The sequence below is a fragment of the Glandiceps talaboti genome, chromosome 18 (assembly GCF_964340395.1).
Source record: "Glandiceps talaboti chromosome 18, keGlaTala1.1, whole genome shotgun sequence".
In the NCBI taxonomy this organism is placed as follows: Eukaryota; Metazoa; Hemichordata; class Enteropneusta; family Spengelidae; genus Glandiceps; species Glandiceps talaboti.
Genome location: NC_135566.1, coordinates 19,285,851 through 19,347,217, shown reverse-complemented (window position 1 = coordinate 19,347,217; position 61,367 = coordinate 19,285,851). Strand labels below are relative to the sequence as shown.

Below are 61,367 nucleotides of genomic sequence, written 5' to 3'. Positions count from 1 at the left end.
TGGAAAAAAGAGGGAGAGGGCGACCAAAGCTGACATGGAAGAGTATGGTGGAAGGACAATGTAAACAGATTGGATTAAACATCAATGACTATGGGAACAGGCAGAAATGGAGGAATGTGATTGCCACATGGAAAGAAGGACAGTCGGTGACACCCCCCCCCCCCCCCCCCCCCCCCCCGCCACGGGGAAGAAATCGACTTTAATTAATGATGATGATGATGATGAAGCCATCACCATTGATGTAAAGGGCAAAACCGCAGATTGCACCATATACAAAGGTAAGTATGATCACAGTTTCCACATTGAAGAAGAACTGCATCAAAATGGAGAAGTTCCAAGTGGGAGATGTGGCTTCACTCTCACCCAAGTACCAGGGGAGAATACTGCCATTTTGTTTGTCGGAGCAGAAATGTAAGGCCGCTTTCACAGAGTGCCAAATTTTACACAGGACACCATCGATGGAAAATTTTATATCTTGAACACTGACTCATTAACATGGAAGAAATTGGAGGCACCTAAATTTGAGCCACATGCATTTCACTCTGCAACATATTTATCTGGTGCTTCAGCCATCTGCTATGTTGGGGGACTGTCATACAGGGAAGGTCGTCCTTAGAAGAGGCACCCAGTTAATGAGGCAACATTTTTTACAGTTAATTCAAGTCATCAGTGTACTCTACAGACCATTTGTGTGCCCCTGTCATCGCCTCACCATTTATCAGTGCACAGCTCCATTTTATTTAAAGACAAAATAATAGTGTATGGGGCTACAACCAGGAGAACTAATTAGTACAAGACAATGAAGATAGTCCTCAGCCATCTCCGGCTATGTTTATCCTAGACCCTATCAGAAGAACACTTGATTTGTATAAAGCTCCATCTAATTTAGCAAGTGCAGGTCTATCCCTCATTCCTTTAGATAATTCAAGTATCTTGGGGTTTGGGGGAACCAAAAAGAGTATGTTTGTTTTCACCCCAAAACCTATGTATCTAGCTCCATGTGATCTGAAGGAGAAGTGTAAATTTAAGGATACCCAAGAAATGTCCCCTATTGCGTGGATTCAGTGTGAAGGAAGGTGCAGTAGGTGGCTTCATCAGTTCTGTGTAGGACTGGAAGTTGTAACGAGGGGAAAATTCATTTGTGATATATGTAAATCTGCTAGAGCGCCTTCAAGAAGAAATAATCAGTATACAATTTTGAGTTTACATTGAAAACATATTGTTTAAAAAAATACATTACTGATTGATATTTCCTGTAAAATATACCGTTTACATTATGATGAAATGTCATTGTACATATAATTAAAATGTCATTGTTATGTTGTTATTTATACAAAATTACACAACATGAACCACAGAGAGTGTAGGAAACTAGTTCAAAACAAACAAACACACAAAAAAACTAACAAACAAGCAAACAACTGATACAGTAAATATAGATATCTATCTATCTAGGCCTATATACTATACCCTGTACTGTACATTCCTGTTCTTATCATTTCACTCTGCAACATATTTACCTGGTTCTTTAACCATCTGCTATGATATGTTGGGGGACTGTCATACAGGGAAGGTCGCCCTTTAAATAGTCTGCCCAATTGAATTCCCATCTGTTTCAAATTCACAAGGTCACCTTGAAAATCACTTTGTGGTCTTTTTTGCATTGTACAACTTTCTTATGAATCTAAATTTGCATAAAACAGATGAGAAAATTTGCCTTCTATGTACATTTGGTATATGGGAGAGAATAGATACTTCATTTTTTCATCAAAAAATACCCTAGCGTAATTACCCGGCAACATAAGACTAGGATTTATACCTATTGTGGCTTTCAGGTGTTCATCTAATTTCTTTTCTGAAGAATCTAGAATAGATTTAATATCAGCTGTTTTCTCCCACTGGGTAAACTCAGCAATTTCTCTGATTAATAATTTTCTAAAGAAAGAAGCTAGATTAATATTTGCATGAGTTGCATCAATTCCTCGATCAACAGGCTCTGAATTAACAATGGTTGACATTTAACCATAGGGAGTCTCCCTCCACTGTCTATGATTTAACACCTTTGGACTTCACGATCAGTGCACTTTGTGAAACTTTCTGTGGATTCATATTCTGCTAATTTACAAGTGTCAAAAAGTGTTCTGTTCACAATTTAGACACAGCCTCCTCTTGAGAACAATCGCACAAAGTACACTGATAACTTGACCCCACTCCCTGTAACACCCCCCCCCCCCCCACTACTTCGGTCAAGTTTCTCATCAACCATAGATGTCAAAAACACCAAGTAGTGATTTCGCCAGTAATTACCACAATGAATTTTCATAATTTTATCTTTCATTAGAGATTTCTCTCCTTCCATTGGCAAAAGACAATATGAAACTGATGATCTACAGTTCTCTTCAGTGAGTGCTTCTATGTGTGATCTGTTGCACCTTACAGAATTTGGATTTTTCTGTTCATACACAGTAGACACCTTACCGTCAATTTCTATTTCACATTTGACAACTGCAAATGCAGACCTAAATGCATTCCCTGGGAGAGTCCTTTCACCTTTTCTACGATAAATTTCAACATCTCCCATCCCATCTGATCCATCTTTCACAAAGGTTTGCAAGACTATGTCTGTATCGCTAACCCCCAGGGCTTCAAGATTTAACTTTATATCTGGTTCAATTTCTTCCAGTGTTTTACCAACTGCACTAGTGAGCCAGACATTCTTCAACACTCACCGGGAGTCATCATGCTGAAGGTGTTTGCCCACACCTCGTCAATTTTGTTTGCCCTTTCCCTATCTCCGGAGTCATTGAGAACTGATCTCAGTAAGGAAAACAAAACATCTTCTTTTCTTTCTGAGTATTCAGAACAGAAATTAGTGATGAAATCAAAACAGGGTTTCAATCGTTTTTGTTTACAATACTGCCTATTTGCTGTTCTTAATGGCTGCTTCACCCTTTTCTGACCATACGTTGAACGGACACCTTTACCTTTGAATTTACACTTTGATTCATGATCAACATGATTAGACAATGTTAAAGTACAATCACATCCAAGGTAATCAAAAACACAATGAAGTTTTAGAGAGTCATACATGTTCAAAGAACTTCCAGTCAAATTGTCAATATCATCAATTTCAAGCACCTCCCGACAAGTGGGACAAGCTCCTGAATTTTGACACCAATGCACAATACAACCTTCACAGAATACGTGCTGACATGGGGATATTCGTGCAACCTTTGGCACACCCTGACAGATTGAACAGACATAGTGTTCAGCAATGTCTCTTTCTATAAATCTCTCTACAGCTATACTGGTAATATCAGTATCTATTATCTGTTCATCATCATCATCATCATCATCATCATCTTCAGTACAGTTCGTTGTGTCAATTGTCTTTCCAGCACCTGAACTTGTCGAAGGTTCATTACTGTTGTCATCAGGTCTCTTTGTTGTCTTGTGTCCTCGGCCTGGCCCTCCCTGAGTGCCCCCACTTTTCCTTTTGGGTGGGCGCCCCCTTTTCCTTGTTGTACCTGAAAGTTGTAAAGATTCACCAGTGATGCAAATAGCACAATCTTCGATGGAATGAGGGGTAAAGACAAACACCTCAACTGGCATTGGTTGAAAGCTTGACGACCGCCTACATCTCTGCAGTCGAGAGGTGCATGCCTTGCAAAGCTTTGTTGGGTGAACCTGAAATTAAATATTATATAATTATAATAATAATCATGCATGCCCTTATGCATAAGATTTTAATCATATTGTAACCTGAGTCACATAAGATATAAGTTGGACTCACTCACCTGTTTATCATCGGAACTTATCTTGATGTTATATAATTTGCTCAACTCGGAATCATACACAATAGCTTTCGTGGAATTGCCACCAATGTGTTTTCCACAAACGCGGCACATTAACTCCAGATAGCTTTGGTGGGGTTCCAACTCTGCCGCCATGGTGAGCATGCTAAAAATTTAAAATTTCACAAAATAGTCATGAATAAAAGCCCTAGCTGCTGGTTAAACGAGTGACTTTGATCACCAAACCTTGGCTACAAGGTAATTAAGATATGCACAATCAGGTAAAAATACCACTTTACTTGAAATAAATCGAGTTATCCTTTTGCAGCATGGTAAAAAATGGCCAAAAAGTTGTCTTCAGAAAGTAAAATTTTCCATTCAAAATCACTTGTTACAGAAAAATAGTGCAAATATTGCGTTGTCGAACAACTTCATGTCCAGGACAATGATAGATGTATAATTTTTTGAAGATTTAAAAGTTGCAAAAAAACCCAAAATTTTCATACCTAATTTCCATCACCATAATCCAACCATCCTACATTGGAAGTGTACAAGACAAGTATAGCAACATCCTAATCAAAACTTTAAAGGGATGTGTCTACAAGGTTTTGTACTTCTTTATTTTTTAAAATCAATTTGGAAACAAGTCATACCAATGTAACAGGTTTAACTTTCTTGGTTGTCTAAGTTATTGTAATATTTTAAACACAAGCTACATTCAGTTTATATGGGTAGGTGATGAAACAGCTGTCTTACAACATATTACATAATCCAGTCATAAACCAAACTGGTCATGCTACACACTTTACCACCAGAGGAAATAGTAAAGTAAACATTATAGCTAATTAACAATATACTGTTCTCACTGTGTCAGCTATTAATGAGGACAAATCTACACATTCTCAACAAAATTAAGCTCAATTTACTGGGTAATTTCAAAGTTGAAGATTTTTGAGGAAAAGCAATGATATAGAATAACACTTCTAGAAACATCTCACCAAGTTTCAGACTCATTCACTTAGTACTTTTTGAGATATGTTTTTGATCAAAATTCACATTTTTACACCTTAATTCAATATCACTGATGAGATCATTATGTGCACATGTGCATTTCTTCATCTATACATCCTTAGATTCATCCCCATCAAATTTCAGTCCAATCTGCTCAGTAGTTTTGGAATTAAAGACTTTTGACCAAAAAGACACATTTTAGCCCTAATTTGCATATCACTGATGGGCTCATCATGTTACCAACAATTCTTAGTATAAACACCCTGAAGAATGTTTCATGCAAATTTCAGCCCAATCTGCCCAGTAGTTTTTGAGTTTCAGTCTTTTGACCAAAAATCACGTTTTTTGACCCAAATCACAAACCGGTGGTAAGATTATTTTGATTTGAACAATTTAACTAGACACCCACAAAATAATGGACTCATCAAATATGGCAATTGGTTCAGCGGTTGTTTACACACACACACACACACACACACACTACTGAACCTCAGTTGCGCTAAAAAACGACAACTCACCGTCAAATGAAGCGATTTTGATGCAGTTTTCGCCAGTACTTTCGTTGACTTTTATGTCGACGTGTTTATGTGAAGTCTTCGCACGCATACCCTTGTGACCTCACGTAATATGACTTGCTCAGGTTCACTTGGTACATGTGATATCTCAACTGGTATCTCTGTGCAGTGTATCAACGTGGATTCATTCAAAAGGCTCATTTTATCAATGCTATAATCAACATGTCATTGTTGGCAGTTTTCAAACCAATCAGTAGACACGTTTTGTAAGGTTTCAATCATGTTATCCAATGAAAGGGAACCTTTCGGAAGGTCATGACGGGGCAGGGCGCCCTCACACATCGGGCGACCCCTTTCACCAGTGAGGGCAGCATGACACGACGTATCATACAGTCTTGTGTTTATACACGTAATTCAACACTTGCAGTGATTCAATAAATTTTCACGTACCAAACAGTGAAAGTAGAGTAGCAAACATTCATACATGGTTCCATAGAGAACATATGAAGCATTGGCGTGAAGACATCAAATCATAAAATGTACTGTAATAAGTTGGTAAGCAGTGACTTCTGAGACTACCACATAACACATGAAAGGCTTGTACAAGGTATGAAATATTTCTAGTACCATAGCATAGACTTGTAATATAACAATTGAATTCAATCAGAAATGACAGTTTGAGGAGATTTGAAAGTGATAAACAACACAAAATAAGACATTAAAACAAAGTAATATTGACATCAACTTTGCAAAACACAGTATCTCAATTGAATTAGACACAGTCTAGGAACTTGCAATTCAAACTGAGCATGCTCAGACTCAAGGACTATGGGATTATCTGTGGTTATCGTAATACCTAATCAGGAGGTACCGATAAAATAAACCTCCCACAATGGTCAGGGCAACCAGATTTAAACTGAATGCCTCTCGTAAGGGAATCACTAATTATGCAAATTACTCATTAAAGGTAAAAGTTGTACCAACAAAGTTCATAGGACACCTGTGTATTATTATGGTTGATATATGTACCATTATAATATTGCATGGAATCTGAAGCTTGAATTTTTAAAATAGTCTAGTTACCTAAAATCGTTAATTATGCAAATTCTTCATTAAAACTGTAAGCTATATCAACAAATTTTATAGGATGTACCCGCTTTGTTATGATAAACATTGTGTACTGATGATATTGAAATTCAAGTATGCATTCTTAAGATACATCCTAATTATGCAAATTAGTCATTAACACTGTAAGGTACATCAACAAACTTTATAGGGCGTATGGACTTTGTTATGTTTAATATATGTAGTAAATTATATTGAAATTGAAGTATGCAATCTTAAGATATTGCTTAATTAGTTGATTTCATTGATATGCAAATTTCTCGAATTACATGACCAGATCTCGCTCAAAAACTAATCAGGTCTCGCCACAAATTTCAGCATAATTGAGTAATTGAGCCAGCCGTTTTTAAGAAAATGATGACACAGACAGACAGACAGACAGACAGACACATACACACACACACATGGACATATGACAGAAACACAGACAGACATCCCCTTTCAATACCTCCTGTACCCTTACAGGAGGTAAAAACTCACAAAATACATCAATAGTTATTTTCTATTTAGTTTTGTTTAATCATAATTTTGGAACTTCTATATTCAATATAAACACAGTGCTAATTTGCATTTGTAATTGTATATACATCATGGCATTGCACATTGAAAGGTAACGAAAACAAAAGCAGGTCACAAAATAGTACACACACACATCATGTAGTGATGATAGCGGAATAGTCAGATTGTATGCATATTACTGAAAAACATGCTAATTATGTGTCGTATAAATGCAACAGTAAAAAGTACAAATTTCATGAAATGTGCAATCATCCGAGTTTTACAATGACATTCCTTCAGACTTTGAATTTCAAATTTAAAAGTAAATGTAGGTACATTACTAGAAGGTACAATGGAAAGTAATCAAGGAGCTGAAAGAGAACTGCCATAAATATTTTCAGTATGAATGATCTAAAACCAGATGTGTTTATTTAATTATATAGTGTACTCATTTCCACAGTCAGATCACATATGGTTTGTTCTTTTATATGCCCACTAATTGTATGAATGTTTTCCTACAAAGTTCTGTATTAAAATGCCTGACAATCTATGAAGAAAGCTGACAATCAAATTTAGTGAGTTGATCGAGTGGTGATGACTGAAGCTGTACAAAGAAACTTCATTACATCAGTAACCAGATTGCTTTAGAGTAGCACAGTTTCCATGGCAATAGTTATTATATTTTTCTATTTCTTTCTGGTTTTTTTTTGTTAATTGCATCGTAGACTGAAAGCTACATTTGAGTACATATCTGTAATTAGTCACTACAATGACTGAATGAGATCTGTGTGTTGACATGAAGTAACAGCAACTCAAATGAGTCTAATGACAGTACAATGGCATTTCAACTAGTACAGTATTTACATGTACTTTCAATTTGGATAAGTTGGCATCCTCATGAAAACATAACAAAAGATGTATCATATAGTCAATAGTTGGTGACATTATTGATAGATATGTTAATTGATATGCAAATTAGACACTTCTATGTACAATCAATTCATTGAAAATATCTCCAAACTATTCTCATGTCAGGTTTTGCAGTTTTAGCGATATTGGCAAATTTTCATAATTTCAATCATTCCAATCTACTTGATTTCCCCAGTCATTCTCAACTAGCTATCTATCAGGTAATACAAGTATTTATATGTAAATTTTATAGCAAGCACATGTCCATTCTGTGTTGGCTTTGTCATTATAAAGTCTCAACAGAACGCAGTAAGTTAGAAAAAAAGGTTTGCCTAGCATTGCATTTGTGGTAGTCTCAGTAAAAGCAGTCTAACTCCTACTAGTATTATTACAACTGATTGGTATCTCTGTGCTATGTATCAGCATGGATTCCTCCAAATAGTTCATTTTATATCATTGTCAATGCTGTAATCAACATGTCATTTTTGGCAGTTTTCAAACCAATCAGAAGACACCTTTTTATAAGGTTTCATGTTATCCCATGAAAGGGAACCTTTTGAAAGGTCTTTATATTATAGTCTGTAAGGTTCGCCGTGACAGGGCAGGGAGCCCTCACACATTGGGCAACCCCTTTCACCAGTGAGGGCAGCATGCCATGATGTATCTTCGTCTATGTTATACTTACTGATGATTTAAACCATACAGACTCAACACTTGCAGTGATTCAATAAATTTTCAGATACCAAACAGTGAAACATTCATACATGGTTCCATAGAGAACATAGATGAAGTATTGGCGTGAAGACATCAAATCATAAAATGTACTGTAATAAGTTGGTAAGCAGTAACTTCTGAGACTACCACATAACACATGAAACATTGAAAGGCTTGTACAAGGTATGAAATATTTCTAGCACCATAGCATAGACTTGTAATATAACAATTGGATTCAATCAGAAATGACAGTTTGAGGAGATTTGAAAGTGATAAACAACACAAAATAAGACATTAAAACAAAGTAATACTGACATCAACCTTGCAAAACACAGTATCTTGAAGACACAGTCTACTGTATCAATCTGATTTGTCTTCAATGTCAAGTATATTGAACTATGTCAATACGCTTCTGAGTAAAGCTTGTGCAATGCAACCAAACAAACAGACAAACAAGGGCAGTGGTATGAAGAAACAAATTGAATATAGATTGATATACAAGAATTTTTTTTTTAAATACTATACATTACTGAAAATCATGCGAGTCATATGTACATAGCACAATATAGCGCTTATATTCATCAATTTCAATATTGGAAAACTGCAGTTATAGAAAGTTTACCACATACAATGAAAATCTATCAAGCTGCACAAAGGCGGTTTAGATTGTTTCTGAGATAGACAATCGCTGACAAGAAAGAACCTCTTGTCAAAACATTCCTTCAGTGTGTTGTGTCCAAACTCAATGATGACAATTTTATGCATATAGTCACATTATAAATTGTTATCATTTCCATAGTAAGATCATACATGGTTCCATTATTGTTGGGTTGTTGTTTTTTTACTCCAGTCACTACAGGAATGTGTTCACACCATGTTGTTATTAATCATAACTACATACATGTACAGTATTTATCTCCTACACCACTATTCAGCCTAGCTATTCTCTTGTTGCAGCTTAAGTCATTTTCATTGTTATAAAGCAGTGATTCATTTCAAATGTTATTTTGACCTTTCACCTTTCATGTCATCCTCTGTTAAGATTTTAGGTGAAATCATTTTTTTTCTTCAGAGTAGAGACAATTTATAATTTTTTTCTTTTTTGTTGCACAATTCTTTGGACCCTGGTGTTAACATTATTGCAAGACTTGTATATTTTGGATAAGTTATGCAATCAACAGATATAATTGACTGTTATAATAAAATTGAACAAGAACATGAGATAAGTGAAAATAAAACTAGAAATCTAGAAAAAAAAGTGCAAAAAATATAAACATAATATATACATGAATAATAATAATAATACGGTGAGTGACAAGAATGAAATGACAAACTTTGAATGTTTATCATTGTTGCTGAAATTACTTAGATGTTGAAATGTATCAGATTGACATGTTTTGTTTTTTTCCATTGCATATAATAATACAATATTCAAATTTATATACAGGATTTGTGTTTCCATAGCAACATTGACCACACAGCATTCAGGATAACAGCTGTTAGCAATCCGTTAGCTAACCTGTCTACAATGCCATGGATATATCACTGCACTAGTTCTCACCTACTATGTGAGTTTTGTACAGTCCATGACAAATCCACATGGACAGGCTAGGTAGCAGTTTGCCAACAGATTTTACATCCGATATGTTCAGCCAAGGAGAGCCATATTTGCCATGTCGTAAAACACAGCAAGTTTAGTTGATGCTATGTCCAATATCATACTCATAAATTATTTTGTTTCCATGACAACAGCACAAGGTTTGGGAAGTACAAATTAGTCTAGAAATGTATTTGTATTTAGGTAGGAGGACATGGACAAATTAATCAAACTGTTCTAAAAAAGGTAAATATATGATACCACGGAAAGTCAAAATTTGGCTGGTTCATTACTGACATCGAGTTGACACAATTGTTATTGAAATAGGAACTGTATAATAGTTGACCTATGACCTATGAACCCTATGTTTCAATCAGAGTTCATGACTTGTGAACTATATGCTTCAACCAAACAAGAGGCACATGTCAAAACTGAGTTACAACAGTTAATAATGCCAGATAAAAAGCTTGACATAGATTTTGGATTCACTGTGTTGGCACAGAAGGTTGGCTAAATCAAATGGAGTCACTTCTGATCCTACACTATATTTGTACACTAGTATGTTATATTATTTTACGAATAAATTCATAGACACTCACAAATTATGTATGAAAAGTACACAAAATAAATACAACATAACACTTTGAACAAAATTAGACATTTTACAGCCAAAAAAGTTATGAAAATGATGTGTACTTTTATATGGCAAAATTACATAACTGCATTACAGCACACAGGATGAAAACATTACAATCAGGGTATAACCAGGACAGAAAAAAACAACGCTTTTCTCTTTTCCCTAGCCTGTAAGATATACCATGTCAGGGCGCCCTCACACAACCCTTTTGGTAAAATGTTTTGGGTGCAACAATATGACATACCTTACAGTCTAGCTTTGCCCTACAAGGTGCAAAAACGATATGCCCACAAGTTTGTAGACAATAGTTTGAAACGTGTAGAAGCACACACTCTAGTGGTCAATCTTCTGTGTTCTTGAATAATCCTATCAGTAGGCATGTATGGAAGATGAGTATAACGGAATACTGATATGTTTCCTCTAGATGTAAATTCTTCAAATATTGAATATTTCAGTAGAGATGTAAGTTGTCTATCCACACACTGTATGGGATTAGCATATAGATTGTTGGCTGGTGTTGTCTTTGTCTTCATACATATCAAACATACCTTGACTGCTGGTCTCAGTTGCTGGTTCTGTTGGTAACAATTCATGATATTAGGTAATATCAAATTTATTAACCACTGTGCTGTGCTGTGTGTACGGTTACATGATCTGAACCCAAGGTGCAATATTTTAGTGTAATGTTCAAATTCAAATACCTACTACACACTAACACATACAATGGCAGATCCACTTTCAAAAAGCTACACACAAACTAAACCCATAATTGCAAGCAATGTCGATTTAATAAACTCGCATAGGGTGGTTTTTCTCAAGTCACACCACAGTGGACCCCATTCAGTGTCTACACTATCTTGATCACAGAGTGATTATACCCACATGAACAAAGTCTTGCTCTCATCCACTTGTGTATTAAATCTACCACATGCAACAACAATAGTTTTAGTTTGTGTCTATCATTAGTTTGCCAATAGCACAGTTTCCATAGTAATATTTAGAAGCAATGTTGAGTCAACATAGAGAGATGATCAAATACACATAAAAACTGTGGTGTCTTTTTTTATGTAATGTCATTTTTTTATTTATATGAATTTCTGGGGAAAGCTATACAATCTACTAAACATGCTACAAATGAACCCATATCCTATCAGTTCATTAAAACAACCAGCAACCACCATTATAGAATACTACTACAGTGGATTTCAAAATACCATTCAGCAACTCTGTTTGATACAATCACACAGAAACTAATACAAATCTACACTTTACGATAGCAAGATTGAATTGACAGTTTCTTGCAACATTTTGTCTAAATGAAATGAATTGAAGGTCCACTATGCAGACATCAAATGAAGATTGGCACCCGTGTGTCACGGTCTTGTTGAACTTGAAGTACGTCGGTTTAAATGGTTTATTTTATTCAGACTAAATATAGCAATAAATTGACATCTTGACATCAAAATGTACTATGTGCAGTTACTTATTGATTTCTGTATGGTTGTATCAAATACAGCAGGTGAACAGTATTTTGAAATCTGCTGTATATTTATATGCAAATTATCTAATTTGGCTATGAGAACATTCCGAAATATACACTTATATACATGTTGATGGTGTGTGTTGATCACATCTTATTCTCCTTCTTTCAGCCAAGGAAAATATGAGTGATCCAAGGGACTTTGTTACTTTGAGTCAAAGTTGAGACATGACTAAAATCTTATGTCACTAGTATTTTCTGGCAAAAAGAAGAACAATATTGGGGATAATATATTTTTATACCTAATGCCATTATAATTTATGGAACACTGGAAAGAGTAATGGTGACTTTGAATGTTTTGACTCATATTTTGAACACTGCCACATAAATGATGTAGAATCTCTTTGTCGTGATGTAGAATGACCTGGGTATAAATCCAATATTTTTGTTTGAATATGTTCAACTTGGCTTGCATGTGTGTGGTATACAGGACTGATATTTGATCCTAGAGTTACTTACGTGTTGACGATGCACTGCGACTTGACCCAGATGTCTTTTTTCTGGTGACAGCAACAGGAGGAGGTGGTGATGGACTCAGTGTCGCTAACTCACCATCTCCCCTTTCATCACCACCTGCTGCTGTTGACGTTGCTGCTGCTGCTTCTAGAGATGAGGAAAATCTGCTGTCACTACTACTGCTCACTAAGATTGTGTGTGATGCACAAGAAGGCAATTCAGACACATGGGACGACCACATAGCGGCAGCGCCTACACAAGCAAGAAGAATCACAAACTGACGCATTGACACAACAACATAACACAGGACTGACATATTGACAATGACACAACACAGGATGTACACAATAAACAAAGATACAACATTGCAGAACATGTAATACTAGTATCTCTACCTAGTGTAACACAAAGTCTTTGTTGAAGACACATCCAGTTACATGATTGTGTATTTGGGTGTGTCTGTATGAGATGGGTAGAACCCAGATCCTGTTCCAATAGCTCCTGGCGTGAAGACAATTCATTGTTACATATCTTTATCAGAACATGTATAACATCATCAACATTGTGACTCTTGGTATAAACTGATGACGCTGAACAAACAGTGTCTGTATATACACGCTTGGTTTGTACATGGTACTGTTGTATTAGTGTTAGCTGATGTGAGATTTTTAGTGCGTGCACAGACAAGTAAACACAAAAGGAGAAAGCAATAAAAGCGTCAAAAGCAGACAGGTCAATATTAGAGATGGAAAAAAGCAGACAGGGATAAGTACAAGCAATGAATATAAACACAGATGAGAAAGAGAGAACAGACAGTTGATGAGAACATTTAGTGACACAAGGGTTAGGTTAGCATTGTATTTGTACATTATTATGTTGTGTTTATGTTGCAACTCTACCTGTGTGTCGTTCAGTGGCTTCTTTGGTGGAAACAGAAGAGGATGGTGGTGATTGTGGAGATATAGTAGAAGCTCCAGAAGATGTGGCAGAGGATCGACATTGTTCTGGTTTGCCGCTGTGCTCATTTGCCAAGGCACTGTGAAAGAAAAACAACTCTTCACAATTACAAAAAAACACACACACCATCTCACAGCAATCTGTTACCTTCATGATCAGCACTAGATTCACAGTCAGATTCAGATTCGCTATCAGACTCGGATTCGGAATCAGATTCAGAGTCAGAGTCAGAGTCAGACTGTTCATTGGACGGTTCAGCTGCAGCAGCTGACGATGATGGTGGTGATGATGATGAAGCTGATGGTGAATTTGTAGGATGTAGTAAGATCTGCCATTGTGTATTCACTTCCTCTTTCTCAGGCTTTCTCATGGTGATCATTCGGTTTCTGGATAAGAAGTTTTTACATGTCACGTTTCACCACCAATGTCAAAGTCAGCCAAAGCTGCTATTCATGCAGTCACCCTAACCTTCAAGTATACACCAGCCATGCATATATGTTTGAAATGAACATGCAGTTTGAAATGATCAGGGTTCTCCCAAGACTGGTCACCACTGGTCAGTACCCACAACTAGCACTCAGAAATATAACCTCAGTTCCATTGTTATTTTAATCAGCAGCAAATGATAAAAAACAGTTTGAATCTTTGACTAATTTCACATCTCAGTTGCCTTTTTCAAACAGTTCATTTTACATCAATCATCCACTAGATCATAATCTGATATCTTATATCGATTTACATAATGAATATCTGACCAGCACTCATTTGAAGCTGAGCAGAAGTCCCACCACATTATAACAATGTGGTGGCTGTTGTCGGTATATCCATTTACATGACAATCTGATCTCTTGTTATGTAAATTTCCAGAATCCTATTATTATTTTCTGGGGAGAACCCTAGCATGCAACGAATGACGTTTTGTGAAAGTTTTACTGCCAAACCAGAAAAACTATATAGAGTGTCAATTAGGTGGCATGATGTTTTGTACGTCACACACGATTACGAATTACACAGATACAATACAGGTACTGATAGCGCGCACACATATTACATTTTATCTCACTGTGAACAAAAATATATATTTTATGTTTGAATCTTCCTTTTTTTATCCAACAGTGATGTTGATTTGTGTTCACAGTGAAATAAAATGTATCATTTTATATACTTGCGCAATATCAGTGCCTGAAGTAATGTCATTTGTAACAAAAACGTTGTGTTTGACATAAACATTATGCTGCCTAATTGAAACTCTACAGTCACTCTGTTTTGGTAGTATCAACCACCAGGAGAAACAAACCCATGGTACAGACACTTACATAGAGTATATCACCTTAGCATGAAGTTTCTAAGAGAGACAAATGTCAAATCTAGTGAGCCTGAACGTATAAGTTTTAATATGATAATGCTAAATAAGTAAAAGAAATATGAGACTGACCTCTGACTGAGTGTTTGTCCTTTATGATAGTCAATGCTGTAGACAGTGAAATAGTACACAACATGTCAACAAATTACTTGATGTCTATGATCAGGTCACGTATCAATTCATTTTATTTATTGCATACCTCTATCAAGTCCTATGTATTAAAATGGAGAATCATGAATTCATTCTACCACTGGTCAATATGAAGTATGTACCACAGGTCAATATCAAGAACTCAATCACTGGTCAATATTAAGTAGGTCATAGATATTAATATCGTCCAGGACTCCAGTTACAGTGGGGAGCTTCCTGCCACTGGTGCAATATAGCAACAGCCAAATGATCGCGTATATTGCATAGATAACAACAGGGTTGATACTAGCAACTGCATAATCATTCAGCAAATATCTAGCATGGATCAACATGTGGATAAACATTTAAAAAAAAACTATACAGCTGTGCTACAATGCCATTGGCGCTTTTTTTTTTTATAATGTCCCAAAAAATTTATGATGACCCAGAAAAATGAAAGTCTTGGGACACAATGTCCCACTCTTTCAAAAGGCTGGCTGCAACACTGCATAGAGAAGACAAATACGACTCTAGTAATGGAGCCTTCGGTTTACTAAGATAGACACAAACTAGATCTATTGTTCTTCAATACGGCAGATTACACAAGTGGGTGATAGCGGTTCCTCTGTAGTGTGATTCTAATCACCCTGTGAACAACATAGTGTCAAAATTGGAAGTCCCAAAACAGTAACTGCAAGTTCCTGGAACTCTGTCAATAAAAGTCTGAGATGCCTCCCTACTAAGCCTATAATTAAATGTAAACCAATGTCCATTAAATAGCTTATCACTGTTGTATCAACATGTTGTGACAATAGTTTTAGTTTGTCTTCATCTTAGTAAACCAAAAGCTCAATTAACAGAGTAACAGATAGGTCATTGTTGCTTTTATACAGGCCAGGATAGGAAAACAGACATGAACAATATTTTTATTACTACTGATGTGTTCTAACTTGTCAGGCTCACCAAATTTGATATCTTTAATAGAAACAATATGCACTGGGTAAAAAAACAACACACCATAACAGGATTTCATTCATTTTAGTTCTTACAAAACTGCCCTAAACACTAGCTTAAACCAGACGAGATGTACTGGTACATAAACTGAGTATGGACAGACTGTTACCTCATTCTTGCAACCAACCTCGCAGTATTCAATGATGGTATAACAGATTTGGCTTCCAGATCAGTGAGTGGATATTCTTCAAGAAGTGGGAATTGCTCAAGTGATGTATCTGCTGTACTAGGTGTGATGGGGAACTCTTCGATAGAGGTTTCAGCTGCTACGGGTGTAACACATTCACTACCTCTCTTCTGAGACTCATCAGTGTCATCATCATCATCATCATCATCATCATCATCTTCATCTTCACTGTCACTACTGCTGTCATCATCTACAACACAAATATGTAAGACACATTTATACAAACTTAGACATATTTTGTCTGTTACAGTGTCCCTGAAACTGGCTGTAAACCTGTCTAGACGGTAGAACATGCAAGTGTGTTGTGTCTATGTCACTGTTGGTCTTGAGTTGAATTGTGTCTATATTTATCAGTGTTTTTGCGAATGGCGGTAAGTAGTTAAAACTACCAGAGTTCCCACGTCATTTTACCTGGGTTCCCAAACAAAATTACCATAGACTTTATGGGGGAAACACTGACATTTTTACCCATTTCTGTTACCAGGGTTCCCCAACCTTAGCAAAAACACTGTTTGCATTAAAAAACCTCATGTCTGTAGGTGAAACACCATGACAACTTCATTTCTCCTGTAATAGTATACACATTACTTACCCTGATGTTGGCTGTCTGCTATGCCATCACTCTCTACTTGATTCTCTGCTCCTTTACTATTCCTTCCTTGACTACCCTGTAACTCCTCTGCTGCTTTAGCACTGGCAACAGACAGTCTCAGGGACAGGGGACTTGAACTGTCTAAGGAGTGACTTGAACTTGGCACATCTCTAGACAGGTTCAGTTGTCTGGTCACACTGTCTAGTGTACTAGGATTTCTGGATTCCCCAGAGAATTGATTGGTTGGGGTGAAAGCACTGTCGCTGAGATCAAGTGCACCACATCTACCTGTTAGATGTACATGTATGTGAGATAGTATTAGAAATCACACATATCAAATTTTAACACAAATGTTACGTCAGGAAATAGAAAGATCCTGGTATTGTAGGATCAATATACAATGATTTCCTTTGGAGATTACACACACACACAATTGAAGCTATAATTCTGTTGTCATGCACACATTTCACTCATGAAATCTGCAATAGAAATACATACTAAGTATATTCAACTTTCTTGTCTAGCTTGTTGTAAGCAATTAAGTGACAACTTTTCAATAAATTTAAGCGATATACTGGAATGGTTGAGTGTAGTACTGTAAACAATGAAAGCAAAATGCAAACCGCTTGTATCTTGATGGTTATAAAGAGTTTTCTATTTTATTTTTATTCATGAAAAACATTAGGCAACACTTGTGGCATTACATGTACTGTGTATTCAGTATGCCCCGACATGGCTGCTCTTGGTGGTGGTGATTTGACAATGTATTGCCTGATATGGGGTTTCATCATAGGGCTTCCATTGAAAGATAACTGTACATACAATGTATATGACGTGTAAAGTAACAGGTATAAAATGACCAGTCTGCTTCATCTCTGCAGAATAATGGACTTTTTTGGGTCATGTGAGGGCGTGCTACATACAAAAGGGTGCCTTCGAAAGTTTGATGCCTTCATAAGTTTTGGAATACACATAAACTAAACACGGAGAACCTTGATAAGTTTAGACTCATCATAATTTTGTAATCTGTCAATGTTAAACCTGCACTAGCTGTAACAGGGTATTATTTTTTGATCGGACAACAATTAATATATCGACTGAAAATTTATATATTACCAATAATTAGACATTGTACATGTCACTTAGAGATTTATTTTATCTATAGATAACATAGTACTAGTTGAAATTGTGAATCACTGGGGTTGCATGCCCACAAATCAATTTGACTGCAATTGGATATATCGCACCATACTATGTGTGCTGCTACAGAAATATGCTTATCTACAAGTCATTCAACACTGTTCTGTTCAGGGGTTAAGATATTATGATTACATCATTTGATTGGACATTAACAGTTTCAAAATAAACTATTCCATCTGCAGCTAGTGTAGCTTTAATAATATGAACCATGGAAGTGTATCTATATGAACAGATGATATACCTCATACATATATAGATATACTGACCTATGTTAGGTTCTGTGTAAGAGCCACCACTTGTCATGGATGGTAGGGATTCACATGCCAAAGCATTAGCTGTAGCCGTTACTTCAGCCATTTGATCTTGAATGTGTTGTAACATACTATCAGCAGATAGAGTTGGTAATTGCCTTTTCTTCTTTCTGTCTTTGTCCCTCCTTCCTACAAAGTCAAATTTGAAAGAAAAAAAAACTTGTTATTTATGGTGGGACACAATGCAGAATGAATTGATGAAAGATAGCTAATCTTCCTAGATCCTAAAAGCAATTTGCACAATGTATAAATTATGTACGTACAAATTGTCATACACATTTTTTTTTGTATTTTTAGCCCGGGATGTTCTGTGTACTGGACAAAAAATGGTCAGTGTGTTTAGAAACCAATTATTACAATCCACTCTCTCCTTTATTTTCTAGATGTAACAATGTACATTTAACTACATGTGGCCTTACTTAGGCTGGATTTGAACCACACCTGTTATCCTAATCAATCCAGCACTATACTTAGGGGAACAGTTTGGATTACTAGGTGATTTAATCCTATGCACTTACAGAGGCTGCAATACACGCACGCACGTATGCATGCATGCGCACACACGCACACATGCGTGTGTGTGTGTGTGTGTGTGTGTGTGTGTGTGTGTGTGTGTGTGTGTGTGTGTGTGTGTGTGTGTGCGCGCGTGTGTGTTGTATTGTGTGTGTGTATGTATAACTAGCCTAGTAATCCAAAAATTCATCCTGCTCGGTGGTCTGGCTACACTATTTATTTATAATGGTAAATTATCAATATTTGATTGCATGATTGTAAATTGTATCTTTTGTAGTTAGAACCTATCCCTCTCTACCCTGGGGATGGAGGTGGGGTGGGGTGGGGGTAGGGGTAGCGGTGGGAGTATGGGGTGAATTTTTTGTCCATAAATAACTATAAGTTGAGTGAAACAGGAAGTAAAACTTACCACCAAATGGAAATGATGGTCTGGAGTGTGAACTCCACCTGTCTTCAGACCTATCCTGTAAATCTAGTAACTGTAATAACATGAGTTCATCAGCCTGTGTTCGACTATTGAAACCAACAGCTCCTTCTAGTAGTATATTTGAGTTGTCAGCACTCCTCGGGTTTGCTAAAGTTGCTCCTCCAAGTGTAGTAGTAGTAGTAGTCGTAGTACCAATGTCTTCTATGGCCCATGATTGTAGACTATTTTCAACATCATTGTCACCGGACCTGAAGTCAACCAAATCATATAATTACAACGTTATAACACATGTAGTTCAACTTACTAAACACTCAGTGTTCTTCCTAAACACAGTAACAATAGTCGGTTTTCTCCCCACGAAAAACAAAGCACAGTTCTAACACCTGGCAGGACAGAGGTTGCTTTGAGAAGAGTTTAATAATATATGCTTACAAAGGCTGCAATTGATTGTATGTTCCCCAGGCAGTTGAGGAAGTTATAAACAGACGTTGTGATGATAAAGGTCTGTGCCATGGGTTATAATATTGTACAACTATGATCATTAGTTAATACATACATTGTAGAACTTGAAGGCACTTCTAAACATGTACTATTATTATTATTTATCATGTCTATTTCTACAGATCTTGCTTGTTGCATATACCAGTACCACAAAGTATAATTTTGTATTCATGAAAATGTTGGCTTGATGCATGTTGGGAAGTGTGGAGACAGTGATTATTAAATTAGCCTTTCATTAACTAAAGTAGTACAAGTCATGTAGACATGTATATCACAGTAAACTGTGACTAACTTACATTGTTTCTTCATCGACGTCATTTTCATCGTTACTGTCGGATGAACTGTCAGTGGTATCATCACTATCATCATCATTGTCATTATCACTCAGCTAAAAATATAGAAAACATAATTAAAGTCAAACTACAAACCCGTATCTACATTACAGATTCTGAGGTGCTTGAAATATGGGTCAGAACATTCCAAATTGCCATTATTTTCCCCCAATATTTCATACATTATGCTTGAGGTGATATAATTACATTATTCCCCAACTTTATTTTTTTCATTGAACTGGAATCAACCTTTAGGTCACTCATATTTCCCTTGGCTGAATGAAGAAAAATATCAGGAAATAATACCTAAATAAACCAAATAAAAGTGATTTACTCTTAGCGTTTGAGGTGTGACGATATGTGGTTTACTTAGTAACTATAATTTTTTTTTTTTTTATTCATTTATTTTTTGCCAATTGTCAAGAGGAAAAAAACATGAGGGAGGCTCAAAGGAAGTCATAATACACCATCTTCAGAAAAACAAAAGATTGTATGATTTGACCACTAGGAGTGCTGTTCAGCAGCAGATTTGGATATGAAGTGAGAGCCATGATACAAGTTGAATGCTATGTATATAGTTTCATTTAAAAATAAACCCCAAAACTTTATTTCTAGTGAGTAATGAAAATTTCTACTTGAAGAGTCAACAAATTTCTTGGAAGAGAATTCCAATTTTTGTTGATGTCTCGTAACTTGTTGTACTACAATATACTAAGATGTACTACAATGATTAGATGTCAGCGAAAATTTGGGATGTGCTTTCAAGAAATTCTCATTACTAAGTATGAACACAGAGTACATGAACATTCATTCTTGCATTATTCCTAGTGTTGCACAGGAAAACTTTGTAGCATTTTCAATCATTCAAAATATTCTATCAATTTATTTCAAACAACATAACTTTTTGGAACTTTTCATGGGTTGTTATAATCATGTCAATGAGTGCATCATATACAATGTACTTCTAGCCCTCACTTTACCTCAGATGGCACTCTCTTGTGACATGTCTTTTCAAATTGACTACAAGGTGAATAACCATAATAATACGCAGTGTTGCAGCCAGAGGGGGTTTTTGGGTTATTTGGTGCACATTTTTTGGACCTGATCTACAATTTTGGAAGTGACGGGTCATAAATGACCCATACCATACTAAAATTGTATGCAAATAAATTTAGCAACATGACCATGCCTATAGCAAAAGCCAAATGATCGTGTATATTGCATAAATAACAACAGGGTTGGCTGGGCAACTGCATAATCATTCAGTAAATATCTAGCATGGGTCAGCATGAGGGTAAATATTAAAAAAAAAAACCAACTGTACAGTTGCTACAACACCATTGGCGCTTTTTGTAATGTCCCCCAAAAATTGAAAGTGTCGGGACACTATGTCCCACTCTTTCAAAAGGCTGGCTGCAACACTGAATATGGGATGGTAGTATAGTGAAAACAGGCAAGAAAGATTTTGAACATTTGAAGAATGACTTACCCTGTGTTCTTCAATTTGATCTCTGCTACAATCGTTATTTGGTGTATTTACATCACTATCTAGATTAACTGGTGCTCTGGCTCGGATTGGTTTTGGTTTGATGATTTGGTGTTTGGACGATGTACTACTGTTGCTACAGTGTTCTTTCTCAATTACAGCCAACTGGCTCTCTGCAATGAAAAGTAATAATAACAAAGTTTCACTTTGTGAATGTTTAGCCTTAAAGTAGCATAAGCTGAGTCTATACATAGAGCTAAGTTTTATATGTAACATAACATTCTTACCTGGTGAGAGACCTTTGCCTTTTTGTCTTGAAAGTTCAATGGCCAGTCGCTGTCAAATGAAAAACAAATTTTTACTAATCAATAACAAATGATATAAATATATATATATTAAAATCTTTTTGTGCCCCCTTACTACAGTACTGATTTTATCATCATCATCATCATAATCATCATCATCATCATCATCGTCATCACCAACACGATCATCATCATCACCACCCCTATCATCATCATCATCATCATCATCATCATCATCATCATCATCATCATCATCGTCATCGTCACCGTCATCATCATCATCATCGTCATCACCACCACCAACATCATCATCAACATCATCAGCACCCCCACCAACACGATCATCATCATCACCATCCCTATCATCATCATTATCATCATCATCATCACATTATCATCATCAACCTAATCATCATGGTTACTCCTGCCATCATGAACAAGTCCAAAAACACAACTGTTAGTAATGACATCACAGGTGAAACAAAGATAACAACACTGTCAAAATGCTATCACAGTTCACAGTCAGTATCTGTACCAGGACAATCAAGTGTATCAACTCACCTCCTTTAGATCATTAACTTGAGTTACATACTGTCTCTGGGCTGATTCTAGTTGATTAATATACCACAGCTGATCCCTGGTTTTCTGATAAAATGTTGGTGGTCGTACTTGAAACTGTAAAATGAGTGTGTCGTCCCTAAGATACCCTTCACTTGATAGTAAGTCAAGACGAAAGAATCGGTTGTAACCCCAACACTCTCCCACTTCAAAATCTGAGGCAAACTCTCTGACGATGTTTTTACTACTGTCTGGGGAGGCTTGATGTATCATTTCTACCCTGTATTCATACCTGACACAAGAAACACAGAAAGGATGCATCACAAAATTATGTACATAAATAACTCATACACTGAATTCTCCCTCAGAACAAATGGTAGAGTCTAAGGGGGAAAACACCCACTATATGATGTAGTATACTGTATAGACCTGTTGACAGTTCCAAGATGCATCACAAGTCACCATGTATTCTGTACTTGCAAGGGGATTTCAAGTACTTTCCAGGTGAACGGTTGCTACCTGACCATACCCTGGGTTTTACTAAACTAGTACAAATCTATCTCTGTCATTGATAGCATTTAGTCTTTTGTTTGTTTGGTTTTGAAGTAAATTAGTGACTCACATTTCAATAGAACGATTTCCCTTGGGGTTTTCACATAAGAATTAATATGCTTTTAATCAAATTGAAATCGTTTAACCATAAATTATATAGTGTATCAGAATTTCAGTTACCTGGTTTTAACTTCAGATTAATAATGTAATGAACACTAAAATCCTATCCCAGTTATTACAATTCAGTGAATCCAGAGTTTAAAATGGAAATAGCAGATGGAATGAAAGACTTTTTTCTTTTGTAGCAGTTTTTCTTTAATAGGGCTTCCATGTATTAAAAATCATCATTCACAATCATGTACATCATGTATGTATGATTTATCAGTTTGTAACCTCATGAAAAGTGATCACATTCAAACTTGGAGATTAAAAAAAACAAGAGTGAACATGTTTGCAGTAGACTGTTTACTTCTATATACTGTGAATGGAGATTTGTGTTAGAATGTACTTACTTAGAAGTCTCTGGTAATCCTGCAGACAATTCTAGAAATACAGAGAGGTAATTGCCTCTGACCACACCATTGCCGTCCTGTGTAAACACAAAGTATAAATCCAATCATTAGGTGTATCTTGACTTTCCTACTACAAATCACTCTCACCAATAGATTACATAACATCTACTTAAAACATGAATTGTTCAGTTATGGTGACATGGTGTGAGGACTTTCTGGTTGAGTGATCTCCAGTCAAAGTGTTGTATGCAAACATTAATCTCAATCCAAAGGAGACCTCCCTTTCTGCTTACAGATCCTGTAAATACTTCATTCTAACTGTTTCTGTTTAGTCTCTTTCAGGTATTATTTATTATGTGCTGTTTTTCTTTCAATGTTTCATCAGGACATTAACAAAGTTTAACAATGGAAAGACTCTGTTGGAAGATAAGATAGTAATTCATGTACTGTCCACGATATTCATGCTGTCTGAGCCACAGAGTCGCAGGAGACTGTTTTGACTTTCTATGTGTATAACTAGTGTAAATTGTCTACAAATAAATTGTAATTACTCTAAATAGATTGAATGCATACATGACTGGTTTTCTGCATGTCATTCTCCTTCACATAATGCCCTCAAATGCAATTTGACAAACAGCATTTTCTTGTGACACACCACAATTAAGTATTCCTGTATCCCTTGCTATGTGGTGAGAAGTGTGTCCTCTTAATGCTGTACTGGTCAACGTACATAAATTTCTTGTGATGCATCAAACTTTAGTTTTCTGCTATCCCTTACTATGTGAGTCATGAAGCATACCCTCTAAGCTAATTTCATATGCATACCAATATCTTGTGAGGTACCAAAGTTTGATATCCTCAATCTGTGAATTGTTACAAGAACACTATGTTTCTAACTTTCTGACCAACAACCCAAAATATTGGTTTTTTATTAGATGATACTGTGCACCTCAGTAATTTGTAAGGTGTTGATGTTCCATGCATCTTATTAAAGTAGATATTACACTACAATAATATAATGCCGTCATAGTTCTTCCAACCCCTTACAACTCAAATCTGTATGTTTAACAAATAATAGTTGTTTGTACATAAGTGTTTACTGAAGGGTTTGCCCATCACTATATCAGGAAGTGTGTCTCACTCACAATACAATACTCTGCTGTGCTGTTCAAGGATAAGATTTGGACAATCTCTGAGTGACAGGATGTGGTAATTTGTTCTCAAACTTATATACTGGATTTTCACAAAGGTTTCACAAGTTTGAGAAAGTCATCACCTTCTAGTACTTGTACTTCCAACAACTGAGCAATCAAAAGAGAGATAAAGTAACAGTAGTGTATGATTTACTTACTGGGTATACTTTGAGTCTCCAGCTCAGACCTGATACATTCAATGCAGGACTGTATACTGGGTCTGCTTTAGCTTGCATGGAGCTATAATGGAAAAAACAAATCCTTAATAAAACTGACCAGTAAACTTTTACAGTAATGTTCTCCCAGCCTAGTGACTTGTTGTCCATGATCAAGTTTTTGTACTCCCCAAATTATTAAGAGCTCATATAGTTTTAATCAGGCAGCACAAGATATTTTTTGTCTCACAATTTTTCTGTTACAAATTACGCAAACAAAATACAGACACTGATAGCACACAGACACATCAAATGTTACATGTTATCTCACTGTGAACACAATGAAATGCTTTGTATTTGTATCTTCTTTGACTCACCTGACAGTAATGTTGATTCATGTTCACAATGAGATAAAAATATATCATTTTATATGCATGTACACTACCAGTATCTGTATTTTGTTTGTGTAATTGCAATAAAAAAGACTTTGTGAGACGTAAAAAAAAAGCACTGCGCTGCCTCATTGAAACGCTATACTCTCTTACTTTTGGTAGTACTCCAGGAAACAACATTGTCAAGCCAGAAAGCTAGGTCTCTGGAGTATGTTATCCAATCTTCACCACATAGATACAGTAGAGTTTTTTATCATATAGCCTGTATTTTTTATAAGAATTGATAACTTTATATAATTTCTTTTAACGATTAATGACTGGTTGTCTTCAAAACATTTTTTCAAAGCCATGAAAAGAAAACTTTACAACATATTAATCTATTTTGCATTGTCCTTTTCATAACTTTGGATTAGGATTCAAATCTAGGTGTGAACACCAGTCTGGCAGAGTTGTAGAAAAAGTCAGTACAGAACAAAAGAATTATCTCATGTAATCCTTACTAAGATAACAATAATGTGATGAACAAGGACTGAAGCATGGCCCTTTAAGTCTAAAAGGTCTTGGATTATTACTATCATATCAATGAAATCATAAGAATTAAATAAGATAATTTTTTTGTTCAAGATTGTCATCAAGACCCAACTCTTAATCCTAATCTGACATTGACAATCAAATCAAGTTTACTTGCTAATGAGGCTGGAAATAGACTCCTCATGTTTGAGTTCTGAAATATATTCACTTTTGTTATGACTATAGATTTATATGGTAACAAAGGCTTATTTCCAAATGAAATGAAACTAACTGCAAAGCAACGAAACTGACTGGAAAGAGAACAAAACTTTTAAGCAAACAACCAAAAAACACGGAAAGGAGGTCAAGAAATAGTTGAGTGACAACTAATTAAACATGACCTTTTATTTAAAAAATCAAAAAGAAATAGAAGTTATGCATCTATACTTTTGTCTTTCAAAAGGAAAAAACAAGTTGTTATACTTTCAGTGCTATAGACTTACCTGAAACTTGCCATCACAAATCTACTGTTGTCATATGCAGGCACCAACTCACTGTCAAAGAAAGACATCAAATTCAATCACATTTCACCATGATGATTCACACTTGCAATCTACCAATTTGACCAATTTCACTTTTTTGATTAACTAGTTTCATTACATCATCTTTATTAAAATTATTCTGTAGTTGAAGAAGAAAGAGAAAGTTCAACTGGGTCGGGACCTGAACTTGGCACCTCTTGAACAATACTGAACTTTGCCACCCAAACCGATGTCCAAGAACCATGACACTGACCCGTCTTACAACACTCTTCTCTCTTCTCTACTTTATGAAACTCAACTTCAAACTACATAAAACAATGCCGATGCACACAACAGTTTGGAGAAAAGTGCCACTGGTCAAGACTTGAACCTAGGACCTCTCGGAAACTAGTTAGGTTAACTACAACAGCACTATATCAAGGCTGACATCCAAGACCCATGGCATTTTCCATTGGTCACACACCACACTCCCATCTCTTCTCTCCTTTGGTAAAATCACCCAATTTGACCAAAACTACAACATACAATACCAGCTGGTATATATTAGCACTAACCTTGTAAAGTCAGCAGGCACTGGAGCAGTTACAAATGAAGCCATTGGTTTTCTATGTACCTGTGTAAACATTTGTAACAGCTCTGTACTCTTACTGATCAATTCACTCTTAGTACACGATCTTAGCTGGTGTTCTACTTCTTGTAGTAGTGATTCTAGTAATTCAGTCTCATGGTTTAGTTGATTCTTTTGACCTGCAATACAAACATCAACATGTTATTGAACCAATTCAGTACTGATAGTATCTCATCTGCAAATGAGAGAAAGTAGAATGCAACAGCTAATTTCTCACAGTCTTTAAAATGGCCAGGCATTTTCATGACATATAGATTCTGGAGAGTCATCTCATGATTTTACATCACCTACAATTACTTGAAATTTCTGAGAAAAATCATGTTGATCTTGTGCCTTTATAAGGTATCTTTGCAGTGGGCTATTGCATCATGGGAGTCAGCAGAAATAAAATATTCATGATTGTACAATGAATAGTCAGGAGAGATGTTTTATACTGATGGGAATAAACACTCAGGAGTCATGAATATTCACTACTTCCTGAAGTAGTGTTCCCCTTTCAGTAGTCTTGTGTTTCCTGTGATGTTAGTTTGAACTGATGTGATAGGTTGAGTTTATTCAATAATTTAGGAAACTGATCCCCTATTACAGCACATAGCAGATTACTGTTCACTTGTTATCTTTGATACAATCACGCCAAACCAAATAAGAAACTGTATATGCTACAATTTTAGATCATAACAAAGTCGCAGTTTCTTGCTACATTTGGTCTGAATGAAATCAAACAATTAAACATACTGCAATTTAATGCAGACATGCAGTGTTCAGGTGAAAACAATTTTCAGTATCAAACACGCACTGATGAAACTTAGCACGGTGGCATGTTAGTTCATTTCACCTAGGCCAAATGTTGTGAAAAACTATTCATTTAATCTTGCTAGCTTGAAGTGTGGCATGTGTAGATTTTTATTGGTTTCTGTGTGATTGTATCAAACAAAGCCAGTGAACAGTAGCCTGCAATGCGCTGTATATAATTGAAGACTGGAAATGCAGAAAATTTTGAACAATAACCATTGCAGAGTTTTCAAATGCTGTCATTTTAATATTGGCAATTTTCTTGAAAAGGAACACACTCTCTTGATAGTATTACATCACTTTACTGATTTTTTTTTTTTAATTATGCACAACCATACATACCAGATTTAAAACATATCTGCTGATGTTGCAACAATAACAGATTTCCTCAATATTTTGGTATGTATAACCATAGACAGTGGAGATAGTTTTTATTATACCATTGTCTATGGTACAATAAATTTTATAGGATTAACACCTTGGAGAAGAGACAAAAAACGTAAAATCGTCTTACCCATCAAAGTGATAAGTTTACTCTTGAGTTGTGTTTCTAGTCTAGCTATCATCATCTCTACAGCATTACGGATTTCACGAACTCTCTCATCCTTTGCAGTTCTAACACTTTCTACATTGCGTTCCTATACAAGAAAGAGAAAATGTTGAAATTTTCAGTAAGGAATATCAAATAAACAAATGTACATGTTTACTAACGATGGACAGACTCCCTGTTTTCTTGTCATTTTTTTTACTTGAATAAAATTATATTATAAAATGCTAATTTATGTATATAATGCATTCAACACATCAATGTCACCTTGGGTTTACATGTCACTTACAGGAGCAGCACAAGAAAGCTGAATACTTAATTAGTAAAAAGGCAAGAAAATTCAATTGCTCTACCCAGATAGACATCATTTGGAAATTCACGTAACACTTATTTGCTTTGAAACAAACGTTGCCACTGAAACAGATTTTATACTCAATACTCAATGTGTACACTCTCTACATGAAATGGGTTTTTTCAGACAGAAGAATAAATTGTATTTGTAACTTGACTCATGTGGTGATGCCACCAAAACTGGTTTCAAAGTAAGTGTCTTGTTATTTACTAACTGATTTCTCTGTATGCCTAGAGTTATATCTCTATATTTGGGTATATTGCTAACTGGGTGTCTGCACTTCAGATACCATTACTGTAAATCATTTTGCTGTTCCTCTGGGTTTAATAATCTCAAGACTTTGTACAGGTTGCATAAAAATAAGTATATTCCTAATATCATATCATGTTTTACTTTGACTGCCTTCAGTCTGTGGAACTGAGGTCAATTTTAACTGAATGCAGTGTACCAAACAAACTGCTCAATACACACCAAACAAACTGCTCAATACACACTAAAATTTAATTAGAAATAAAAGAGTCAAAACACTGTGCTACAAAAGTATTTAGAATGAGGCTTTGAAACTGATATATTGTAAAATATGTAGACTGACTCTCACAGCTAAGACTCGTGATGCAATGGTGTATCACTGAAAGAACAGTAGAGGTGAAAAAAGAGTTTCAGTTTGGTGTTTCTTAGAATAGGGGGAAATTTATGTATGTGAAATCATGAAATGACTTTCTAGAACCCCAAATTTATGACAATACCTGTATTTCCCAGGGTGGCAGTCCTCTTTAATAACCATAGAAACAGGTGATATTGAATTCCGTGGATAATAAGTCATAATTATGGCAATTCATTTAACAATGAACCTAGAGTTCCATGAATTACTGTCATTGTTACAGTTAAAGGCCCATGATTCAATCATAGGTTCTTGCATGAATCTTATCTTATCCGTGGAGACATACATGTAATGTCAATCTTTGGTCCAACTCTGTCTATAGTTCTGTAAGACAGCTGTTGTTCACATCCATACCACTTCAGGAAATAGATGCATTTTCATAAACTATGGGTTCTGGAGAGTCATGTCATGATTTTACATCACCTAGTATAATTAATGGTAATTTCAGAGAAATATCAAGTTGACCTTGTGCATTTAATAGGTCATCTTTATGATGGGCAATTGCATCATGGGAATCAGCTGAAATGATTAATTTATTGGTTGAACACTGAATATTCATGACAGCTGTTTTATGTATAGCATTTTTGTACTCATGAATATTCAGTCCTGTCTCTATTTCCTGGAGTGATGTTCCCCTTTAATCATAATCTGACAATGAAGACATTTATTATTCAAAGAATGACTTACCACTTCCTGCACCAGGCTAATAAGTTCCATCAAACGTCTTCTGAGTGCTGCAACTTCCTCTGTGATTTGTGTTACATGTTGTTCATAGACTTCCTCTAGAGGCTTGAATGTATGTCCAGAGTGCTGCTAAAACACAATAGTTCTATTGTTCATTATTCTGATTGTTCAGTCAATTAACCATACACAAAGAACAGAATAGGGAGGGGTGTCATAGGAGACTAGAGTCATTAGTATTAACCTATTGTTATGATCATGACTGGAATAATCCATCACAGCACTGAGATAAAGGGCCAGTAGCAGACAAAAAAACAACACACTACTCTGCAATATTTTGCCGGCTACTTTTTCATTCAGAATTTGTTTAAAAATTCTATGTTTCAACCAGCATATTGGGCAGATTTATGGTCTCAATCGTAGATATCTCCACCCACTTTTTACATTTTACTGGCCACTTTTAAAAAGAGCTACATGACTGGTCACATCTACATACTGGTACACAATGTAGTAGTATAGATACTTGGTCTGTGTATCACAGTATAACCACTGTACATGTAGACTACAGTCTAATCCTTAATTCTATATAGTAAATCTCAGGATGACAATTTAGATATAACACACCCCTTGCAAATTACCATTAATGATACAATTCTCTGATCTGATAAACTGATACACATACTGTACATTGTAGTTTCAAAACTAAAAAGGTCAGCTGTAAGTGTAAGTATGGAATTTGTTATTTTGACGAGGACTGTTGGTTGACCAAGGTAGCCTGAATACTCAATGATTCTTTATTTAGTTGAACTGCTGTCATTTATTTGTTTTCAAACTGGCTGAGTAGTTTGACAAGTGAGACTGAGATTAGTAGCAAGTCAGTGAATACATGTATGTCTGTCAAAACTAGGTCTTATCCAATACACAAAACAAAATGAAACAAAACTAAAGATCAACAGAGGCTTCTAGTATTAATGAACAGTTTCTTTTTTACTTTTCGTTCCATTTTGTTGAATACTATAAGCCCCAAATCAGCGTGGAAAGCATACAGACATGATAGCATAGAGTGGCTACATACTCACCATGCCTCCCCAGAGAGCACATTGATGGCATATACATTTCCTGCAAGTCCAGCAATACACACTCAGTTTTTCTTGATGTATTTCACATCTGAAATAAGAACAATAGGTGTTTTTCTTGATGTCTTTGAGAATATACAAATTACAAATTACCTAGACTTCAGAGGACTGTCTCAACTCATTAGTTTGCAGAGTATATATAGATGTACATGAGTGGAAGACCAATATGACATCCACAATACATGTATGAGAGGAATAGAAATGAATATACTAGTACATACAATCATGTATATCTACTGTATTACTCATCAGACAAATGGTATAAATGCAGAGACAATCTGATCACATCCAGACAATCATCGACAAATTGACTCAATGAACAAATGTATAAATTACAATCAGTATCATGTTGTGGTTTTGTCTTTTCACTCTGTTTCTATTCATTTTAAAAGATTCCCACCCAATACTGTGCTATAGTATACAAATTACATATAGGCAACTATTAAATATTACAGGTCTATGATAGGGTAACTGGTCTTACTCTTATCTTTATCTTCAAATTAGTGAAACACAAACCATACGTCCATTAGAAATTCATATATGGAAGAAAATTATCCCTGCAAACATCAACATTGATTTTCCAATTTTATTCTTTCTATCAGTATCACATGCAAGATGTCATGTTGGCATAATTATAGTACATACATACTTTGTTGTAAGATTGGCCTCATTTACATGTAATTTACTAATTATTTTGTTTCTCATGGCAGACATGACCGACACTTAATATTTCTTGAATCTGACAACCCCCATCAAAGGTTTACATCATACATCATATGGGACACAACAAATACAAAGACCCACCCTATTCCTCTATGTAAGCACAAGCATTTAAATATTAAAATTGACCTCTTGACCCCAGTTTCTCATTTTATCAAAAATTACCATAACCTAGAATCCAGTCATGTGTGCATTTTGTTCTTGCTATTTCCTAGTCTATCTGCTAGACCTCGGATGTTCTTCCGATAGAATACGACACATGCCCGAACATCGCTATCGAGGATGGAACATCCAAGGTCTAGCAAATGTCATCAGGATATATATAACTGCCAATCAGAGAACCGTATTAGCGACAAGCACAAACAGAGGACAATAGCTAATTTTTCATGCATATTCATCTTAAGGAGATGCTTGTAAAAATAACCACCAATGCGTTAACTAAAATGTGTGAATGACAACGTCTACACACTCATCAAACACAATTATCGTAAACTGATAAGACATAGTAATGACATAAATGTGTTTGTCAACACCTGCATGCAGAGATTGAATATATTAAAGTATATATATGCATACATGGCCCAACCCACTAATCTCATTGGAATGTCCGGTCTGAAATGACATTTGCTAGACTGTTCGGGCAAGCCCTCACTGCGAACTTCCTTCACTTATAGTATCGAAAGAAAGCCTGAACGTCGAGCAGCAAGACTAGCTATTTCCCTACTACTGGCATTTTGCTGGCCAAACCTACAATTAGATTGCTATTTCCCTACTAAGCTGGCATTTTGCTGGCCAAACCTACAATTAGATTGCAATTTCCCTACTAAGCTGGCATTTTGCTGGCCAAACCTACAATTAGATTGCAATTTCCCTACTAAGCTGGCATTTTGCTGGCCAAACCTACAATTAGATTGCAATTTCCCTACTAAGCTGGCATTTTGCTGGCCAAACCTACAATTAGATTGCTATTTCCCTACTAAGCTGGCATTTTGTTGGCCAAACCTACAATTAGATTGCTATTTCCCTACTAAGCTGGCATTTTGCTGGCTAAACCTACAATTAGATTGCAATTTCCCTACTAAGCTGGCATTTTGCTGGCCAAACCTATAATTAGATTGCTATTTCCCTAAGCTGGCATTTTGCTGGCTAAACCTACAATTAGATTGCAATTTCCCTACTAAGCTGGCATTTTGCTGGCTAAACCTACAATTAGATTGCAATTTCCCTACTAAGCTGGCATTTTGCTGGCCAAACCTATAATTAGATTGCAATTTCCCTACTAAGCTGGCATTTTGCTGGCCAAACCTATAATTAGATTGCTATTTCCCTAAGCTGGCATTTTGCTGGCTAAACCTACAATTAGATTGCAATTTCCCTACTAAGCTGGCATTTTGCTGGCCAAACCTACAACTAGATTGCAATTTCCTGCAGGTTAAAACTGTCATTATGGTTGTTGCATTAATAAATGTGATAGAGGGATTCAATGTTTTTTTTCTCAGACAATAATGATAGAGGAGTGTGAAATTTGTAAAACAAAAGATATCCCTGCTAAGTCCAGGTATGTTTAAATACACTTAAAGGGACCACTTTCACAGAAAGTCAAAGTTGTTCAAATCTCTCCAAACCTTGGCATATAAAAGCTTGTTCAAATCATGATCCTTTCAAAACAAATTTGGGTTTCTGCATCTTGCTTTCAAGGAAATCGACAATCTAGTTTTTATTTCAGAATTTGGTGGCCATTTTGATTTGAATTCTAAATTGGGTCAATTTTGATATCACTTGACCTCTACTAGGCTCTAATTCTCTAGTTCAAAATTTTTTGCATGGCAGCCCTGATCTTATTTCCCCTTTGTAATTTTTTATTTTAGCTGTATGCATATAAATTTTCTTGAACAAAACAACAGTTAAAGACTTTTTTATTTCATAGTCCATACTACAATTACTATATGTTGATGGCCCACACTTTCAACAAATCATGGGATGGAACCCAATATTTTACAAAAAGGATTTGAGAAAACTTAAAAGTTGGACGTTTTCATTGATTTTACATGTAAGGACAGTCAAGATAAATTGATAGATGACCTTTGTGCATAATTTATCCAAATTGGACAGGTTGTGCAATTTATGTCCCGTAGGTATGTAAATTACTAATTTACTTCTGGTACAGAACTGTACTGTACTGTAAGTGACTGAGTAATTCTAGCTGTGAATTCACAACATGTGTTTCTAAATCTTATCGGTGACCTTACTTTAACTTTTCACAGCTTGCTTCATGACTGTTATCAGATTAAAGATCACCTTGAGATATAGTGTGTGCAGTCTTATGTTTAGTGGAAATACCAACATTGGTAGTCAATTGAAAAACAATCAAATATGTTAGCTATTTACATTGTAACTTGTAATCAACGACAAGGTGCCTACAGTATAGTATGAGTGGATAGTGCAGAACTATTATATTGCTTCTAACATGTGTACACATTATTTTGATATCAGATTAAGCCCTCCAGGCATTTGTCTGGTACAGTGGTAGTATAGATCTCTAACATGTACCATAGAGTTTGGTCAAGAAAAGTATCTAGTTTCGACAAATGACAATAGGGATAAATTAAAATTCTGTCACACAAAATGCGACCCTTCCCTAATTCAATTTTCAAAACTATGGCCTTCCCCTCCCCAGAGATCCAATTTGTAATATATGGCCCCTCTCCGAATCCCCCCACCCTCCCCAACATGTAATTACTAAGGGTTCCCTAAGTACAGCTGAAACTCACACATGTAGTAATCTACAAGCAAGACTCAGAGGGTGATGGTTCATTAGACTTCCTGCATACATACATATTCAGACAACAGCTGTACATTTTGTACATGAATTATTTAGTTATCATACAGCTGAAAAACGCTCACTTCACAACAACAGGTTTCTCCTTACTGCATACTACACATGAAATATCATTTCCTTTGCTAAAAGACTGGAATACCTAATACTATAATAAATTACCACAAAACACAGACAACAATAGATGACAAATCTAATTACAATTTCAGATATCTCTACACAAACATGTGAAATTTTGATACACTGCAGTATTGCATCATTATAATATGACCCCCTACAGATTTCAACACAGCATACAGGCATTATTAATAGAAGTTGAGAAGGTCAAATGTCTGAGAGTTATTAAATTCTAGACAGTTAGAAATTATGACTGATGTATGTCTAACACTCTGGTGTCTATAAAATCATAGAATAACAATAAAGTGATACATGGACTTGAGTTTGCAGTACACATAGATAATGATTGCATATAGATCAACGATTGAATATCATACAGTTGTACATGTATATGAATTCTAACATTGATTGTTATATTATATATAATATTTAACAGTAGTGAAAAAATTAAAATTAGAGGTACACTAATGCACACATAAACATGGGCATGAGAGCACAGACAGACAGACAGACAGACAGACAGACAGACAGACACATACACAAATTACTGACCAATTCTAGCAGACTTGGAGCATGTCGAAATACAGTGATAACACTAGCATTGTGCATGTTGGGTGGGTGGATGAATGTTTGCTTTAAAAAATGGTGATTTGAACTGAAGCACAGCCTGCATTGGGAGATAGCAATTACCTTGACCTCAATGTCTTGGCCTATATCCCCACTCTATAATTGAAATACTACACTATGTATCACCTTGATAGTCGGTTTTTTTATGGCATGACTAGCAAAGATAACATGCATGAGTGAAAGGTCCATTATGACCCCTCTTTTCAACTGATGAAAGTGCAATGAATCAAATTTGGTATGAAAAGGATGACAACCAGCATAACACCAGGTTAATAAAAATACCGCCAATGGCATTGTAGCACAACTGTAGTTTTTAAAAATGTTTATCCATATGCTAGTCTATGCTAACAATAGGTGTTTATTTGCTGAATAACTATCCAGTTGCCTATCCAACCATGTTGCTATCTTTACGATAAATGCTATCATTTGGCTGTTGCTATGGGCGTGGTCATGTTGTTAGATATATTTGCATACATTTGTGTATGTTTTTGTTCACTTGTGTATGAATTCCTGATATTGTCTTTGCAATATAAGTGATCATTTGGCTGTTGCTATGGGCGTGGTCTTGTTGCTAGGAAAATTTACATACATTTTTTGAATGTTTATTCAATTGTCTATTAAACCCTGTTGTTATCTTTGTGAAATACACCACCGTTTGGCTGTTGCTATGGGCGTGGTCATGGTTACTAGGGTATTTGCATACATTTTTTGAATGTTTATTCATCTGTCTTTCTATTCCTGTTGTTATCTTTGCAATATACGTGATTATTTGGCTGTTGTTATGGGCGTGGTCTTGTTGCTATGCAAATTTACATACATTTTTTGGATGTTTATTCAATTATCTATTAAACCCTGTTATCTTTGTGAAATACACCACCTTTTGGCAGTTGCTATGGGCGTGGTCATGGTTGCTAGGGTATTTGCATACATTTTTTGAATGTTTACTCACTTGCTTACCAGAAGATGTTGTTATTTGACCAAAATATACTGCCATTTGGTTGTTGCTAAAGGGCGTGGTCATGGTCGCTAGGGCCAATTTTGTCAAAATGTTTTGAAGAAAATCTGCAGAATAACAGTTTCAGAAACATCTCGCCAAGTTTCAGACTAATTGACCAAGTACTTTTTGAGATATAAGTTTTTGACCAAAAATGAACATTTTTACACCTAATTTGCATATCACTCATGGAATCATGGTATGCTTAATATTTCTTCGTCCATACATCCCTAGATACATTCCCATTAAATTTCAGCCCAATCTGCTCAGTAGTTTTAGAATTATAGATTTTTAACCAAAAAGACACATTTTTAGCCCTAATTTGCATATCACTGATGGAATCATCCCGTCATGAACAAATCTTACTTTACACCCCCTTAAGAATATTCCCACCAAATTTCGCACCAATCTGCCCAGTAGTTTCTGAGTTTAAGTTTTTTTACCAAAAATCACATTTTTTGACCCAAATCACACACCTGTGATGCGATCATTTTGATTTGAACAATTTCCCAACTAGACACCCAAAGTAATGGACCCACCAAATATCGTGGCAATCGGTTCAGCGGTTTTTGACTTTAAGTTGTTTACACACACACACACATCCACACACACACACACACACACACACACACAGACAGACAGACGCCGGGCGATCCCTATAGCACTACTGAACAAGTTCAGTTGTGCTAAAAACAGTTGTACACAGTAAGTGTATAACTACGGGAACAGTCAAAGTAACACCATAAAAATAACTATGGGGATGGTCAAACTAACACCAAGACAATCACTGCAATAGGTCAGTCTTCTTAACGGCACAAATCACTCCACAGTATATTATTCGTATGAGCATGACTAAGACGGGCTAAAATTAGTTCACATTTTTTTCTAAAAACAACTTGGCCACATGCAGGATTGGAATGAGTGTCACATAACTGCAGGCTTTGTTGTAATCTGACGATGATTAATAGACGTGACATGTCCTCAAAATAATCAATCAGCATGGGAACTGAACTCATTTCCCTCTCGTTGTTATTAGCCTGGGGGCTTGGTTTAAAGGAAGCGATCTACTTACTTGTCTTTCTCGATTTCTTCTGATCTTGATGGTGGACCGACTAGTTGTAGAGTATCTAACTGATTGGTTACGTCTTCAGCCCATCTGCAGTTTACCAGTTCATGTAATTGAAGAGGTGCTCTAGGGAAGAAAACAAAGAGTTCTATTTAACCAATAGAAAGCCATGCTAGTGCATACATGTACGCTATTACTACACCTGTGACCAGTACATGTACCTATTTCAAAAATACAAATGTAGGTAAAATTGGAAAAGTGGGCCGTGACACCGACTACATGTATGATGGAGATCAATGAATCTGCCCAACAATGGATATGTAATGGTTCAATAGAACAAAGTATTTTTTTAACACAAATTCCTGGAAAAGTACAAATGTAGCCAGCAAGGAATTGTGGGATAGTTGGTTCTTTTTATCCTCTACATGCCTTCATCGACATCTCTGGTAATAATAGATATTTTCCACACACAAACCAAAATCCCAGTATCATCTTTTGAAGCTCATTTCTCTTTGATTCCTATACCACTGTTTAATTAAAGTATTCAGACTAGAAATTATATTTGAATCAACATAATAACACAGGAGTTGAAATTTCATTCTAAAAATTCAATATTGAATACATTTTTTGGTGGTTCTTTTGCATACAAGGGAATATTACATGGATTAGGGGGATCACACACAGCTAACATTCTAAGGGTATGATGACGAAAAACACATATGACATTTCAATGAATAGAGATTATTATCATTTTTGTAAAAGTGTGTGAATTATAGGAATCAGTTTTCTATAGGAAGGTCAACAATACTGCCAGTACATGTACATGTATATTGACACTGGTGTTATCATTTCATGATACATGTATCTGGGTGTACTTGTACTTGGGGTGTTATCATTTCATGATATCTATGTGTACTTGTACTTGGGGGAGGAAGTGTTCAGCTTGAAATTCAATGCTAACTCTAAGGTCAATGTCAAACTGGATGAATTCCAGGCCTTCAACGACGTCACAGTCTTTGTTATAATAAATAGGGCCAACATCCTATTTCTCATGAATGAGTGACTCGTTTTACAGGCATTATAATTGAGATTTCCATATAATAAAATGTATTTGTCATGCCTTACAACCAGACTTGTTAGTCACACACTGACAACTCACATAATGGACATACTATGCGGAACAAAAATAAACAACAAAATAACTCAAACATGCATTGTTTCTTTTTGTCTGCTTGCTGACTTCATTTTCTTATTTCCTGTATTCATAAGTACATGACATGGGCTTGTTTTATGTGTGTGTGTGTGTGTGTGTGTGTGTGTGTGTGTGTGTGTGTGTGTGTGTGTGTGTGTGTGTGTGTGTGTGTGTGTGTATGTGTGTGTTTGTGTGTGTTTCCCACAACTCACCTACAATGTGGACACTGTGACCGTTGCTCTGTAAGCCATCTCTGTGAAATAGGAAATTTAAAGCACATGTTACTCAAAATACAGTCCCTGTGATAGAGGGTCTGTGGTAAAAATATCAAGCGTACAACACTCCAGCTTGTGTTATAGGTCTTATATTTGTAGTTTATTTGTAGTTTATTTGTTTGAAGTTTAAGTCAAGGTGAAAAAATATTGGATGACAAGGTTTTCACAGTGGATGATTTAAAATTTAGTTCATGAGGGTGTAAAGATTACCTGATAGTTGTTTGCACAATATTGTATATTTTTTGACACATTTAATGTTGCAAATATCAAAATTTACAAAATTGGAAAGAATGTGCTTCTAGTAAGTTCAACATTACAAGTACCTCTAATACACTAAAATATTCACTGTTGTTTGCATACCACATACTGTAATTTGCTGTTGGTGTAAGTGACTGCAATTGATAGCACCCACTATGACCAATCTTTCAGGCTATCCCTCTCTTGGTAAATTAAAAATCTCAACAACAAAAACCTTTATTCACCAGTGGATACATGGATGACAAATGTGTATTTGTTTTGAGTTTTGGATTTTTTTCATTTATAAAACAACTGTACTAGGTTTTTCTTCTTGATGAAAGAATGTGAAACAACATACATGTTGTATACCAAGTCCTTGTTCGTAACTCAATAAACTGCCAAAAATTTCAAAAATATGTAAAATGTTTGTTATTGCACATACAATAACAAACTTTTCATACACTGTCTAGTTTTCTGTAATGTATTGAGTTACAAACATTGACTAGGTATGTGTTGTTTCACATTCTTTTATCAAGTAGGAAAACCTAGTAAAGTTGTTTTATGAATGAAAAAAATCACCATTTGTCATGCATATAGCCACTTCCATTCTAAATTGTATGACCTCAAATAAAGAATTAATTACAAAGTAAAGGTAACTTAGAAATCAATATTGGAAATATTTATTGTTTTTCAAGTACACACACGTCTAAGTTAATTGAATCAAACACTGATGAGATGTTATTCTGTTGAATAGACTGTGAGACACATCATATTGTTCAGCTCAAAGGATTCTGTGATAGCTGATAGTACCCGGTAGTCCTCATCTGAACTGATTCAAAACCAGAACCGAATTTGATTCAATTTCAAACCAACTCAGAATTAAGATCGGGACACAAATATTGTATCTTGTAGACTATTACTATAATAGTCTACATTCCTATACCTGTAGACGTTCTCTATGATCACTGTCCTCTCCATGGAGATGATCATAGTAATCGTAATGCATACATATAGGAACTAGACTATTAGTATAAGTACTGGTGGCTAGCATTAAATGTTGGTGACTTACCCTTATACACATAAAACAGCAAAGTTTTGAACAGTGTGGACACAGCCTTGCATCACGCAATTTTTCCATACAAATGAAACATCGAAAGACTTCGGCTAAACTCTGTAACAGATAGACAACAAATAATGATATTAAAGTTATAGTAACATAATACAAATAAAATGATGACACTTTTGGGGTCGATACTCATTGCTGGGGAGTTTAGTCTTTGGATAAGAAAACATTCCCATCCTATCGCTCTAGAGTCTAAATATTATAAAATGCACTGCTGGACTGCTAACACATTTATATCATCCTACAAATTAACCAACTATAAAAACTAAGCCTAACCTGAAAGATAGGGGTTTCAACATATTTCACCATGACATTTACAACCAAGGAATTCTTAGTGACTTAGCATTTACTATTATACTCATAATACATGTACATTGTAATGAAATGAAATACATTTTTAATTACAAGTTGAATCACTTGACAAACACAAATATTTGGAATGATTATGATACAAAAATAGGTCTGTCAGGGCTTGTATTATACATAATTAGATAAAATACCTATGAATACATGCACTCACAATATTTCCAAACTTGTGTATTGTTTATATGTTACCCTAGAGACACAGACATGTACAAGTATCATTCCCAGGATCCCTTGCAGAGTATTCCCCCAATAGTTGATCTAGTCTGTCATAATTAGTCTAATGATGACAGACTTAATTGGCTTTAATTAAAACAAATACCCATGGTACTTCTATATGCACACTCACACCTGCTAGTATGTATTTCATAGACAGAAAGTTCTACAAATGCATTGAAGCCATGTATATACAATAGTGTGGTATGGGGTTCATTTCAAGACATTTTTGGCTGGTAATGGGGTCGTCAACCTCCCAAGTTAACCAGAGAAAGACAGGAGTATGGAACTAGATATGATCCAAGGCCAAGACATTTCTCAGTCTGGTCTGCTGAAACAGACACTAGAAGAGCATGAATTTGAAGTGTACATTTGCTACACATGTTTTGTGAATGAATGAGCATTGCTAGGCTATTCCTAAAGATGTACACAAAACATAACTAAATAATAATAGTGTTTGTTGACCTTCTTGTTTTGTCTAGAAATGCCAACAGTAGTGTCTACTTCTATTTTATAGGCTCATATCTGTCAGTTCATCATCAAAAGCAAACCTTGCAATCTTACTGTTTTACTGTTGTAACAGAGCAATATACATGTAAATGTTATTGTACATGTACTCAAACTTGGAAGGCCACATGTGTTATTATCAAATGTTCAAAAATTGCACTTCTCATACAACAGAACACTTGCCTATTATTCCTCAATATTTCTCTTCATTCAGCCAAGGAATATACCAGTGACCTGCAGGATTCTTGTCTATCGACTTGTAAGTTGTAGTGACAATCCTTAGGTCAAAAGTATTTTCCGAGTGAATGTAGAAAAATATTGGGGAATAATATAATTATATCATCTGATTGGCAGTAATAATATACATGTACAAAAAACATAGTATCGCTGACACAGCATAACCAATGATGTAGACACATATTGTTGTTACATACATCATACATGTAGATGTGCACTGTCATGACATTGAATAACCAGAGTATATATTCCATATTTTCTGTTGAACCTGGCTTCTGCATAATAGTTTAGAGTATAGTGACTGTGTACATAAACATGTTTTTATATACATTATATTTTCAGACCCATATTCAATTTTACAAAATAACAATTTGGGATTAATAAGTATTTGATAAGTATTAATAAGTACAATGTATTAATACATGTATTTGAAAGTTTCAAAAACTTATGTCAAAACCAGGCACACAGACAATACTGGTGATCATACGCTATCACTATGTATATTATTATTTATGAACTGAATATTTCTGAACCATGGCTGTTCATAACCCAGACAACAGCCAATGTTTACATGTTCATATTACTCTATTTTATTTGGAAACATTCCAAATTCAAACTGCAACGTTTTATTTGTGACTGATACAACAAATTCTGAATTTTAATATTCTTGTCACATATGCATAATTTAATAGTGTATCACACTATATGATTATATCGGGACACAAATGACCAATTCACCCAAACAGCTGTCAACAAGGAAAGAGCGTGACACTTATTCGGTGAATGAACCCTTACATTTAAACCTATTGAAATAATGACATTTTTGAATGACCAATTCATACCTTTAATGTGTCTTTATTTATTGAATTCTTTGTAAATTTGCCAAGATCATACTATTAACTGTGAACATTTAATCAGAATTACAGATCCTAAAAATTCTAGCAAGGATTCCAATGTCAGACAACGTAACGGCAATACATAACTACAGATATGTCAATGGGACATTCATAACCATTGGTTCTTTGTAATTGTTGGCTCTGATGCCAATAACAGTTCAGTTATTCAAGAGAACAATTGGTTTTTTTAAATGTCCTCTGTTTGGTGCTGCACTCACCAAGGTTTTAAAGTAGGCATGGCCAAAGCATGTTTTGACATATTCCAAACTGCTGGTAACTTATCATATATACAAATGTACATGCTACATGCTAGTTGCATTATCAAAAGTGCACCAACTTGATGATATGTTGATTGTAAGACTCTATGGTAGTTTGAAATAGGATAACCAATGATGAATAATCTGGCACTGGAGTATATGACAAAATTTTTGGCTTTGTAAATTGAATCACCTGACTTGCATATTATTATCAATTTCTATTACCCCCACAAATATACAGAGAAAGAAACTTGTAATTACACTTAGGGGTTAGATACAATATATTCCTATGAGACAACTGTCTTGGTGTTACAATACATGTACATGTAGCTCTCTACACTACTGTACAGTATTTTAGTAACACCAAGGCAAGTCTTGGGGCTAATTATAATATGATTCTGTATGAAAAGTGAGTTTGACTTATCACTTTCAATTTTGATTTTTATGAAAAAATAAATTAAAATTTGTCAGACATAAACAAGCTGAATCTAAAATGATAGTGCAACCATACAGAATATTTTGTTTTTTATATACTATAAACTAGTAAGTTCACCTTATGGTACGCCATCATGTCATAAAGCAATTTCTTGTGACTTTTCAAAATTTGATGTCCCTTAGATGTTAGATCTGGAAATATGTGCTCTGTTCACTCTGACCATGCTCCAACATAGCAGAGATGGAACATGTTTGAATGAATGTAGCACATACTTCCAGTGCTAGAAGTCCCCTAATAATACCTTCTGTTGTTGTACTACTAATGTACTGACTCACATAACTTCATTTTTTCAAATTAATATCATTTCAATCCACAATTAAAAATATATTGTCTACAGCCTAGGGACATTAATTTACTGTTGATGTGATATGTGTTAACTAGTAAAATCTAGTACATGTACACTGCACATATATAAATGTACGGTACCACCAAGGTATCATCCATTAGCATTAGAGGAAACATTATGAAAGGGGAGAAAGGGGGTTGTGTCAGTCAATGCCAATGGGTACTAAGTTGTATGGTTCGTGAGAAATATCGTAGTGTAGTGAACAATTATTTTGAAATACCATGAAAATCAAAGCATTAATATTTGAACTAGAATTTGACCACTTTTAAATTTAAATGTATTCGTATATCTGTTGTTATTTGACTGTTGAGTATGAAGAATACGTTATTAGAATGACGGTGCGAGATAATCCCACCACACCAAACTCAAAGTTAACTCCGTGGATTCGTTACTTCAATATATGGTAACAAACCATATATGTTTTGGTGCTGTCAATGTATACATAGTCGCCGGTAACCGTTACAGCATACAAGAACACCCTGGTGAATCACACGTCTGCACCGACTATGTCTTACTGATTACATTTTACTATCACGAGTTCGTAAATTACGACATACACTGACATTTAGTTACGGTTCTAATGCTAAGTTTCCTTGTACTCTATTGATAAATTAGCATGTTTGGTATCGACTTGTACAAGTCGAGACAGCGACTCGAAAATCTCCCAACTGGTGCACGGTGTGTGATCACAAATTGTTGCCGTCAGAACGACGTATTTCATTTTTTACACTTGTTTTACTTACCTCTACAGTTGCTTCCTCCATCTTTGTATTCCTCCACTACTTATAAATAACAAAAATACAAAACTAATCGAAAATTAATTAAATCTTGTTGATATTATCATACAGACATATGTACACACTCCTCTCCAGCTGACGGCTGGTAATATTGAAATTCAGTTGGTAATATGGGAACTATTGATTGGTCAATGTAGATCACATGATCATATATGCCTTCTGCTGCATTGCTCCCAAAAGAGGGCGCTCTAGCCACGGTACTGACGGTACAGATATAATGTGCCCATTGATATGTGCCATGTATATAATATGTATAGTTATTGAACTAATAAGTAATATTAAAGAATTCATGTAAGAAACAGGGACAAGAACAAGTATTTACATGTACCACATTTCAGACAAGGCTATATACCATTGTAGAAAAGGATTTTTTTCTTCCACCACAATCCAAAACATAATGACCTCCCCATTATCCACAATTGTTTAAACAGCATGATTCTCCACCCCCACTGCCAATTTCAAAAACAGGGTGACCCCCCCCCCTATAAATCCACCCCGGCTGAAGAAACTGACCGGTCCCTTGGAATGTTCTATTTTGTTTATTTCAGTGACATTTTATATTCAGAAAGCAGTGTGTTGTAGGTCGACAAAACGAGACAGGGTGTGTTTACATTAAAACGTGGCTCTGAATTCATATGCTTTATTGTGATTCGTAAAAAATTCTAAGTTCGAAGCATTACGATAGTTGGTCAGTTTAGTTTCAGTCTTTAGTTCAAAGGAGTACAATAGTTGGTGAACATCGTGATTAGTTTCAGTCCGTAAAATACAAACTGTATCACTATGTTCCCTCAGTTTAGTTCGCGTTATGAAGGTTTACATGAATTGGATATCTACCAATCTCAGTGTACGTGTAAGCCTGGTAAGTAGATTTAAAATTAGAACAAATACTTTGATTTTCAGATTTATAATAATGACAGCACATAGTGTACATTCTAAACACACAGCCTCTCCATGTCTACGTCGACCGACTTTACAGATATACGTTAATTCTCGTTGCCTCTGTCCTTCTTGTTCAGAAGATATACATTTTCCAAGTCAAAGTAAATTGCTGAAGTGTGTGGACGTTGTGCTCGGGGCACCACGAAAAGCGTCGCGTATCTTCAAACGGAACTCTTGGAAAACGTTGTGGTCAACTGTCAGAAGCAAATTTCGTCCTCCTAAAGATGAACAACGATGGGCTAGGGCTATTGTCTGCGATATTGTTGGTGGTATGATACCTTCTGATGTAAAACCTCTCGTGGCTGTCTAAACAAAGTTTGTATTCTAAGATCTTCACATATTTTCATTTAACACTTTTATGAAATGTTCAGGAAATTTCGTCATCTGTTCCTATAGGACGTCTTAGAATGACATTCGTAATTTGTTTTCAATTTACAGGAACCGATATAAATCTTGTCCCTTTTGACAGTTGGGAAACGATTGACGTCATTTACAGTGGCCGATTTACATATGTACACAAAGTAAACTATGACAACAAAATTATAGCTATGATACGCATCAAACTTTGTCATTAGTTGAGAGAACATAAAATATTGCAAATCAATATCTATAACATAATCAGTGGACGAAAAACGTTTGCAACTTATGATATTAATGTTAGTTTTTATATAATGTTTCCCCACTCTGTGCTCAAAGCGCTTTACAATTATTACCTCTATCTGGCATGGACCTATACTTTATACTTTCTCAAGTCCCTGGAAAGCATACAGTTCATTACAAATGCTATGTACAAACACTTACATCATATCAATAGCACTTTCAAATTAGTATATCAACAGTTTCGTATAATTGGGGATATTGACAGCAGTTGTCTTGGTAACAAATTTTTGCTACAAAGCAACTTAATTATTACTTTTTTACAAGTATTTCTGTAAGATTTTATGTTTGTCAATTTTTCTCACCAATTTTCAGCTTTACCATTCACATCCAGTGGGGGTATACAGACAAGTTTAAGTGAATGTTTCGATAAAAATAAAACAAATTAAGATGACCTTGAATTTATTTTGACTACGACTTTGAAAAGGTCATGTGATCACTGAGTTCCCTGTCCCCTCAAATATATAATATACTTTAATAATGATTATAGTATTTCTGGGGCACGGGAATCCTTCAATATAATGTCAACGTTATTATGGAAACCGTCTCCTGTGGCATTAGGTTTGCGAAAGAGAATCCAGAGGGACAATATCAGTTTTCTGAAGGTCCAATATTCTGTCCTTGATTGAATGCGATACAGTCTAGTATGTGTTATTTATTTGTATATGTTATTTTCCTTTATATCTCTGCCCATTACACACACACACACACACACACACACACACACACACACACACACACACACACACATGGTACCCCTATATAATTTAACCCTATATATGTATCACTTTCATATTGCATCATTTGCCTGAAGGGCACGTCATTTATGTTTTGGTTCATCCTTTAATAGTCTGTAAGCAATGGTAAGGTACAGTACGCCATGACGTGGCGCCCTCACACGTGTGAGAGTAGGCCGATGTTCATCACTAGTTGTTCTGTGAAGAAATTATTATTATAATTATTATTTATTTATTACCCATTTGTTATAGCATTGAAAAAAACAAGAAATATTTTACATTCTTATGAACAATGGGTAAAGGGAGATCGGAAAATAGCAAAGCTAGTCAAGTCCGTCTCCTAGAAAACTGGCAGTGCAACATTTGTACAATTGAAATTCTTTAGTTTTACGTTATTATTAAAAATAAATTATGGTTTCTTAATCTCTTTCAAGAAATTAAGAATCCAACAAAAGGATAAACTTAATTCAAACTTGTATACCATTCTGGACAGGTCTTATTCGTAAATGATTCTGAAAGGATTTAGCCCCACCAAATAGAGAAATTATAATTGACCACTAGAGGGCGCAATAACTCGCGAGTTACACATTGATAACCCATCTCCAGAATGTTGTGTATAAACTATGCATCGTTTAAAAAAAAGTAAAAGTTTTCATGCCTTTATTGATATGATTTACAGTTTAATAGTCTTGTGTGATGTCTGTCCACCTGCAACAGCGCCACCACATAAACATTATCGAAGTGCATCGATATCTCAACTCAACTCAAGACTAGTACATTTTTGTCTTTTTTAGTTAGTCTTGGTTCCTACATAGACCCTACATTAGATAAACATTAAATTGCACATCAAATGCGAAATTGCACTTTGTTTTAAAAATATACCACAGGGAACGATATTATTACTCATATGGCAGTACTATTGTTTTCATATAGATATATCACACAATATTCTACCTATTGGTGATCGATACCATGACCTGCAAACTGGAGATTTATGTACAGTACACACACATCTCTCGAGTTTTCAAACATTCCAAACGTACGTACTAATGATGATTGGGAAAACTTACAGGCCAACGAGGCAATGTGCAGCAGTAAGTACCCACTCTGGATCTATGAGAGTACCGCCACATAAGTGGAAATCACTTCCCGGACTTTGGATCGATACCTGCCAGGGTCTTTCTCCAAGTTCAGAGTTGATGCCACCAACCACACGTGATTGAGCTATAGTCACAGTGCCGCATTCTGTTAACAGAAAAAAGACGGTTATAGTTAGCGCCCTCTAAGTTCTAGAATCGATGACAGTAAAGTACATAACAACATTCACTTACAATTACTCTGATGAATTAACTTCATACATTCTACAGAGCTGTTATTTCTTCCGCGACACCTCTTGACGGTGTGTCTTGGATGATGCCGTAAAAGAGGCTGTGGTTTACGACGACGAATTCATATATTGCAATGGGTACGCACAGGATTAAGGTTTAACTGCATGTATGTTTTGATACAACCATATTTGATCACAGCAGAACAATATTAAATAGCATAACCGTGTGCTGTAGTGACTGGAAAAGAGTAGTGCACAAATGCAATATTTTCCGTTTGAACGTCTACAACTTGGTTTGAGTGTGGTAAAGTGGCTTTGACTTATCACAAACTGTTTCATCACTGCTATCGGCACAATCATTGGCCCCATCACATTGTAATGACAGCGAGACACAACTATCATCATCGCATGTAAACTCGTCACTGCTGCAGCCATCTGTGAATGATAAGAAAATTTCATGAGTATTTGCACTTTGTTGAATCCCATTTTAAGTGTTTCATGCCCACCACGAACTAGAATATTCTCTCATCCAATCTCGTTTCACCTAACCTTATGTCATCTCACAGAGTACCCCCTCGTTAGTACCTCCCTCCCCCGTATATATACCCCTCCCTGTTGCCTTCAACGTAATCTCTTTCACATTGCGCACCATCTATATATAGATCCAGTATAGTGTCTTCATACAACACGACTACTAAGTCGGAGTCATACAGCTATATATTCCAAATTTTGACAAGTTGAAAAATCTTGCTAATTTTCGAACTTGTATCGTGCTCACAGGCATGTCACAGTGATGGATTTGAAAAGACAAGGACATCACTTACTACAGTTGTCTTCATCTGATGAGTCACTGCAGTCGTTGTTGCCATCGCAACGCTTTGTACTGCTCACACAGCTACCATCATCACAGCGAAATTCTGAACTTGTACAATCTACATAAAAAAGTATTGAGAACAAGGATATAACATACTGAAATGAGAACGAGGGCAACATTCATAATATCAGCGTTGGTGTTTTAAGAAGTATGTAATAAATATGTTTATAGTTTCTTTCTTTTGATATATGTTCACAAAATGTCCAATTAGACATAGGAAGTACGGGTTTTGAGTGCTTTCTGCAATCTTGTCAGTATCAAAAATGTATAAATGTATTCTGGAAATTCGTAGTTTGGAGTTTGGAGTGAAAAATAATCGTTAAATTTTGGTACAATTTCTAAATGACCGACAGTTATTTGACACACACACACACACACACACACACACACACACACACACACACACACACACACGCACACGCACACGCACACACGCACACACGCGCACACACACACACACACACACACACACACACACACACACACACACACACACACACGCACACACACACTGAATCAACATTTTTACCGTAACAGAGATTGCTGGCTTCATCTGAATCGTCACCACAATCGTCTGCATCATCACAGACCCATGAGGGCGGCAAACACCAACCATTGTCACATGAGAATTCGCCGGCTTTGCAAGTCGCATTGACTGAAAGAGATGAAACGATTATCAGCATGATCAGTATAGACAGAAACGAGAATTTCAAAAAAACCATCAAATGGTACAGATCTAACGTTATCGTCAGGGAACAACATATAAAGTAATCAGTGATATATGTCGTCAACTCTATAATTTTCCCGCCAAAATCACATGAACAAAATCGTGCTGTCTAAAATCATTTATTAAACTTCAACTTTGCTTTAGATTGCCTTTATTTATTGTCGTAGTGTTTGAGAATAAGAAGCAGAGTGGGTCCACAGCTAATGAATTTTATCTAACGTGCCCTTAATTAACTGTACACCTACCATTACAACTGCTTTCGTCACTCTCGTCCGAGCAGTCCGGAAACAGATCACACACCCATGAATTTTTGATACACTTACTATTAGTGTTGTTTTATCAGTATAGCCATGAGGATTACAGTGTCATTTTTTTTGTTCTGAACCACCTTTTTTCTATAATTCTTTACTTTATCAACCGTTTTTTAACACCTAGCTGTAAATCCTAAATCCAAACTGAGGCCTTTTATTACGATACTGATTACACATGGGTTGAACGTTTGTGCATTTATAAGGCAATACATCACTGATGACATTTGTTGTAATTTAATCCATGTAATCCTGTCAAGGCAAGCTTGACTGCAGTAATGCATTATTATACGGACTTCCAGACACCACAATACACCTATTACAACGTCCTCAAATAAAGCGGCAAGGATTATCACGCGTACCAAGAAGTTTGAAAACACATCTCCAGTTCTTATCAGTCTGTATTGTTACCAGTTTGATTACAAAATTTTACTTTTGACTCCAGTGTACATATGTGATATGTGCCATACTCACTGAGTCGCACTCTACGTTCTACAAACATGAATCTGCTTGCAACACCAACACCTTACAGACAAGTCACCTATGGAGGTCGTTCATTCTCATATGTCACCCCCCAATTCATGGATTTCTTTTCCACTTGGCATTCGCCAAGGCGCCAGCCTGGATTGTTTCAAAACAAAACTGAAGATTTATTTGTTCACCAATGCCTATGGTGTGCTTTTACCAGCGGATATTGCCACTATAGCAATTTGATTGATTGATTGATTGATTGATTGATTGATTGATTGATTGATTGATTGATTGACTGATTGGTTGATTGGTTGGTTGGTTGGTTGGTTGGTTGGTTGATTGCTTGGTTGGTCCAACGTGGCCAGCTACACGAAAACAGTTACTCTTTCACACCGATTGCCGTTTTTATCAACGATTTCTCTACTGTTCTCTTACAAATGCTTCGTGATTTTACCGTTGATTTTTTTCAGTTTTGTTTACTGTCTAATTTTGTTACATGCGTTGTATATTGTATTTGTAATACGTAACTTGAGTTATACGTTCGTGTGCGAACACATCAATTTCCCCATGGAGATTAGTAAAATCTCATCTCATCTCATCTCATCTTAAAATTATTGTTATCTTAACACGTGTCATCTAAATGGCTGCAAAGATCTCCACATATTGTTTTATAAGCAGCCACAGCTATTGAAAGTAGCCTAGAGAAACTGAATATTGTGGTTTCGAAAGATATTTCCGAGTTTTTCGGATTACGATGTGCTGCATTTCAAGGGAAGAGAATACATTGGCGAGTACGATTCTGAGTGAAAATATTATCTACTCACCGTCGTATAATTCCAGATTCCTGAATGCCCGCTTGTTGACAATGTCTTGTCTGTACGGTACTGAGAGGCTATAGACCCGGGACTACAATTCTTTTATATGTATATCTGCTGGCCAGGTTTTGTCCTCAACATCAACTAGTTTGCGTTGTTGTTGACAACGATGTTTTTACATTGTCGTTAACATTCATAAGCACTGCGTTTCTAAAACAACTTTCCAATTGACCGATTGTTACTCCATTTCGACTCGAACCCTTTTTGCCAATTTTGTTTCAAAAGATGTAGTTTGGGTCAGATGATCGTAAATTAAGGCGGATACTTGCCTTTTGAGTCAAAACTAATTACATTTAGAGCTTTCAATATACATGTGCTGTAACTTGGTATAATAATAACAACAACAACAACATTAAGTAAACCCATATATCATTGCTTTGAGACGAGCATTCCATTCAATATTATCGTGACGGAAGGAAACAAAGCATCTTTAGCAGTGTCTTGGCTATATAATTTAGCGAGAGACTACTCGTCCCATTGAATGACTGCTAGTTTTGTCTTCAATAGTAACATTACATTATTGGTGACAACAATGGTTTGGCACAGGGTCATTGCACGTATTTACGCTTGCAATTGAGAATAAATAACCCATTCACCAAACTTCGATATCTTTTAGAAGTATTTGTATTGGGGGGGGGGGGACAGATTCCATTAAAAGTAAAATCGTTTTTGTCGGATGAGAAGTAATACCACCACAAACTAAAAGAATTGAGTTTGTTATTCTACATTGAACTATTGATCTCTCCCCTATCTTTGATGTCTTGGAAGCTGGCACTGTGATTCTAGTACTGTGCTAAGTAAAATAATTCATATCATATTGAATGTTGTAAACTCAAGAGCTCAAAGTGATGTATACCAAAGCAACTATAGGTAATTACCAGATACAAACTGAATGTATCTCGTCAAATTTTGAATATTGTTCACTCTATCGATTCGATAAAACGGTAGTCTTTGAGGGCAACATATAAGTTTGTACAATAATGTATGACTGCACATACCAAGTTTGACTGACTAACCTTGAAGCTATATGTCAAAGGTCAAGTTATAAGAAAATAAAAATACCAATCATCACTTCATTATTTTATTACTTTTCATTATGTATGGTTTTAATATCTTATACGCTAATAAATGTAAACACTTAATAATGCACATCCTGGTATTTTGATATGCAACATTCATAATATCAACATAATTAACAGAAATAAATTTGTTATTTCAGTGATTCATTCATCTATCAGTTCAAATATGTGTAAAATCCATAAATATGTGAAGGCAACGTAACGTTATTTGTTTGTATATGTGTGAAGAACATGTCATATTAAATTACGCCATCTAATCCTTAATACAATATGACTAATACAAAGTTTTAATTCTGACAGTTGCAGGTGATAGTTATGTACACTTCAGTAAATGGAATACTAGCTAGAGGTACCTTGTTGGGCATCAAACACACCCCTATAAAAAGTACAAATACAGCCTATACCACATTAAAATCCAACGACGATGATATGCACAATTGTGCTTTTTTGAAAATACCTATTAGTTTGTTCTTTCTATCTTGCACACCTTTAATTCGGCTGCTTTCGTTTTTTCTCTCATGTGAAAACACAACAACATATCCCAAGTATAAGATGTAAAGGTAAAGACAGTAGACGTGTTAGAAGTAAACAAAGAAACACAGAGCAGTTTCTTCTTTCTACCTCATATTTCTCGGATTGTCGACAGTTTGTAATAGTTGCTTTCTTTTCTGTTTGACATATGAAATATCGTAATTCACTAGAATTGATCGAAAACATGCACGTACACACTAATGTTTTAATTTCGGTAGAAGACAACATATTGCCAGGTTTATCACATGCTTGAAAAGATACTGGCATTATTGAAGGTAAATAACAAAAATTTACTGGTAACTGTAACTACAGTGTGATGTATGGTGCAAATGTATATTTATCTGTGAAACTGACCATTAGCAAGTTATTGAAATCTACTGAATACATTTCATTACTTTTCGATTTCATTCCCTGATTTTTAGTCAATATTTATTTTCCTGCTACTTTTCTGCTATATTTTAGTCACAATGTTACAGTTAAGTAAGTTGGTCTCTAAAATAATTCTCCCATGTTTACTCAATACATCGAGCACAATTCTCCAAACTTATATCATCGCAGCGTGCACACACGCACACATGCTCACAGAGACAAGTGCGCATACACACACACACACACACACACACACACATACATACACACACACACATACATACATACATACATACATACATACATACATACATACATACATACATACATACAAACATACATACATACACACACTCTAGCACACACACGCACACCCAAGTACCCTCACATACACAAGGATAGACAGAGAGATATACAGTCAGTCAGTCAGTCAGTCAGTCAGTCAGACAGACAGACAGACAGACAGACAGACAGACAGACAGACAGACAGACAGAAAAACCTAACATAACCTCCCCTTATGGGAGGTACAAATCGGGTATGGGCCAAATTCAGACCCTATTTTTGCCAAGTAAATACACACACTTTAATATAAATCTCGTCTAGTGTGGTATTGATTCATATAACAGCTCAATATAAAGCTTGACTGGTTTGTATTTGCTAATTTTCTCCACGATCACGAGATTAACAACGTCTCATTCTGGATGTACAGAAAAGGTAAATCATGGATTGATTATTCACGTGCCCTGCATGCGATGAAACAGATCTCACGATTACCTGTAATGGAAAGATTTACAATAATCTGTGTTTCAAAATGTAGAACAACCTAGTATATAATTTTTCAGATGAAGCAAAAATAACACGTCAGGAAATTAGTTCAAATTTGTTCTATGTTCCTTTAACGATGGAAACATCAAATGCGTTTCGTTTACACGGAATCGTGAATTTTAGAAATGCAAATACAGTCGACGTGTAATAGGAAAACAAAGAAAATCGAGGAAAAGTGAGTATTTCCTTAATAACGAATATATTACTCGGATTGTCCATAGACCCTCTGTGGAGAGCCTATGGATTGCCTACAGGTTTGTAATGATTTGTTTGCTTTTCTGTCTCACATAAAGGTTATGGAATTGCACCAGTCCAATCAAACTATTATTTCATTTCCGTAGGTTACAACATTCCCTGAGCTTTCTCCTTGTTCGGAAGGCATACCAATATAAATAGTATTAAAGGCAACATGACATCACAGGAATTACTTCACTGTCAATACGAGACTCTCACACCAGTCCACGGGATCGCTATTAGCTGTTTTATATGTACCACTATCTACCGCATAATTTTTACTGGGATATCTTTGTACCGTGGGCCCTCATTGACTGCATAGTGCTAATCATTTGTTTTTGTTGACGTGTTACTGAGACTCCATGATATTGCGATGCCAACAAATGATCACGTCAACAAATGATTAGCACTATGCAGTCGATGAGGGCCCACAGTACAAGTATACACAGTAGATATTGGTACATACAAAACAAACGTTTAGCGATGCGATGCTCCAAGGACTGTCATGAGAGAGTCTACTGTCAAAATACATCATCAAAGACATACAGTTACGAACTGTTAAATGTTATCAGATTACTTAGTTGAAAGCAAAAGACGAACTACTATCATCATTGATGGAGAAGATTATATTGTATAAGCTCCATAAATGACTATCTTAGTCTACAATAATTATATGCTAAAACTATCTGTAGAAAATAGCCGTAGGTGGCGCTTCAATAGTCAACACGTCGTATATTATTGTAAATAACTGCAACTTGAAGATTACAATATACTTTCTCCAATGAAACAAGATATGCTTAGTTATTTAAATTACTACACAATGTACTGTTCGTGTTTTACCTACAATTTTAGGTAAAATAATGCAAGTAGGTGATTCAGTTCTCAATAAGATAATTAATGAATTATTCCTAGTTGAGAGCACTTTGCCAACACTATACTGAAAGATTCGTTATTATATATGTACACTATATTCTATTAGGTATATGTACATCATGATAGGGCGCCCTCACGGATCGGTCGACGTGCTGATAGGCACATACACACACACACGCACACACACACTCACACACAGCAACACACAGCAACATAGGCAGACAGACAGACAGACAGACAGACAGACAGACAGACAGACAGACAGACTAGTCTTTACAGACTGAATGAATAACGTACTGACGGGAATACATAAATGGTGGATGAAAACATATGAAAGTGAATAATTGATCACTGTTGTCTTTATTTAATTATATAATCGCGTTAGATAAAGATAGGCTAATACACGCAACAATACATTTCTATTGTTATTACATAAATTGGACACTTGCTAGATTTAGTGTGATGATAATTTTAGATAATGTATATGTGTTATTAATGAATCATGTGAATAATAATAAAAATCACTCTTTCATACATGTAAATTGAATATATCTGACATATTGTCACTGAGTTGTCTTTTTGCTTATACTATTGGTATGATAATGTAAATATTACAATATTAAACTATTCTGTTCTAGGCTAATTAACCCAAATATTAATATTATTACATATCTAGTCATAATAATATAATCATTATATCACTTTGATTTCTTAGTTAATCTATGCACGAATCTCCACCATGGTAGGTCCATTTTCAATTGTTGCACACGAATCTCCACCATTCATAGCAGCCCATAGTACTTCAACGATGATGATTGATTTGTATTAAGTGAAGAAGACACCATTTCCAATCAATATGATACACATAAGCCATACGTTAATGAGTATGACGTCACCAGAGTTACAAAGATCCTCTTCACAGCACCAATTGCAAATCATGGCTATTTCAGATTCGCCTGTTCACAATGTACAATAATGAGTTAATAACATGTTAAGAGGTCGTTTGGTTACGTATCATCAACTAATTAAAACAAATAATGAAATATCGTATTAATTGGATCTAATTTACAAAAGTATACATTTTTGCAAAGTTTTCATACAAAAGTTTTTCACCAAACACAAATGCTCTTTAACATAAATAATCATTCTGTGTTGTGCTGAGGTTTTCAACAGTACTTGTCCGTGTACAAATAGCATTACTTGGCTCTAATGCATATGATGTGGAAGGGATAATGAAAAACGCTTTAAACATTATGTAAATATATTTTTGTAGTTCTTGATATAAATAATTAACAGACTGACAAGAGAAATGAAATCTTTGAGTCACTCATACCGCGTTTACAGAAAAATTGCCACTGCCTTGGCGTTACACTAATGGGACATGGTGGTATTTTTTGCTTAAACATTTTAAAATGGCCATGGATGAGGATTGGGTATTTATTCATTATTTTTTATTTTTTTATTTACAAAACAATTTTATCATGTTTGCAAATCAATACGCTGCAAAAAGCTAAATAAAAAGTAGAACATATTTATTGCATGTACAATAAGAAACTGTTTACACATTAAGTAATCTCCTGCAATTTATCAAGTTTCAAACAAAGACTTGGCATATGTAGTTTCATATTTTGATATTTCAACTAAGAAGCTATGATAAAATTCTTTTATAAATTAGAAATAGAAAATAAATATCCATATACTCATCAATATGCCAACTTAAGCCTTAAACTGACAACAGCAGAAAGACCATACACAATAGGTTTCTGTGCCGTGACCATGTGCGATGACGTAGAGAACAATGGTGTTGCTATAGAAGCTTTTGATACTTTCACCTTGACCACCCTCACGTGGCTGCTATGGACGAAAGGGCTCACGCGGGATCTCGTGACTTCTGCCGCGAGATGAAAAACGGCTTATTGTTTGACCGCATTGTGTGGTATGATATGCTAATAAAATAGCAAATATTATGGGGGCGGGGGACATCTGTTGTTGTTTATTTTCGACTGGTTTGAAGTTGTCTATATTTATGTAAAAAATAGATCATGTCACCTGAGTGAATCGCCAACTTGAAGGCAACTGAATCAATTTTCCTGTAATTCAACGATTACATTACAATGGTTTGCTTAGTTAAACCAAACAAGTCCTGACAACACTAATGGGATCAAAAATGGCTGAATATGATTTACCACTACTTTTTACTAAATGCGGTTTGGCCATTGGAATTTATATGGTACAACTAATTACACTCTCTACTTACCAACTTTCGAACCATCAGGTGCAGCTACGCAATCGCTTTCCGTTAAACAATCAGAAGAAGTCCCACACTGTCGACCAATGGCTAGAGTATCGCCGCCTTCACCTTCATAACGAGTGACCTGGACAATTGAAAACATTATTGTCATAATCACAAAAGTAAGGGCCTCAATATTAATGTTTCTTATATAATTATTATCACTATTGAATATAACCGTTGTGTATTACTGTTAGTAACTATGTTGGTGGAGTTTGCGGTTATGATAATGATGAACGCCAAGTGTGACCTGCTCATTCCACTTGTCTATACACAGGTGCCCATTGCAATTAAATTATGTCTGTTCAGTTCACTGGTGTTGAGTGGTAGAAAAGAACCCATCTTCCCCAAAGCTCAGGTCAAACAGTGAGATTGCATCTAAGGAAGATGTGGTAAGTATTTCAATTAAATTGGACCTACTTCTTATATGGATTATAACAACATAGAACTTTTCTTGTTTTTCGTTTTCATACGTCGTTGGCATAAATAATTACATTTAGTAATTAGGTATTAAATAACATATGAATGCAAGCTGTATGGTAATATGTGAAGGAGTTAGGAATAACTATAACTTTAGGATATAACTTTTGTCGGTGAGGAAAGCGTTCAGTTTACTATTAAAATTGCGAGTTGTAAACTTACTACACAAGCATCTTGATCTTCATCGCAAGCGGTTTTATCCTCATAGTCAATCTCGCATGATGCTACTGTTGTGTTTTGCGGAGGGAAACCGATACAACTGTAGCACTCCAGTGCCGATGTCAATTGCATAATTAGCATAAATACTGAAAGTGAAAGCATATGTTTTTTTTAGTTCAACATATATAGCATTTTCTCAAACAACCGAGATATAGTCTTGCTACCAGACTCATGATTTTAGTAAGGAGCACAAAGCCGCAAGAAGCGAGGACGACGAGTATAAGTCACTCACTTCTCACAGCTTCGCCGCTCGGGGCGCACTTCGTGCTCCTTACAAAGCGTTCATGACTCTGGCAGCGAGACTAACTGAGATATATATTGACGACATTGATACTAAAGTTATTTTACTACAGCTGCTATAAATGTTCTATTCTTTTATATATAACATATCCATTATTAGAAGTTTGTCAACCCATAGTAACAAACGCCACAGTCGACAACAAAGAAGATCCAATGGATTTAAGTCATTGACAAGGAAATTTGTCTATCTACGCTTTTATGTAATTTTTGTCGGTCCATATTTTTATCATATTTGAAAATATTCATTTACTAACAGTTTTTTGTTAATTTAAAGTTCCACTAGCTTTAACTGGAGTATTATTTTTTTCGGATCACACAACCAACAATATCTTCGGTGAAAATTGTTGAAATATTAATATTAATACTTAGACATTTCACATGTTAATAAGAGGCCAATTTCATCCATAAGTAGAACAGTGACATCGTGATTGAATTGGGTGGTTGATTTTTGAGTGCGGACGCAAAATTCAAATTTATTTGGATGTATTGTATCATATTATGTATACAGCTTCACGAACTTGTTTACTCACAGTGATTCGACATTGTTCAAGGTTTATGTGGAAGTTATCGTATCTAACCAACATTTTCAATTTCGCACTTCTTACCAAATTTCGAAAAAATTCGCGCCTTTAATGATAACAAGTTCTGTAAATAGAAGATAAAGTGCTGGTTTTCCAGTAGTACTTTAATGTGTTTACCATCATGTTGTTACACCGTATCGATCTTAGTGGTGTGATCACTACAATTTTCACCATGGTTTACATCATATATAAATTAAACGTGTCGATGTCACACTTGTGCACGTTCGTTTAGGGTGAGGGGAGGAACTTGTGCTGCGTTGTGCGAGTAAACTTTTAGTCAACATTTGTGGACTTCCGGTATTTATACTACCGGTATCTTAATTATAGAATTATAGTGAAATTATATCTAAATCACGCGAGAACATATATACATTCTTTAACGTTAAAAGTTTCATTTACAGTTTCTGTCATTTATTTACCTGCTATTTGATAGACAAGTTTACACGCCATCTTGACTGCTTCTTTTGACACTTTCCTTGGTACTGCAAGGCTTAATTTCCGGATTCAGAAACTGTAAAAGTAATAGTGGGATGTTTATGTTACTCATTTCGCTTATTTGTGAATCATAAAGCACGGACTCGTGGACAGGGATTAGCAATGTCATTCCTATTCTAAAGTGGTGTTGTATCTATTCAAAATAGCAAAAAATTATGTAATTGGCAGATATCAATCATTATGATAATTAGTCCTAAAATATACAAGCCTCAACCATTAAAACTATAGTTTCCTGATGTCATCAGTATATCCTCAATTATACATACCATGCACGAGCCAAGTTGAATAAAATATATGGAGTGTATACTCAAATTGCTATATCAGAATGACGATCGTCTAATTTTAAATGCGGTGTAAATAAAAAGGCCAAGTTGTATAGAAACGAAATCTTAATTTATCAGAAAAAATTGAATCAAATGAATTCAAGAAGTTCTGGTATATAGTACTCTAGTAATTTAGCCTTCAGTTTTCTAAGATAGACACAAACTAAAACTATTGTCACAACATGTTGATACAACAGTGATAAGCTATTGAGTGGAAGTTGGTTTAATTATAGTCTAATTATAGTAGGGAGTTCAAGATCCATAAACGTGCATGTAGTGTTTTGGGACTTCCAATGTTTACACTATGTTGATCACAGGGTGATTATAATCGCACAACAGAGGAACTGCTATCACCCACTTGTGTAATCTACCACATTAAAGAACAATCATAGAATTAGTTTGCCTTTATAGTAGAACCGAAGGCTCGATTACCAGTGTCGTATCTATGTCCGAGGAAATCCTATTTTTCACAAACTAAAATAAGGATGAACTTGTCGTAATAAAGACACATCTACTATAAGCATGATTTTGCTTTGGTTTGGATTAATTCGAATTGGTGTTCTTTTACAAAATCTTATCTTTAAAATGGTCGAATCCAATATTACTGGTCGCTCAACTGAACAGTGCCTTGACCAAATGAATGGTAGTTAGAGTCAGTTGCTCTGGTTTGATGTATGATAGGTACGTTTGACCTTGACATTATTACAGCAAATTTCACAATACTGTTCAGTTTTTCTGTTTCATATAACCATTCAGAAACAATAAGAAACTTGAGATGCAACAGTTTAAGAGAGCAAGATTGAATGAGTACAGTTTCTTGCAACATTTTGTCTAAAGTGAAGTGAACTACACATGCCACCATACAGACATCAAATGAACACCGCAAAGGACATTTTACGTGCCCTTCACCGGGGTGTGACTGTTCTTTTCTCAACTGGACTTGTTTGCCCATTGAAAGTGGTAAGTCGTAAAATGTTAAAGCTGCCCGATAACTTAGGTAAAAGTTCAAACAGATGAACAAAGGCCCCTTGTCAATTGTTTATTCAACTGTATCAGCATTTTCAAATGTTTGGACACATGCACTGCATGTTATTTCACAGCAACGTTGAGTTATTCAGATTGAAATCCTGGATTTCATGATTACACTTATTAAGTTATAATTACCCCCAACATCAGGATTTATCTTTAAAATGGTCGAATCCAATATTACTGGTCGCTCAACTGGA

The 61,367-nt window shown here is 35.5% G+C and overlaps 1 protein-coding gene and 1 pseudogene across 1 annotated transcript; both read right to left on the bottom strand.

The window, feature by feature from the left end:
- Nucleotides 1-812: 812 nt before the first annotated feature.
- On the bottom strand, nt 813-5,421 carry LOC144449799 (V(D)J recombination-activating protein 1-like; annotated as a pseudogene).
- A 5,871-nt stretch (nt 5,422-11,292) lies between these two features.
- LOC144448878 (E3 ubiquitin-protein ligase TRIM37-like) lies at nt 11,293-44,713 on the bottom strand. Its single transcript, XM_078139215.1, has 23 exons — nt 44,573-44,713; nt 40,458-40,559; nt 39,089-39,129; nt 37,691-37,810; nt 31,268-31,355; nt 30,195-30,320; nt 28,462-28,585; nt 27,082-27,274; nt 26,489-26,539; nt 25,087-25,168; nt 23,736-23,812; nt 22,675-22,963; nt 22,096-22,144; nt 21,812-21,981; nt 20,287-20,378; nt 19,472-19,737; nt 18,505-18,678; nt 17,039-17,326; nt 16,369-16,636; nt 14,026-14,139; nt 13,696-13,832; nt 12,800-13,048; nt 11,293-11,375 (listed from the first exon to the last, which is right to left on the bottom strand). The coding sequence occupies exons 1-23, from the start codon at nt 44,591-44,593 to the stop codon at nt 11,293-11,295; spliced, it is 3,204 nt and encodes a 1,067-aa protein (XP_077995341.1). The 5' UTR covers nt 44,594-44,713.
- Between the last annotated feature and the right edge of the window lie 16,654 nt (nt 44,714-61,367).

What these genes read in the sequence shown, in the direction of transcription:
- LOC144448878 (XM_078139215.1), bottom strand. Translation starts at nt 44,593, where the DNA reads ATGGAGGAAGCAACTGTAGAG. An exon ending in GCTGTTTTATGTGTATAAGG is followed by an intron (nt 39,130 to 40,457) that starts GTAAGTCACCAA and finishes CCTATTTCACAG; the next exon opens with AGATGGCTTACAGAGCAACG. An exon ending in AGCAGACAGCCAACATCAGG is followed by an intron (nt 16,637 to 17,038) that starts GTAAGTAATGTG and finishes TTTGTGTTGTAG; the next exon opens with ATGATGACAGCAGTAGTGAC.